Source organism: Trachypithecus francoisi, unplaced genomic scaffold (assembly GCF_009764315.1).
Source record: "Trachypithecus francoisi isolate TF-2019V2 unplaced genomic scaffold, Tfra_2.0 Lachesis_group11, whole genome shotgun sequence".
In the NCBI taxonomy this organism is placed as follows: Eukaryota; Metazoa; Chordata; class Mammalia; order Primates; family Cercopithecidae; genus Trachypithecus; species Trachypithecus francoisi.
Window position 1 is genome coordinate 120,412,649 of NW_022681456.1, and position 72,089 is coordinate 120,484,737.

At 35.8% G+C, this 72,089-nt stretch overlaps 4 protein-coding genes across 4 annotated transcripts; all 4 read left to right on the forward strand.

Annotated features, from left to right (window-relative positions):
- Positions 1-18,706: 18,706 nt before the first annotated feature.
- LOC117090514 (taste receptor type 2 member 46) lies at positions 18,707-21,909 on the forward strand. The gene has a single exon (XM_033222853.1). The coding sequence runs from the start codon at positions 19,919-19,921 to the stop codon at positions 20,843-20,845; it is 927 nt and encodes a 308-aa protein (XP_033078744.1). The 5' UTR covers positions 18,707-19,918; the 3' UTR covers positions 20,846-21,909.
- An 8,354-nt stretch (positions 21,910-30,263) lies between these two features.
- On the forward strand, positions 30,264-31,333 carry LOC117091110 (taste receptor type 2 member 31). The gene has a single exon (XM_033223566.1). It carries the CDS (start codon positions 30,404-30,406, stop codon positions 31,331-31,333), a length of 930 nt encoding a protein of 309 aa, XP_033079457.1. The 5' UTR covers positions 30,264-30,403.
- A 6,124-nt stretch (positions 31,334-37,457) lies between these two features.
- Positions 37,458-39,009, forward strand: LOC117091111 (taste receptor type 2 member 46-like). The gene has a single exon (XM_033223567.1). The coding sequence runs from the start codon at positions 37,911-37,913 to the stop codon at positions 38,838-38,840; it is 930 nt and encodes a 309-aa protein (XP_033079458.1). The 5' UTR covers positions 37,458-37,910; the 3' UTR covers positions 38,841-39,009.
- A 25,730-nt stretch (positions 39,010-64,739) lies between these two features.
- LOC117090515 (taste receptor type 2 member 43) lies at positions 64,740-67,651 on the forward strand. Its single transcript, XM_033222854.1, has one exon. The coding sequence runs from the start codon at positions 66,593-66,595 to the stop codon at positions 67,520-67,522; it is 930 nt and encodes a 309-aa protein (XP_033078745.1). The 5' UTR covers positions 64,740-66,592; the 3' UTR covers positions 67,523-67,651.
- Positions 67,652-72,089: the final 4,438 nt, after the last annotated feature.

Genomic DNA, 72,089 nt, shown 5'->3' on the forward strand with positions numbered 1-72,089 from the left:
CTCAATGATTCAAATCATCTCTCACCAGATCCCTCCCACAACACCTGGGAATTATGGGAGTAGAATTCAAGATGATATTTGGGTGGGGACACAGCCAAACCATACAATTTTGCCCCCGGCCCCTCCAAATCTTGTGTCCTCACATTTCAAAACCAATCATGCCTTCCCAGCAGTCCCCCAAAGTCTTAATTCATTTCAACATTAAGAGTCCAAAGTCCAAAGTCTCATCTGAGACAAGGCAAATCCCTTCTGCCTATGAACCTGTAAAATCAAAAGCAAGCTAGTTACTTCCTAGATGCAGCAAGTATTGGGTAAATATAGCCATTCCAAATGGGAGAAATTGACTAAAACAATGAGTTTCCAGGGTCCATGCAAGTCAAAATTCAGCAGGCATTCAAATTTTAAAGCTCCAAAATGATCTCCTTTGACGGCAGATCTCACATCCAGGTCACCCTGATGCAAGAAGTAGGTTCCCATGGTCTTTGGTAGCTTCACCCCTGTGTCTTTGCAGGGTACAGCCTCCCTCCCAGCGGCTTTCGCTGGCTGGCATTGAGCATCTGCGGCTTTTCCAGGTGAACGATGCAAGCTATTGGTAGATCTGCCATTCTGGGGTCTGGAGGATGGTGGCCTTCTTCGCACAGCTTCACTAGGTGGTGCCCCAGTAGAGACTGTGTGCGGGCTCTGAGCCCACATTTCCCTTCAACCTGTCCTAGCAGAGTTTCTCCATGAGTGTCCCCCCTTGTGGCAGCAAACTTCTGCGTGGCATCCAGGCATTTTGATACATCTTCTGAAATCTAGGTAGAGGTTCTCAAACCCCAATTCTTGACTTAAGTGAAGGCTCAACACCACATGGAAGCTGCCAAGACATGGGACTTGCACCCTCTGAAGCCATGACCTGAGCTCTATATTGGACCCTTTCAGCCATGGCTGGAGCAGCTGAGACACAGGGCACCAAGTCCCTAGGCTGCACACAGCACAGGGACCCTGGGCCCAGACTTTGAAACAATTTTGTCCTAGGCCTCTGGGCCTGTGATGGGAGGGGCTGCTGTGAAGACCTCTGACATACCCTGGAGACATTTTTCCCATTGTCTTGGGGATTAACATTCAGCTCCTAGTTAGTTATGCAAATTTCTGCAGCCTGCTTGAATTTTTCCTCAGGAAATGTTTTTTATTTTATTCTTTCTTTTTCTTTTATTTTTTTTGAGATGGAATCTTGCTCTGTCACCCAGGCTAGAGTGCCGTGGCGTGATCTCAGCTCACTGCAACCTCTGCCTCCCGGGTTCAAGTGATTCTCCTGCATTAGCCTCCCAAGTAGTTGGGATTACAGGTGCCTGCCACCACACCTGGCTAATTTTTGTATTTTTAGTAGAGATGGGGTTTCACTATGTTGGCCAGGCTGGTCTCAAATGCCTGACCTCGTGATCCATCTACCTTGGCCTCCCAAAGTGCTTAGGATTACAGGAGTGAACCACCACACCTGGCTGAATTTTTTTTTTTTTTTTTACTGTTACATTGTCTGGCTACACATTTTCCAAATTTTTATGCTCTGCTTCCTTTATAAAACTGAATGCTTGGCCGGGCATGGTGGCTCATGCCTGTAATCCCACCCCTTTGGGAGGCTGAGGCAGGTGGGTCTCCTGAGCTCGGGAGTTTGAGACCAGCCTGACCAACATGGAGAAACCCCATCTCTACTAAAAAAAAAAAAAAAAAAAAATTAGCTGAGTGTGGTGGTGCATGCCTGTAATCCCAGCTACTCAGGAGGCTGAGGCAGAATTGCTTGAACCTGGGAGGCAGAGGTCGCAGTGAGCCGAGATTGCGCCATTGCACTCCAGCCTGGACAACAAGAGTGAAACTCAGTCTCAAAAAAAAAAAAAGAAAAAGAAAACTGAATGCCTTCAACAGCACCCAAGTAACTTCTTGAATGCTTTGCTGCTTAGAAATTTCTTCTGTCAAATACCCTAAATCATCTCTCTCAAATTCAAACTTCCAAAAATCTCTGGGGCAGGGGCAAAATGCTGCCAGTCTCTTTGCTAAAACATACCAAGAGTCACCTTTGCTCCAGTTCCCAACAAGTTACTCATCTCCATCTGAGACCACTTCAGCCTGGACCTTACTATCCATGTCACGATCAGGCTTTTGGTCAAAGCCATTCAACAAGTCCCTAGAAAGTTCCACACTTTCCCACATTTTCCTTTCTTCTTCTGAGCCTCTCAGACTGTTCCAAACTCTGCCTGTTACCCAGTTCCAAAGTCGCTTCCACATTTTTGGGTATCTTTTCAGCAATGCCTCACTCTATTGCTACCAATTTATTGTATTAGTCTGTTTTCATGCTGCTGATAAAAACACATCTGAGACTGGGAAGAGAAAGAGGTATAATTGGACTTACAGTTCCACATGGCTGAGGAGGCCTCAGAATCACGGCAGGAGGCGAAAGGCATTTCTTACATGGTGGCAGAAAGAGAAAATGAGTAAGATGCAAAAGCAGAACCCCTTGATAATAAGATCTTGTGAAACTTATCACTACCAGGAAAACAGTATGGGGGAAACCGCCCCCATGATTCTAATTATCTCTCACCGGGCTCTTCTCTCAACATTTGGGAATTATGGGAGCACAATTCATTAGCAGACTGGAACCCCACAGGCATGAGCTAGAATGCCACAAAGATGAACTGAAACTGCGTCTGTTCTTGCTGCTGCTTACTTTCACAACAAAGGTGTCCTACAGAAACCAGGGCCATTTGTTGTGGAGCTGAACACACAGGAGATAAAGAAACTGAAAGAAGATCCAGAGGAATGGGAGAGCAATGGCAGGCACAGCTGCTGTTTCAGGTCAAGAGGTGAATCAGCAGATCAGCAACAATGAAGTGAGTGCTGGCATCCTAGAATACAGACATATATCCTAGAATACAGACATACTGTATTCTAGGATTCCCTTTCCATCTGTACCTCAACTGAAGTCAGTAAGTGGGGAAGGTGTGTGTGCTACAGAATGGCTGCTGATTCCCCTCTGTCTTTGAGCTCTCCTAAGAGGATCTCCCTTGCAGGACACCCTAACTGGAAACACACTATGGAGGCAATTTTAAGGAATGCATTTCATTATAGCCAAACTGACACATTAAAAAGCCATCTCAGAAGCTTTCATAATTTCAGTGGAGGCTGGGATCGTTCCAGGAATGAAATTTAGTTGGTGAATGACTAAAAGTAATGAAAATAAGTCAGTGTTTTTAGGTCCCCAACATTCACCCTGTATTCCATGTTTTTGTTTTTTTGTTTTTTGAGGTGCAGTCTTGCTCTGTCTCCCAGGCTGGAGTGCAGTGGCGTGATCTCGCCTCACTGCAAGCTCCCCCCACCAGGTTCACACCATTCTTCTACCTCAGCCTCCTGAGTAGCTGGGACTACAGGTGCCCACCACCACGCCTGGCTAATTTTTTGTATTTTTAGTAGAGACAGGGTTTCACCATGTTAGCCAGGATGGTCTCGATCTACTGACCTCGTGATTTGCCCGCCTCGGCCTCCCAAAGTGCTGGGATTGCAGGCATGAGCCACCGTGCCCACCCCCTGTATTCCATGTTTAAAATTAACAGGAACAACAAAAATCTGCTCCTATCTAACAGATGAAATTATCCCTCCCTACATTTAGTATTGTTTGCCTTAATAATCACCTCAAAATATAGCAGCTCAAAACAGGAATATACACTATTACCTACCAGGTCCCTGTGCATCAAGAATTCAGGGATGACTTGGCTGTGTTTTCTGGCTCTGGGTGTGTCACGTGGTTGTGGTCAAACAGTGGCTCGAGTCACCTTAAAGGCTTCTTCTAAGTGCCTACACCAGGAAGACTCCAAAAGCTGGGGGTAGGCAGTGAACTGAGGCTCCTCAGGCATCTCTTTCTATTTTTATTTTGTTTCTCTACAAAGTTTCTCCAGCGTTTGGCTCAAGGCTCCAAGGGCACATGTGACAAGAAGGCGCCAGCTTTTTAAACCTTGGAAGTTCTGTGTCAGTTCCGTGACATACAATTTACTAAAACACATCATGAAAGCCCGTTTTGAAGAGAGAGGGGAATAAGACTCCATCTGTTCTTATGAGGTGTGTCGAAGCACTTGGACATGTTTTCAAACCACCAATCTTGATGATTCAGAAATGTGCTCCACTTTCTAATTTCATCCTGATACAAATGCATTATCTTTGGACGATGCCAATTTTCCCTTCAGTTTCATCATGAGCCTTTCTCCATAATTCAGAATCTGTATACGATGCTGTAAAACTAATGACTGCCAAGCTATTCTACATGAAATAGTGGGCAAAAGAGGGAAGAAAACTTGATAAGTAGTAAAAATGTATACGCGACATTTTTCACTTACACTAAGGATGAAATAACACCCGTAGGACCAACCATCCTATAGATGCTTTCTATAAATTCTGGATAAAATATTAAAAAAAACAACCATCTGAAGGCAATGGAGAATGAACAAAATTGGCAGATATTGGAGAGCGATCGACACTTGGAAGAAGGGAATAGCAAGGAGTGAGTTTCCTGATTTTATTGCATGCTCCAGTGTACACCATGCAGAGGAATAAAACGTCAGTAGAAAAGCTGTAGCCTTACTGGGTTGAAGTAACAAAGGACTGAGTTTAGGGTAACAAGAGCCGCAGGAGGTCAGAGGAAAATCTGAGAAAGGAGGAGGTCTGAGAAGGGGAGCCCCAACTTTTGAAAATGAACCGTTCAAAGCTTTGGCTGGTACCTACACCACACTTGTATAGGGCAGACTTCACATAGTCCAGCTAAAATAATTAAATTGAGATTTCATTTATCATCAAGTACAGTGAAGACTGAGATACCAACAAAACACGTTACTTTAGGCAAAGATACTCCTAGCTTGAAAACTCAAACTGTATTCCATTACCTTACATAACAGTCATATTCCTTGTCCATTCTTGTTCCTACCATGGTTCTAACTCCTACTTGTATTCATTACATTAATCAAAGTAATTCTCTTTCATAGAGAAAACTGGAAGTTAGGTAATCGAGGAATGTTAAAAATAACTATTTTAGCAGATGTGCAAAATTCTCAAGCACATATAGTACAACTTTCTATAGTCATATACATCCTTTATACACTTGCTTGAATTGGCATAGAAAACCCTCAGTTTGTTAATGTAATTCAAAGAAATAGCCACTCCATAATATATAAAATAAGAATAAAAGTTACATATGTATTTATTATTTATATAAACTGTGATTGATGACCACATTCAGTATTCCATCCTACCTAGAACTTTTCTAAAGATTTTCATGAACTCACTGAATTTAATATTGCTTTGAAGCCCTTAATTGACTTAGGAATCTTGGAAATTAAATTTAAGCTGATAGGCTACAGAAAATAATTACTGTCAATATGTGGAAGTTTTCATAATTTGTATTCAGTTTATTTGAAAACATGATTTTACATTCTTTTGGTATTTTAACATTATATCGGCATATTAGTTTACCTTATCAGTAAACAGATATAGGAATTTAGGAATTCTTTTTTTTTAAAATTTATTTGTAAGTTTCATGGGGACAGAGTAGGTGCATATATTTATTGGGTACATGAGATGTGTTGATACAGGCATGCAATGTGTAATAATCACGTAATGAAGAATGAGGTAGCCATCCCCTCGAACATTTACCTTTTTTGTTACAAACAATCCAGTTATAGTCTTTTAGTTGTTTTAAAATGTACAATTAAATTATCATTGACTATCGAATGGTAGGTCTTATTCATTCTTTCTGTTTTGTTTGTTTGTTTGTTTTGTAACCATTAACCAGCCACACCTTCCCTTTAGCCCTGACTCCCTTTCCAAGCCTTGGTAACCATCCTCCCCTCTCTATGTCCATGAGTTCAATTGTTTTGATTTTAAGATCCCACGGAGAAGTGAGAAAGTGCAATATTTGCACAGAAAGAGAAAGAAGTGTTTGCCTTTCTGTGCAAACATTGCAGTTATTTCTGACTTATTTAACTTAACATAATAATCTCCAATTCTCATATTGCTGCAAATGACAGGATCTTATTTTTTAAATGGCTGAATAGTACTCCATTGTGTATATATACCACATTATCTTTATCTGTTCATCTGTTGCTGGACACTTAGGTTGCTTCCAAATCTTGGCTATTGTGAACAGTGCTACAACAAACATGGGAGTGTGGATACCTCTTTGATAAACTTATTTCCTTTCTTTTGGGTAGATATCCACTAGTGAGATTGCTGGATCATATGGTAGCTCTAATTTTAGTCTTTTGAGAAACCTTTCAGCTGTTTTCCATAGTGGTTCTAATTTACATTCCCACCTGCAGTCTACGATGGTTTCCATTTTTCCACATCCTCACCAGCATTTGTTACTGCCTGTCTTTTGGATATAAAGTATTTTAACTGGGATGACATGATATCTCATTTTAGTTTTGATTTGCATTTCTCTGTATGATCCATGATGTTGAGTATCTTTTCATATGTCTGTTTGACGTTTGCGTATTTTCTTTTGAGAAATGCCTATTCAAATCTTTCATCCATTTTTGATCAGATTGTTAGATTTTTTTTTTTTTCCTATACGGTTGTTTGAGGTCCTTTTATATATTCTGGTTATTAATCCCTTGTCAACTGAGTAGTTTGCAAATATTTTCTCCATTCTGTGGGTTGTCTCTTCACTTTGTTGATCATACCCTTTGCTGTGTAGAAGGTTTTTTTTAACTTGATGTGATCCCAATTGTGCATTTTTGACTTAGTTGCCTGTGCTTGTGGAGTGTTACTACTCAAGAAATTTTTGCCCAAACCCATGTCCTGGAGAGTTTCTCTGATGTTTTCTTATGGTATTTTCATAGTTTGAGGTCTTAGATAAATATTTTAATCCATTTTCGTATGATTTTTATATAGAAATATGAGTCTAGTTTCATTCTTCTACATATGGATATTCAGTTGTCCCAGCACCATTTATTGAAGAGACTGTCTTTTCCCCAGTTTATGTTCTTGGCAGCTTTGTCAAAAATGAATTCACTATAGGTGTGTGGATTTGTTTCTGAGTTGTCTATTCTGTTCCATTGGTCTATGTGTCTTTTTAAATGTCAGTACCATGCTGTTTTGGTTACTATAGCATCTGTAGTATAATTTGAAGTCAGGTAATATGATTCCTCCAGTTTTGTTCTTTTTGCTTAGGATGGTTTTGGCTATTTTGGGTCTGTTGTGGCTCCATATAAATTTTAGGATTGCTTTCTCTATTTCTGTGAAGAATGTTTTTGGTATTTTGATAGGAATTGCATTGAATCTGTAGATTCTTTGTGTGGTATAACCAGTTTAACAATGTTGATTCTTCTAATCCATGAACATGGACTATTTTCTCTTTTGTTGGGTGTCCTTTTCAATTTCCTTCATAAGTGTTTTATAGGTTTCATTATAGAGATCTTTCATTTCTTTGGTTAAGTTAAATCCCAGGTATTTAATTTAGTGTGTGGTTTTTGTAAGTGCGATTAGAAAAGTGAAAGTGAGCATTCTTGTCATGTTCCAGATCTTAGAGGAAAGCCTTTTAGTGAAAGTGAGCATTCTTGTCATGTTCCAGATCTTAGAGGAAAGCCTTTTAGTGAAAGTGAGCATTCTTGTCATGTTCCAGATCTTAGAGGAAAGCCTTTTAGTGTTTCCCCATTCAGTATGAAACTAGTTGTGGGTCTCTTTATATGGTTTTTATTATGTTGAGATGTTCCTTCTATATCCAGTTTTTTTGAGTGCTTTTATCATGAAGGAATGTTGAATTTTATCAAATGCTTTTTCAGCATTAATGTAAATGATCATATGGTTCTTGTCCTTCATTCTGTTGATACGATGTATCACATTGATTGATTTGTATATGTTGAACCATCCTTGCATCCGAGGGATAAATCCCACTTGGCCATAGGGAATTATCTTTTTAATGTATTATTAAATTTGGTTCGTTAGTATATTGTTGAGACTTTTTCATCAATACTCATCAGAGATATTTGCTTGTTGTTTTTCTTTTCAGATGTGTCTTAGTCTGGTTTTGGTATCAGGGTAATAAGAGTTTCAAGAATGAGCCTGGATGTATTCCCTCTTCCTGTATTTTTCAGAATAGTTTGAGTAGGATTGGTATCAGTTCTTCTTTAAATGTTTGGTAGAATTCAGCTCTAAAGCCATCTGCTGCCAGGCTTTTTTTTTTTTTTTTTTTTATAAACTGGGAGATTTAAATTGCAGATTCAATCTCATTACCTGTTTTTGGTCTTATCAAGTTTTAGATTTCTTTATGGTTCAATCTTGATAGGTTGTATGTGCCTAGGAATTTGTACATTTTTTTCTAGAGATTCCAGTTTATTGGCATATAGTTGCTCATAGTAGTCACTCATAGTTTTTTGAATTTCTGTGGTATCAGTTGTAGTATTTCCTTTTTCATCTCTGATTTTATTAATTTGTATCTTTTTTTCTTAGTCTGCCTAAGTGTTTGTCAATGTTGTCTAACTTTTCAAAAAAACAAGGTTTTGTTTCATTGATCTTTTGTATTGTTTTCTTCATTTCAATTCCATTTATTTCTGCTCTGATCTTTATTACTTTTGTAATAAAGATCAGTAATTTGTAATTACTTCTACTAATTTTGGGTTTGGGTTACTCTTGTTTTTCTAGTTCTTTAAGATACACATTTAGGTCGTTTATTTTAAGTTTTTCTTCTTTTCTGATGTAGGCCCTTATAGCTATAAACTTCCTTCTTAGTATTGCTTTTGCTGTATCCCATAGATTTTGGTATGTTGTGTTTCCACTATCACTTGTTTCTAGCATTTTTGCAATTTCCTTTTAAATTTCTTTGTTGACCTACTGGTCATTCAGGAGTATATTATTTCATTTCCATATTTGCGTAGTTTCCAAAATTCCTCTTGTTAATGATTTCTTGTTTTATTCCATTGTGGTTAGTGTAGATGCTTGGTATTATTTCAATTTGTTGGATTGTTTAAGACTTGTTTTGTTATCTACCATATGGTCTATCCTTGAGAATAATCTATGTGCTGAGGGAAAAAATGTTTATTCTGCAACTGTTGGATGAAATGTTAAGTAAATATATAAAAGTCAATTTGTTCTATAGTACAGATTAAGTCTGATGTTTCTTTGTTGATTTTCTGTCTGGAGGATCTGTCCAATGCTGAAAATGGAATGTTAATGTCTCCATCTATTACAGTATTTGCTCTAATCATATTTGATTTATATACCTGGGAGCTCCAGTGTTGAGTGCATATATCTTTACAATTGTTATATCCTTTTGATGAATTGACCCCTTTATCATTGTATGTTGACCTTCTTTGTCTCTTCATAGTTTTTTTCTTGAAATCTATTTTGTCTAATATTAGTACAGCTACTCCTCTTTCTTTGGTTTCCATTGCCATGGAATATCTTTTCCATCCCTTTATTTTCTATCTTTGCATGTCTGTATAGGTGAATTGTGTTTCTTATAGGTAACTGATTAGTGATTTTTTTTTTTCCAATTAGCTAGAGTATACCTTTTGCTTGGAGAGTTTAGTCCATTTACATTCAATGTTATTATTGGTAGTAAGGACTTACTTCTGCTATTCTGTTATTTGTTTTCTGGTTATGTTGTGGTCTGCTCTTCTTTCTTTCCTTCCTATCTTTCTTTAGTGAAGGTTATTTTCTCTGGTGATATGATATAGCTTCTTGCTTTTTATTTTTTTGTGTATCCATTGTATTATGTTTTTTGATTTGTGATTACCATGAGGCTTGCAAATACTATCTTGTAACCCATTATTTCAAGCTGATTACAGCTTAGCACTGTTTGCATAAGCAAACAAACAAACTAGCACAAAAACTAAACAAATGAAGACTCTACACCTTAACACCATCTTCTCAGTTTTTAACTTTTTGCTGTCACTATTTATATCTCATTGTGCTGTCTGTATCTTCAAAGGTTGTGGGAACTATTTTTTTTATCGATTCATGATTTAATTTTTGTACTTTAGTGAGGTTTATGCACCACATTTACAGGGTTATACTAGTCTGTGTTTTTCTGTCTCCTTACTATTACCAGTGAGTTTCATAGCTTCAGGTGATTCCATATTGCTCATTGCCCTTTTCTTTCGGATTGAAGTAATCCTTTTAACATTTCATATAGGACAGATCTGATGTTGATGAAATCCCTTAGCTTTTGTTGGTTTGGAAAAGTCTTTATTTCTCTTTCATGTTTGAAGAATATTTTCTCCAGTAACACTATTCTGGGCTAAAAGTTTTTTCATTCAGCACTTCTAATATGTCATACCACTGTCTTCTGGTGTTTTTGCACTGAAAAGTCGACTGCTAGATGTAGTGGAGCTCCATTGTACATTATTTGTTTCTTTTCTTTTGCTGCTTTAGAATCCTTTCTTTATCCTTGACCTTAGGGAAATTGATTATTAAATTCCTTAAGATAGTCTTCTTCAGTTTTCCCTGCACTGTTTGTTGAGAAAAATGATTAATTCCTTTCGAATTGCAGTAGTACCTTTTTTTGAAATCAATTGACCATGAATATTGGTGTTAGTTTCTGGACTCTCAGTTGTGTTTCATTGTTTTTTTCTCTCTACTGTAATGTGAGTACCATAAAATCCTGATTAGTGCAGCTTTGAAGTAAGCTTTGAAATCAGAAAGTGTAATCCTCCAAATTTCTTATTTTTTAACAATTTCTTTTTGTGATCTGTTCACTTGGCATTTACAGATATATTTTAGGAGTAGTTTTCCACTTTCTGTGGAAAAAAAAGTCTTCTGGGATTTAATAGGGATTGCACTGAATATATGTAAGTTGACTCTTCACCTATAAACACTCTCCTTGTGCTGGATTTCAGTTCAGCTGGTCATCCTTGCTTGTACAACTCTGTGATGAATTGAAAATATAATTTTGGCCTTTTATTTTTCTTATCCTAGTTGTTTCAGAAGGATATCATGCCTTTCTGAACCTTGTGTGTTCTGCTCAAAAATGGAAGTTCTCAGCCAGATGTGTTTGTTCATACCTGTATCCAAGCACTTTGGGAGGCCAAGATGAGGGGACCACTTGAGCACAGGAGTTGAAGACCTGACTGGGCAGCATAGGAAGACTCTGTCTCTACAAAAAAATTAAAAAAAAAAAAAATCTGGGTGTTTTCGTGCATGCCTGTAGTCCCAGCTATTCACAAGGTGAGGTGGGAGGACCACTTGAGCCCAAAAGTTTGAGGCTGCAGTGAGCTGTGATGTAGCCAATGCACTCCAGCCTGGGTAACAGAGGAAGAACCTGTCTCCCTCCCTCCACCCGAAACAAGGAGGTTCTCACTGGTATCTTTTATGTATCAAGTAACACATGATCATATGAAAAATTAATAATCCTTGATTCTTGCCTGTACCAGACAGGTAAAATTGAAAGCAGTTATACAAATAGTATATAACTCCTCTTAAAGACTTCCCAAAGAGAATATTATTATCATCTGTATTTTACAGATGATTATACCAAGGCAGAGAGTAGTTGTAAAATGAGGTCTCATACTACACCTATATGAAGCAGAAAATCTGGTTTCTTGTCTTGGCAGTCTGACTCCAAAATCCTCTCTTAGAAACAATTATACTATAAAAATGAAAAATAAATAAAATCCAAGATTGGAGACTGATTTTTAACATCTATTCATCTAAAACCATTAAGTAAACCATGAAACAATAAAAAATAAATTAAACAGAGAAAAATAAAACCAAATATTCATATACAAAGGAGTCTAGACTCTTCAATGAAAAACGTGTTTTTCAAGTGACCCACAATAGTTACATAATTACTGCATATTTTAATTAAACAATAAATTTGTAAGTATTAACTAGACTCAAGAGAATAACTTAGTGAAAGGACTAAGCATGAGCAGTAAGTTTTATAACTACTGAAAATGGGCCAAAAAGCCCAAATGGGAAAATAGGTCTATTTCCACCTGGATGATCTCCCTGAAATTAATTTTCCATTTTGGAAATTATAGGACAATAATTCCTCCTATTCATGAGGGGTGAATATGTGTGTATGTGTGTGTATGTATAATAGGTTGTACAAAAATATTACTTAGTAGCAACCAGGTTTTAAGGACTATTGGCCTTTTTGAGGTTCCTAAGAAAACCTTGAATGCTTTCAGTAGGAAAAGTTGGGCTTCACTCTATGTATTACTGGCGTTGAAAAAAAATAAATCTACTTTGGTGATGATCCTAGGTGTCCTCAAGCTCCGTTCACCAGGCTATACAACCAATGTGTCATATATGTATTGAGTCGTAAAATACCTCTAACAACTGAAGTTGCTGAGCACAAATTATGGAGACATTAAACAAGGAAAAATTGCAGAACAATTTAAAAAACTCTTCCTTGACATGCCGGTAGATGGGAATTCAGCTTTCACTTCAACATCAATATGGAAAATTTTATCTTACAGCAAGGACATTGTGTTTGAATAGGAATTAATTTGAACTGTTTTGGAAATTATCATGTTTTCCATAAAGACAGCATTGATTTCATCCACTGGCATATTGAGATGCTTTCCCATTTGACATCGGTCACAGAATTTAAAAGGAACAAGAACATTACTGCACATTCAGGTATCAGGTACACATAGAAGTTAAGGTCAGGACCTTAAAGGGAATCTTGTCCAGTGATATTAGGCCTACTTTTTAAAACATTCAGACATGATAAATTTACTACCAATCATTTTTTCAATAACAGCAAGGATATATTTATTTTTCCCATGGACACCTACATTAAGTTTGTAGACTATTTTTATATTTCAACATTTTTTTTCTTTGAGTCCTTTTAAAAGTTGTTAAACAATCCTGAAATTTCCTTTACAGTATGCTGTTAACTAATTATATTTTTCCAAAGTCCTTTGGCATAATGATTGATTAAAGGAAGTATCTCCAGTATAATTACACTTGCTTATAACAAAAGAGTATTCGAAACTTGAAGCAAAAAGGTTAGACAAATTTATAATGAAATATAAATATGTATACTATATAAGGCATTATTAATAAATATATATGAATAACCATCATAGAATGAAAAAATATTAATGTAATTTATTGAAGTAAAAATACATTCTAAATTAGAATAGAAAAGGGCTTAGAAAATGTTTTTAAATAATATGTTGCATAAATATAAAACTGTAAATATTACTCTGACGTTACTTATTTTGGAAAGGATATGACACAGTGGGAATTTTCATAATCTACTCCTAGGATCATAAATCTGTACAGTCATTTTGGCTGAGTATAGCATTATCTGATTAAGATGAAGAACAACATCCTAAGACCCAGTATTTACACTCTTATGTGAATACGTATACATACACATGCGTATCAGTGAGTTTCAATAGCTAAGTTGAGAAGTCCTTGGAATGTCTATCAGTTCTCCAAATGGATAAACAAATTTGGCATACTTATACAATGGAATACTATACAGTGATCAAAAGTAACAAACAAGACTGACATGTTTACAACAGGATAATACAACAAAGAAAATGAACAAATTTGAGCTACATAGATAATACTCACAGATGTGAAAGGAATTATTAAGATGGAAAAATACATTTAGAATAATCTCATTTACATAAAGTTTGAAAAAACATGTTTTTAATACATTGTAATTTGTTACATTGGTGATAAAACTCTACAGTGAAATATATGAGGGATCATCATAACAATTGGGATAGTCAGGAGGGAGGAGATAAAAGGGAAATATCAACAAGAAGACATATACTGGGAATATCTGGATTGCTGGCAAATTCTATTTTCTGACCAAGGTGTGGTAACATCGATGTTAATATTATCATTTTTTCTCTTACTGTTTATTAGGTTTTATTACTCTCTGTATGTTATACTCCCCAATAAAAAAACATTAAAAAAGCAGAAACATAAAGTACATTTCTATGTATAAAATTAGGGTGATACAGCATATTCTCATAGATACCATTGTAATTAGAGTTTTTGCTGAATCAAGGAGAATAGAGCATTATGGTACTAAGAAATCCAATGTAAAATTTAAAACGTTTCTTTTTTTTATTTTGAGACAAGGTCTCACTCTGTTGTCCAGGCTGGAGTGCATAAGCGCAATCTCGGCTTAGTGCAACCTCTGCCACATGGGCTGAAGTGATTCTCTCAACTCAGCCTTCAGAGTAGCTAGGACAACAGGTGTGCACAACCACTCCCTGCTGAATTTTTCTATTTTTGGTAGAGACGGGTTTTTTCCTTGTTGTCCAGGCTGGTCTTGAACTCCCGTGCTCAGGCAATCCACCTGCCTCAGCCTCCCAAAATGCTGGGAATACAGTTATGAGCCACCACACCTAGCCCAAATCTTTTCTTAAATTAATTTTTTAAAAAAAGATAAACAAGAACTGTAAATCCACCTACTTAATGCTAATATGAATTTGAAACATCAAAATTTGAATATTTATGATTGCTAGACACCTTTTTTCTTACTTCCAATTTAATTATTTATAATTCACATTTCAAAGTGTCAGAAAGTCATGAATTTCCAATAAATTATAGTAAGATAGATATTAAACATATAGACCTATTATCCCAAAATGTGTCTCTAAATGAAATATGTATATTCATATTGTTAGCATTCTAATTTCACAATACTATTCATGTGTACACCTGTGTGTTGGGTTAAATATTTTGTTACTATAATTTTTTTGGTTCTGCATTAGAGAAAAAAAATCATAGAAAGGCAAATTTGTTAAGGTATAAAACGTATTTAGCATGATCTTTGAGTATGTTTGTACATATATAATGCTACTTTGACTGCTATAGTAAAATAATACAGATTTAGTCACCATACTTAAGAATGTAAAAAAGCGTTTACAAGAACTCAGCTTGCTAATGATGCTTTTAAAAGATGAAATAAAGTTGATATGCTGTATATTACATACAGTGTCTATGTTCATATTGAAAACTGCACAAAAGAAAACCAAAATAGAATCCTAATTGTTGGATATCACTTTTGCTATGAATTTTTAAAGTGTAATAAAATAAAAAAGCACATAAATCATTGAAAATACATTGGTTTTACTTTATTCTTGATGAAATACCATGTGAGGGTATTTGCCCAGTCCTGATGCTGAGAATCATAGAAGAATCATGATGCCATGAGGAAGAATAATAATGTTCTCTCATCACCCTGAACTGCAGTACTTAAAAACAAGACTGAAATCACATTTATCAAAAAGCATTCTTCCTTTCACCTGCCATCATCATTATCATCATTATGTATATCCACATCTATCTCATTAAATGATTTATTTTTGAAATATTTAAGCACATAATTTGGAAAATAAGTAATTTTAAAAAGATCATAATTGTTGGAAAGTTACAGGAGTAAACAGCAAAGTTTAAGTCAAGCTCAATACATTTAGATTTAGAAATTAAATGTAGTTTATTTTACAATACATTGCTTAAGCAAATAATTATTTATGGATGAGCTTAAAGTAATCCTCTTTTCACTATGATCACGATAGAAATAATTTAGATTTTAGTGTAGCTAAAACTCCCTAATAAGAAAGACAAAGCAAATAACACATTTTATGAGCAAGCTTTTCTTTTCTAAAGAGCAAGTTTTAGGACCAAATTGTCAAACAGAGGTAAGACCTCAGATCTTCTGTCACGCTTGAGTGAGTGAGGATGGAGTTCGAAGATTATAGTTCTATAACCAAAACTATATTCAAGGATATGGATTAAATGGTGGAATTCCATAGAAGCGCCAGATTCAGTTTTGTTTCAATGGGACTAAAAGTCCTTTGATCTTTGATAAACTCGTAAGTACTGTTTTACGATTTGATCTTTTAAAGATGTTATAAACGAAGAAGACTTGATTCCTGCTAATAAAAACAGAGTAAAATTTAAATCATGGAATAGAGTGGTGGAGCTGAGGTTGAGATACTATATTTTACTAATTGTATGACATTTGAGATCCAGTGCTGCTCACTGAATTTCCCTGTGAGGAGAGTTTGTGGTGATGACCCAACAGTAGACAAGCTACTATCCAAAAAAAGCTACCACAGCAAATCAATTTCCAGTTTCTTCCAAGTTGCAGGAGAAGGCCTAGACCATGATTTTAATCTCTTCTGTGACCTAAGTATTACAAAAAGAAGAAAATCACTACCATTTTCATTTCAGGTATACTAAAAATTTATAACAACTCCTTTTTTAAGAACTTCGCGTTAGGAATACGTTGTTTAGTTTCTCCATTAAAAAATGATTTATAGAAGGAACACTAAAGTTCATTTCTACCCCTAAAACAATAAGATAAAAATGGGTAATCAACATTGAGAATCCAATAGACAGAGATAACAACCAGTTAAACATAAGAAGAAAGAATTAGGCCGGGCGCGGTGGCTCAAGCCTGTAATCCCAGCACTTTGGGAGGCCGAGACGGGCGGATCACGAGGTCAGGAGATCGAGACCATCCTGGCTAATATGGTGAAACCCCGTCTCTACTAAAAAAAGCCGGGCGAGGTGGCGGGCGCCTGTAGTCCCAGCTACTCCAGAGGCTGAGGCAGGAGAATGGCGTAAACCCGGGAGGCGGAGCTTGCAGTGAGCTGAGATCCGGCCACTGCACTCCAGCCTGGGCGGCAGAGCGAGACTCCGTCTCAAAAAAAAAAAAAAAAAGAAGAAAGAATTAGTGAATTGGAAGATAACTACCCAGAATGAAGCATAAAGAGACCAAGGGATACAAAATATAAGGCTAGAGGGTCAGAGACATTGAAGCTACAATCAGAACAACTAACATACTTCTGGAGTTCTGGAAGATTAGAAGAGAGAAAATGGGGCAGAAGAAATGTGGATGTTTTTACAAAAGTGATAAAATGTATCAGTTCATATATTTTTAGAAACCATCAAACTTAAGATAACTAGAATCAAATTAACATAAAATGATAGGACATCAAAGACCAATAGAAAACCTGAAAAGTAATTAGAGGAAAAGATAGATTACATTAAAGGGAATAGCAGTCTAAATGACAGCCTGATTTTCAACAGACAAAAATGAAGCTAGAGTTCAGTGGAATCATGTCTTCAGTGTATTTCAAAAGTAGTATACACCTTGATAAACAGAAACTTAAAATGATAAATTTTCAGATAAAAGAAAAATTATTATTATTTTTGTTGGTAGAGTAAGAGTCTCACTCTGTTGTCCAGGCTGGAGTTCAGTGGTAGGATCATGGCGTACTGCAGTCTGGAACTCCTGGGCTCAAACCATCCTCCCACTTCAGCCTTGTGATTAGCTTCACTATGCCTGGCTAAGATTTTCATTTGTTGTAGAGGGAGTTTTGCTGTGTTGCACGGGCTGGTATTGAAATCCTGGGTGCTCCTGCTCCAGCCTTAGAAAATGTTGAGATTATGGGTGTGAGCCACCCTGCCTGGCCAATAAAGGTACTTACTGAAAATATTCAGTTGAATATTCAAGAAGGAAAACAAATTAATGAAAGTGGTAAATACGTGCATAATTGTAAATGAATGTTTACTGTATAAAATAATAATGTCTTGTTTGGGTAATTATATAATTGATAAGACATATGCAAATGGCAAAAAATAGACTGGAGGTACAGGTGACAGGAGTAAATTTAGTTAAAGTAGTTTTTGAACTTTTCTATGTCTATGAGGAGACTTTGAACAATGACCCTGTAATTCTATCCAAAAGCATATATACAAAGAAATTGAATCAATGATATATGAAAGAATGCTGTAGTAGAATTATTAATAACTGTTCAAAAAAGAAACTGGCCAAATATATATTAAGGATGGATGAATCATTACAGTAAATCCATACAATGGAGCAATATAGAGAAGTGAAAAAAAATCACATGTACTTGCAGCTATGTGACTAAATTTCAGAAACATAATGTTGAGTCCAAGAAGCCACAAACAAGAAAAACATGTAGGATTTCACCTACACACAGTGCAAAGCAGGCCAGACCAAGCTATACAGTTTAGGGTTGCATACCTAGGTGGTAAAGTATGAAGAAAATTAAGGAAATAATGATTATAAATTATGGATATTGCTTATCTCAGGAGGTGTGAAGAAGGGTTTAGTTGCTTGGAAAGTGGCATGGAGGTGGACCTAGGCTGTTTTCAGTGTTCCTTGTCTTGCTCTGCATCATGGTTACTTGAGTGTTTATGATACACTGTGGTATTTCCCATTTTTGTTTTGGTTCATTTCTAAGTGTGCATTATAATTTTAATATAAAAATTTTTAATTAAGAGAAATGTCTTATAGAAATTATCATTACTCACCTCATTATATACTGAGGGGAAAATAAACTACTTGAATACATTCTTATACAACTCTAAGAGAGTTGAAGTGAGAACTTTCTTATTTAGTTGCAACGTGAGGAAATTTGAGACGGTGTTATCTGCCACCCCCAGATTTTTCCAAAGGATTTCTTCTAGCCGTAGTTTTCTACCTCACAGGAACAAATATTTGCCATTCCCCATCTATTTTTTTCTTTTGGCTCCTGAATTCCTGATACAACAAGGTTGTATGTATTTCCCACACTCTTATTTAGCAGAGTTCTTTTATCAGTTATGTTTCTCTGCAAGAGAAACCCTCCAAAACTACATTAGACGTTTATGTATCACATGTTTTGTATTTCATTTTTCTAAATGGGTTTGGTAGATGACTGTGGTGATTTGAGATGGGCCAGATTCTGCATCTTGGAGGTCCTTAGAGTTTGACCAATTTAGTCTGGATCAGGTGGGGACAATCTGCCTTCATTAGTTTCTGATTCTCCTCTGGGAACAGTGTACTAGCCAGGCGATATTCTCATTGTAAATGGAAAGAGGAAGAATCCCCAGTATAGAAGCCATCTCAAATCTCTATGCAAAGTGTAGTAATTTTCTGTTCATGAAAGTAAGTAAATGATTGAACTCCAAGTTCAGGAGAAAGGCAGTCAGTCTTTCTGTGATGGGAGGATGCTGCAAGATTATATATGAAAGGGTCTGGTAGTCAGGAATACTTATAAAATTGCTGAGTATTTTAATTAAATAATAAATATTTAAACATTAGGCTTCAGAGAAACTTTACCAAAGACCTAAGAATTAGAGATATGCTTGATAAATAAATATTATTCATGGGCTGAAAACCCTGAGTGGGAAAATAAGACTAATTTCAGCTGGATAACCTCTTGGAAACTCATTTTTTATTTTGGAAATTATGAGAAAATAATTCATTCCATTCATAGGTGGTGTGCACATGTGTTTGTTTGTGTGTGTATTTATGAGCTTGTGGATAATGAAGTCACACAAAAGTATTAGCAGCAACCAGATCTTATGGAGTACTGGCCTGCCTGTGGTTCTCAAGTAAATCTTAGAGGCTTTTGCTAAAAGCAGTTTGGATTCTGTGTATTTAAATCTGGCGTTTAGAAAAGACTGTATAGGTGATGATCTTAGTTATGATCAAGCTCCCTTTAAGAATTTAGACATTTACTATATGATCTCTGTATTGGGTTATAAAACTTCCCTAACAACCAAAGTCACTAAAGACAAATAATGGAGAGGTTACACAAGGAAAAACTGCAAACACTGAAAGTTAATATGTCCTTGTTTGCATACTAGCAAATGAGAATTCAGGTTTCATGTCAACTTCAGTATGAATAATTCCAGCCTATAACAAGAACAGTGAGTGAATGAGTTAATTTGAGTTGTTTTGAAAAGAAGAATGTTTTCCATAAAGAGAGCATTGAACTCATCCATTAGCATGCTATGGTGATTTCTGGCTTTATACTGGTCACGACAATTAAAAGTAAAAAGAATGTCACAGCAGATACACAAATCAGGTGCATATAGAATTTAAGGTCAGGATATTCAAGCAATCACAACCTGTGATGTTACCCCAGCATTTTAAAAATTTCTTTCTGTCTGTTCAGACATGATAACTTTTCTGTCTATCACTTTTTCCATTCTAATAATGGTTATATTTTTTATTGGAAATTTTGCTAATGGCTTCATAGCATTGGTAAATTCCATTGAGTGGGTCAAGAGACAAAAGATCTCCTTTGCTGACCAAATTCTCACTGCTCTGGCTGTCTCCAGAGTTGGTTTTCTCTGGGCATTATTACTACATTGGTGTGCAACTGAGTTTAATCTAGCTTTTTATAGTGAAGAAGTAAGAATCACTACTTATAATGTCTGGGCAGTAACCAACCATTTCAGCAACTGGCTTTCTACTAGCCTCAGCATGTTTTATTTGCTCAAGATTGCCAATTTCTCCAACCTGGTTTTTCTTCACCTAAAGAGGAAAGTTAAGAGTGTCATTCTGGTGACACTACCGGGGCCTTTGCTATTTTTGGTTTGTCATCTTTTTGTGATGAACATGAATCAGATTGTGTGGAGAAAAGAATATGAAGGAAACATGACATGGAAGATCAAATTGAGGAGTGCAATGTACCTTTCAAATGTGACTGTAACCATGCTAGCAAACCTTATACCCCTCACTCTGACCCTGATATCTTTTCTGCTGTTAATCTGTTCTCTGTGTAAACATCTCAAGAAGATGCAGCTCCATGGCAAAGGATCTCAAGATCCCAGCACCAAGGTCCACATAAAAGCTTTGCAAACTGTGACCTCCTTTCTCCTGTTATGTGCCATTTACTTTCTGTCCATGATCCTATCAGTTTGGAATTTTGAGCCGGAAAGGAAACCTGTCTTCATGTTCTACCAAGCTATCACATTCAGCTATCCTTCAACCCACCCATTCATCCTGATTTGGGGGAACAAGAAGCTAAAGCAGATTTTTCTTTCAGTTTTGTGGAATGTGAGGTACTGGGTGAAAGGACAGAAGCCTTCATCTCCATAGATTCATGAGAGGGGCATTGTGTGTCTTCTAGCAGAAAACAAACTGGTGGTGTATGAAACATTTTCTATTTCTTACTGGGTTTTCTGTAATGTATGTGTATGAATAATTTCCAAATGTATACCTAGAAAAGTCTTTTACCTAATGATAGTCTAGAAAAGTATATATGTGTGTGTGTGTGCGTATTTATGTGTGTATGAAAAACTGAAGAACATTGACAATAACACGCTTTTTATTGTTTTTTCAAAAGAACTGCCAAATTATAGAAAGTACGACAAAAAATTCCTCAGAATTATGAAGCCGTGTTTATTTTATGCATGTAGTTTTTATTTCATTTGAAGAATTTATGTCTATTTATAATTATTAAGAACTGACAGCTTATCTCCGGAAAAATATTGCTCTTTTTATTGTTATTTGAACCACACAAATATACCACAGTGTGCTTAGAATTCGTTGTTTGAACCTATAACTTTTTGGATAATAATGTCATTCAATTCTATCTCAATAATGAGGATGTATCTTCGGGGTTTTATTCCATTATGAATTCCTATTTTATGTTTAGTAAAAAGCAAACAGAATTGTTGTTAGAAAACAATGCACACAATAAAATGTGAGTGACAAGCATATGTAGAGTAAATTTCATCTATGTCTACCATAAACAGTACTGAGGAATATTAGATTTCATACAAGTATGTGAATAGCTTAGGAAAAAAGTCTTCTATAAGAGGGATGAAAAATCATGATCATGATCTTGATTGCTATTATCAGCTTTCATATGCAGTTAGAAAAGTCATTTCTTCCAGGTTTTGAATTAAAGAAAAGCTTTTTGTGAAATTGAGCTCTGATGTAAATTATTTTAGTATTTTTTCTAAGGCACTTCTAAGCCCCTGAATTGCTAATGATATCCTTATCTTCCATTTATCAAATTCCTTCTAAACTTCAGGTAAGAGAACTCCAACCTTCTCTTTTCTAAAAAAAAACTATCAATGTGAAAATAGTATAGAAATTACGGAAAACAATTCAGTGAAACTTTTTGTAAGTGTTAAAATAGCATCTATGAAATCTATGTATTAATTATAGGATATGCCGTAATGTTGTAAGCTTGTTATCAGTGATGAAATGGAAGTGTGTTGACATATATACATTCATAAAGCATTATTAATAAGTTTATATGAAATAACAGTCATAGAATGAAAAAAGATTAATGTAATTTATTGAAGTAAAAATACATTTTGAATAAGAATAGAAAAGGGCTTGGAAAATATTGTTTAATAACATTTTATGTAAATACAAAAATGTATATATTAGCCTGACATTACTTATTTTGGAAAGTATATGACACAACGGGAATTTTCATACACTACTCCTGGGAGTGCCATAAATATGTGCCATCATTTCAGCTGAATATGGTATTATCTGATTAAGATGAAGGATTACATCCTAAGATCCAGTATGGACACTCTTATCAGAATGCATATCACTGAGTTTCAGTAGCTAAAGTTGAGAAATCCTCCAAATGTCTACCAGTCCTCTCAAGGGATAAACACACTGTGGCATACTTATACAATGGAATACTATGCAGCAATCAAAATTAACAAACAAGACTGACATGTTTACAACAGAATAATACAACAAAGAAAATGAACAAATTTGAGCTACATAGATATTAATACTCTCAGATATGAGAGGAATTATCAAGATGGAAAATACATTTAGTATAATCTCATTTACATAATGCTGAAAAACATTGTTTTTAATACATTGTAATTTTTTACCTTGGTGATAAATCTCTACAGTGAAACATATGAGTGATCATTAAAACAATTGGGATAGTCAGGAGGGAGGAAAATATCAACAAGAAGACTTACATCGAGAGTATCTGGATTGCTGGAAATTCTTTTTTTTTTTTTTTTTTACCCTTTTATTTGGATTTTATCTGTGTGAAGTATCTATGACTGTGTTGGTCATCGTTGAATCAAATATCTAAATAAACTGAATCTGGAACATCCTAGTCCCCACATCAGAAGCACTGAATAAAGTTGGAATGGGGAGTGGTGGTAGTGGTGGTAGAGCAACAGGGTAGCCTAGTTAGGTTGCACAAGCCCATCAAAACACATGTGATTGTATGATTAGAACCAGGAAACTGGTTACTATAAAAAGTAATTTAGTGGACTGTAGAGAGAAAATATTACATATTCAAGCACCTCACAACAGCTTACCACCAATTTTGTTTGAGGAATTTCTTTAGGTGTTAAAATACAATAAACAACCACAGTTGTCCACTTTTTGATGTGGTTGTTGGATTTTTTCTTGCAAATTTGTTTAAGTTCTTTCTAGATTCTGGATATTAGCCCTTTGTCAGATGGGTAGATTGTAAAAATTTTCTCCCATTCTGTAGGTTGCCTGTTCACTCTGATAGTAGTTTCTTTTGCTGTGCAGAACCTCTTTAGTTTAATTAGATCCCATTTGTCAATTTTGGCTTTTCTTGCCATTGCTTTCGGTGTTTTAGTCATGAAGTCCTTGCACATGCCTATGTCCTGAATGGTATTTCCTAGGTTTATGTCTAGGGTTTCTATGGTTTTAGGTCTAACATTTAAGTCTTTAATCCATTTGAATTAATTTTTGTATAAGGTGTAAGCTTTCCACATATGGCTAGCCAGTTTTCCCAGCACCATTTATTAAATAGGGAATCCTTTCCCCATTTCTAGTTTTTGCCAGGTTTGTCAAAGATCAGATGGTTGTAGATGTGTGTTATTATTTTTGAGGGCTCTGTTCTGTTCCACCGGTCTATATCTCTGTTTTGGTACAAGTACCATGCTGTTTTGGTTACTATAGCCTTGTAGTATAGCTTGAAGTAAGGTAGCATGACAACTCCAGCTTTGTTCCTTTTGCTAAGGTTTGTCTTGGCAATGCGGGCTCTTTTTTGGTTCCATCTGAACTTGAAAGTAGTTTTTTCCAATTCTGTGAAGAAAGTCATTGGTAGCTTGATGGGGATGGCATTGAATCTATGAATTACCTTGGGCAGTATGGCCATTTTCACGATATTGATTCTTCCTAACCATGAGCATGGAATGCTCTTCCATTTGTGTCCTCTTTTATTTCATTGAACAGTGATTTGTGGTTCTCCTTGAAGAGGTCCTTCACATCCCTTGAAAGTTGGATTCCTAGATATTTCATTCTCTTTGAAGCAATTGTAAATGGGAGTGCACTCATGACTTGGCTCTGCGTTTGTCTGTTATTGGTGTATAGGAGTGCTTGTGATTTTTGCACATTGATTTTGTATGCTCAGACTTTACTGAAGTTGCTTACCAGCTTAAGGAGATTTTGGGCTGAGACAATGGGGTTTTCTAAATACACAATGGCAAATTCTATTTCCTTATCAAGGTGTGGTAACATCAATGTTAATCTTAAAATTTTTTCTTACTTTTTATTAGGTGTTATTACTCTGTATATATATGTTACACGCCACAATAAAAAAAAGTTAAAAATTTCATGTCTAAAACACCAAAAGCAATGGCAACAAAAGCCAAAATTGACAAATTGGATCTAATTAAACTAAAGAGCTTCTGCACAGCTAAAGAAACTACCATCAGAGTGAACAGGCAACCTACAGAATGGGAGAAAATTTTTGCAATCTACTCATCTGACAAAGGGCTAATATCCAGAACCTGCAAAGAACTCAAACAAATTTACAAGAAACAAACAAACAACCCCATCAAAAAAGTGGGCAAAGGATATGAACAGACACTTCTCAAAAGAAGACATTCATACAGCCAACAGACACATGAAAAAATGCTCATCATCACTTGCCATCAGAGAAATGCAAATCAAAACCACAATGAGATACCATCTCACTCCAGTTATAATGGCAATCATTAAAAAATCAGGAAATAAAAGGTGCTGAAGAGGATGTGGAGAAATAGGAACACTTTTACACAGTTGGTGGGACTGTAAACTAGTTCAACCATTGTGGAAGACAGTGTGGCGATTCCTCAAGGATCTAGAACTAGAAATACCATTTGACCCAGTCATCCCATTACTGGGTATATACCCAAAGGATTATAAATCATGCTGCTATAAAGACACATGCACACGTATGTTTATTGCAGCACTATACACAATAGCAAAGACTTGGAATCATCCCAAATGTCCATCAGTGACAGACTGGATTAAGAAAATGTGGCACATATACACCATGGAATACTACGCAGCCATACCAAAGGATGAGTTTGTGTCCTTTGTAGGGACATGGATGCAGCTTGAAGCCATCATTCTCAGCACACTATTGCAAGAACAGAAAACCAAATACCGCATGTTCTCACTCATAGGTGGGAATTGAACAATGAGACCACTTGGACACAGGAAGGGGGACATCACATACCGGGGCCTATTGTGGGGTGGGGGAGGGGGGAGGGGGGAGGGATAGCATTAGGAGATATCCCTAATGTAAATGATGAGTTAATGGATGCAGCACACCAACATAGCACATGTATACATATGTAACAAACCTACACGTTGTGGACATGTACCCTAGAACTTAAAGTGTGTATTAAAAAAAAGTTTAAAAAAGCAGAAACATAAAGTACATTTCTAAGTACAAAATTAGGGTGATACAGCAAATTCTCATAGATACCATTGTAATTAGAGTTTTGCTGAATAAAGGAGAATAGAGCATTATGGTACTAAGAAATCCAAGTTAAAATTTAAAACTTTTCTTTTTTAATTTTGAGACAAGATCTCGCCGTGTTGTCCAGGCTGGAGTACAGAAGCACAATCTCTGCTCAATGCAACCTCTGCTACCTTGGCTCAAGTGATTCTGCCATCTCAGCCTCCAGAGTAGCTAGGACAACAGGCATTCACCAGCACGCCTTGCTAATTTTTTCTAGTTTTTTTTTTTTGTAGAGACAGGATTTTGCCGTGTTGCCCAGGCAGATCTTGAACTCCTGTGCTCAGGCAATCCACCTGGCTCAGCCACCCAAAATGCTGGGATTACAGGTGTGAGCCACCACACCTGTACCAAAACATTACTTAAATTAATTAAAACAAAAGAAGAGATAAGAAAGAACTGTAAATCCACCATCTTAGTGTTAATATGAGTTTGAAACAACAAAATTTGAATATTTATGACTGATAGACACCTTTTCTCTTATTTCCAATTTAATTATTTGTGATACACATTTGAAAGTGTCAGAAATTCATGAATTTACCATAAATAATAGTATGATGATATTAAATATATTAAATATGTTCAAAAATGTGTCTCTAAATGAAATATTTATATTCATATTGTTAGCATTCTAATTTCACAATACTATTCCTGTGCTGGGTAAAATTTTTTGTTACTGTACATTTTTTGGCTCTGCATTAGATTAAAAAATATCATAGAAAGGCAAATTTCTTAAGGTATAAAAATATTTAGTGTGATCTTTGAGTATGTTTGTGCATATATAATGCTATATTGACTGCTATAGTAAAATAATCCAGATTTAGTCACCATAGCTAAGAATGTGAAAAAGCATTTGCAAGAATTTGACTTGCTAATGATGCCATTAAAAGATGAAATAAACTTGATATACTGTATTATTGCGTAGAGTATTCATCCATGTTCGTGTTGAAAAATGCTCCAAATCCCCAAAATAGAATCCTAATTGTTGGAGGTCACTTTTGTTATCAACTTTTAAAATGCAGTAAAAGAAAAAAAAAGGAAGCAAATAAATCATTGAAAATATGTTGGTTTTACATTATTCTTGATGAAATACCATGTGAGAGTATTTGTCTAGGCCTGATGCTGAGAATTACAGAAGTATCATGAGGCCATGAGGAGGAATAATAATGTTCTCTCATCACCCTGAACTCCAGTACTTAGAAACAAGACTGAAATCACATTTATCAAATAGCATTCTCCCTTTCACCTGCCATCATCATTGTCATCGTCATCATGTATATCTTCATCTATCTCATGGAATGATTTGTTTTTGAAATATTTAAATACATAATATGGAAAATAAGGAATTTTAAAAAGATCATCATTGTGGGAAAGTTACAATAGTAAACAGCAAAGTTCAAGTCAAGCTCAATACATTTAGGTTTAGAAATTAAGTGTAATTTATTTTAGAATACATTGCCTAAGCAAATAATTATTTATGGATGACCTTAAATGAATCCTCATTTCACTAAGATCACAATAGAAACAATTTAGATTTTAGTGTAAATAGAACTTCCTAATAAGAAAGATAAAGCAAATAACTCATTTTTATAAGCAAGCTTTTATTTCTAAAGAGCGAGTTTTTAGGACCAAATTGTCAAACAGAGGTAAGATCTCAGATCTTCTGTCACACTTGAGTGAGTGATGACAGATTTCAAAGGTTGTAGTTCTATGACCAAAACTATATTCATAGATAGGGATTAAATGGTGGAATTCCATAGAAGCACTAGATTCAGTTTTATTTCCGTGGGACTTCAAGTCTACTTGTATCACATGTCCTTCAGTTTTTGATAAACTTGTAATTACTGTTTCACTATTTGATCTTTTAAAGATTGTTGTAAACTAAGAAGGCTTGATTTCTGCCAATAAAAGCAGCGCAAAATTAAAATCATGGAATAGAATGGTGGAGCTGTTGTTGAGATACTTTGTCTTATTAACTGAAGTGACATTTTGAGATCCAGTACTTCTCACTGAATTTCTCTGTGAGGAGAGTTTGCGATGATGATCCAGAAACAGAAAAGCTACTATCCAAAAAATGCTATCACATCAAATCATTTTTTAATTTCTTCCAAGTTGCAGGAGGATGCCTAGACCTTGTTTTTATTCTCTTCTTTGACCAAAGTATTACAAAAAGAAGAAAATCATTACCATTTTTTATGTCAGAAAAATGGCATGGAGATGGACCTAGGCTGTTTTCGATGTTCCCTCTCTTGCCCTGTATAAGCGTTACTTGACCGTTTCTGATACATTCCGGTATTTCCAATTTTTGTTTTGGTTCATTTCTAAGTGTGCATTACAATTTTAACATATAATTTTTAGTCAGGAGAAATGTCTTATAGAAATTATTATTACTCATTATATACTGAAGGGAAAAATCAATTAGCTGTATATACATTCTTATACAACTCTAAGATAGCTGAAATAGGAACTTTCTTATTTAGTTGCATTATAAGGAAATTTGAGATGATGTTATCTGTCAAATGCAGATGTTTCCAAAGGATTTATTCTAGCCTTAATTGTCCACCTCACAGGACAAACCTTTGCCATTCCCCATCTATTTTTACTTTCTGCTCCTGATTCCTGACACAACAAAGATATACATACTTCTCACACTCTCGGTTTAGCAGGGTTCTTTCATCAGTTATGTTTTTCTGCAGGAGAAAACCCTCTAAAACTACATTAGACATATATATCTCACATGTCTTTGGATTTCATTTGTGTGTGTGTGTGTGTGTGTTCTGTTTTTTGAGATGGAGTCTCACTCTCTTGCCCAGGCTGGAGTGCAGTGGCACGATCTTGGCTCACTGCAACCTCTGCCTCCTGGGTTCAAGCAATTCTCCTACCTCAGCCTCCCAAGTAGCTGAGACTACAGGCACATGCCACCAAGCCCGCGCCTAATTTTTGTATTTTTAGTAGGGACAGGGTTTCACCATGTTGGCCAGGATGGTCTCAATCTCTTGACTTCGTGATCTGCCCTCCTTACCCTCCCCCGCGCCTGGCCTGGATTTCACTTTTCTAAGCTGGGTTTGATGGATAGCTCTGGTGATTTGAGATGGGCCAAATTCGGCATCTTGGAGATAGAGTCTGGCCAATTTAGTATGGATCAGCTGGGGGCAACCTGACTTCATTAGTTTCTCATTCTCCTTCTGGGAACAGTGTACTTTCTAGGTGATGTTCTCATGGTAAATGGAAAGAGGAAGAATCTCCAGTATGGAAGCCATCTCAAATCTCTATGCAAAGTGCAGTAATTTTCTGTTTATGAAAGTAAGTTAAATGATTGAACTCCAAGTTCAGACGCAAGGTAGTCAGTCTTCCTGCAATGGGAGTATGCTGCGAGATTATATATCAAAGAGCCTGGTACTCAGGAATTCTTATAAAATTGCTAAATATTTTATATAATAATAAATATTCAAACATTAGACTTCAGAGAAACTTTACCAAAGTCCTAAGAATTAGATATGTGTTTGATAAATAAATATCATTCATGGGCTGAAAACTCTGAGTGTGAGAATAGGACTAATTTCATCTGGATAACCTCTTGGAAACTCATTTTTTATTTTGGAAGTTACAAGAAAATAATTTGTTCCATTCGTAAGTGGTGTGCCCATGCGTGCATATGTGTGTGTATTTATGAGCTTGTGACTAATGAAGCTATACAAAAGTATTAGCAGCAACCAGATCTTATGGAGTACTGGCCTGCCTGTGGTTCTCAAGAAAATCTTAGATGCTTTTGCTAAAAGCAGTTTGGATTCTGCATATTTAAATCTGGCATTTAAAATGTCAATATAGGTGATTATTTTAGTTAAGAACAAGCTCCCTTTAAGAATCAAGACATTTACTATATGAACTATGTATTGGATTATAAAACTTCCCTAACAACTGAAGTCGTTAAAGACAGATGATGGATAGCTTACACAAGGAAAAATTGCAAACACTGAAAGAGAATATGCTCCTATTTGTGTACTAGCAAATAAGGATTCAGGTTTCCTGTCAATTTCAGTATGAATAATTCCAGCCTATAAAAGGAACAGACAATGAATGAATGAGTTAATTTCAGTTGTTTGAAAATAAGAATGTTTTCCATAAAGAGATCATTGAACTCATCAATTAACATGCCATGGTGATTTCTGGCTTGACAGTGGTCACAACATTTAAAAGTAAAAAGAATGACCAAGCACATTCACAAATTAGGTGCATATAGAATTTAAGGTCAGGATATTCAAGCAATCACAACCAGTGATATTTCATTGAGAGGTGAAGCCAGCTGGACTTCCTGGGTCCAGTGGGGATTTGGAGAACTATTCTGTAGCCAGCATGGGGATTGTAAAATGCACCAATCAGCGCTCTGTAGCTAGCTAGAAGATTGTAAAATGCACCAATCGATCCTCTGTAAAAGGCACCCATCAGCGCTCTGTAAAATGCTCCAATCAGTGCTCTGTAAAACGCACCAATCAACAGGATCCTGAAAGTAGCCAATCACAGGGACGACTGAAAAAAGGGCACTCTGATAGGACGAAAACTGAACATGGGAAGGGACAAATAAGGGAATAAAAGCTGGCCATTCCAGCCGGCAGCAACAACACACTCAGGTCCCCTTTAACGCTGTGGAAGTGTTGTCCTGTTGTTCTTCACAATAAACCTTGCTACCACTCAATCTTTGGGTCCATGCTATCTTTAAGAGCTGAAACCTGGCTACCGCTCAGTCTTTGGGTCCATGCCATCTTTAAGAACTATAACACTCACTGCAAAGATGCGTGACTCCATTCTGGAAGTCAGTGAGACCACAAACCCACCTGCAGGAACCGACTCCAGACACAACACCAGCATTTAAAAATTTTCTTTTTGTCTGTTCAGACATGATAACTTTTCTACCCATCATTTTTTCCGTTCTAGTAGTGGTTACATTTGTTATTGGAAATTTTGCTAATGGCTTCATAGCATTGGTAAATTGCACTGAGTGGGTCAAGAGACAAAAGATCTCCTTTGCTGACCAAATTCTCACTGCTCTGGCAGTCTCCAGAGTTGGTTTGCTCTGGGTATTATTATTAAATTGGTATGCAACTGTGTTGAATCCAGCTTTTTATAGTGTAGAAATAAGAACTACCACTTATAATGTCTGGGCAGTAACCAGCCATTTCAGCAACTGGCTTGCTACTAGTCTCAGCATATTTTATTTGCTCAAGATTGCCAATTTCTCCAACCTTATTTTTCTTCACTTAAAGAGGAGAGTTAAGAATGTCATTCTGGTGATGCTGTTGGGGCCTTTGCTAGTTTTGGCTTGTCATCTTTTTATGGTAAACATGAATGAGATTGTACGGACAAAAGAATATGAAGAACACATGACTTGGAAGATCATATTGAGGAATGCGATTTACCATCCAGATATGACTGTAACCACGCTAGAGAACTTAGTACCTTTCACTCTGACCCTGATATCTTTTCTGCTGTTAATCTGTTCTCTGTGTAAACATCTGAAGAAGATGCAGGTCCTTGGCAAAGGATCTCAAGATCCCAGCACCAAAGTCCACATAAAAGCTTTGCAAATTGTGATCTCCTTCCTCTTGTTATGTGTCGTTTACTTTGTGTCTGTAATTATATCAATTTGGAGTTTTGAGAGTCTGGGAAACAAACCTGTCTTCATGTTCTGCCAAGCTATTAGATTCAGCTATTCTTCAGCCCACCCATTCATCGAGATTTGGGGAAACAAGAAGCTAAAGCAGACCTTTCTTTCATTTTCGTGGAACATGAGGTACTGGGCGAAAGGACAGAAGCCTTCTTCTCCATAAATTCCCAAGAGGGGCATGGTGTGTCTTCTAGCAGAAAACAAACTGGTGGTGTATGAAACATTTTATATTTCTTACTGGTTTTTCTGTAAAGTATGTGTATGAATAATTTCCAAACATATACCTAGAAAAGTCTTTTACCTAAAATTAGTCAAAAGAAATATACGTGTGTGTGTGTGTGTGTGTAATGTATATGAAAAACTTAAGAACACTGACAATAACATATGCTTTTTTGTTTTTTCACACGAACTGCCAAATTATACAAAATATGACAAAAAATACTCAGAATTCTGAAGCCATGCTTTTCATTCATGTATTTTATATTTAATTTGTAGAATTTACAATGTCTATTTATAATTATTAAGAACTAACAGCTTATCTCAGGAAAAATATTGCTGTTTTCCATTGTTATTTGATCCACACAAATATACCACAGTGTGCTTAGAATTTGTTGTTAGAACATCTAACTTTTTGGATGGTAAAGTCATTCAATTCTAAATCAATAATGAGAATGCATCTTTGAGGTTGTATTCCATTATGAACTCCTGTTTTATGTTTAGTAAAAAGCAATCAGAATTATTGATAGAAAACAATGCCCACAAAAAACTTTGAGTGACAAGCATATGTAGAGTAAATTTCGTCTATGTCTACCATAAACAGTACTGAGGAATATTAGATTTAATACAAGTATGTGAATAGCTTAGAAAAAAATCTCTCTGGTAATAAAGGGATGAAAATTCATGATCATGATCTTGATTGCTATTATCATTTTCCATATGCAGTTAGAAACATCATTTCTTCCAGCTTTTGAATTAAAGAAAAACTGTTTTTGAATTGAGATCTGACGCAAATTGTTTTAGTATTTTTTCTAAAGCACTTATAAGCCCCTGATTTGCTAAATATATCCTTATCTTCCATTTATAAAATTCCTTCTAAACTTCAGATAGGAGAACTCAAATCTCTTCCTGAAAAAAAAAAAAATATCAATGTAAAAGTAGTATAGCAATGATGGAAAATAATTCAGTGAAACTTTTTGTAAATGTTAAAATAGTATCTATGAAATCTATGTATTAATTATGGAATGTGCCTTAACGTTATAATTTTGTTGTCAGTAATGAAAGTGTTCTGACATATTCACTAATAGAAAGTTCTATTATAAGAAAGAAATGTACAGTCTTGTTCACAGCTAAATTGTATGTGGAGGTATTAGTTCTTTGTGTTATGAAATTTTAACAATGTTATTTAAACCTCAAGATAAATCATCCCCACAGCTGATTTATGTATTTTTTTAATCATATATCTTCCTCAGTACAATGTAAGAACTGTAAAAAAGCAGATCATGTCTGTTTTGCTTTCTGTTGACTCACAGGTTCTAGAACCCAGTACCAAGTGTAGATGGTCAAAAATGATGTTTTAATGAACAAATAAATGAGTGGATAAAACAGATAAGTTGATGTGGTAAACCAATTAAAAAATGGAAAGTAAACTCATCACAAAATCTGCTTGGACCAGAGCCTATATCTTCTGTAGAGCCCTCTTTTATTCTGGGTTCCACTCGAGACCAGTAGCCTTTTGAAACTTCGTTAATGAGTCAGAGCAATATTTTCAAATGTGGACTATGTTGGCTCCAAAATCCCAGTAGGCCCTCAAAATATTGTGTCTCTTTTGTAGTGATAGGAAATATATAGAGCAAAATGTTGTTTACTGTAATAAAGATAGTTTTGATGTGTGGACTGGGGACACTGAACGCTTTAAAACATCACCTATGTTGTAGGTCCCTGAATCTCCTCAGGTGTATTTGTTTTGTTCTGGTATTTTCCTTTCCTTCCATTCAACATTAGGGTATTTTACTATATTTAAGAACTTGCCACTTCCTGATTATTGTACCAACAAATATATTATTATTATTAATTATTTATTATTATTATTTATTTATTTATTTATTTTTTATTTTTTTGAGACGGAGTCTCGCGCTGTCGCCCAGGCTGGAGTGCAGTGGCTGGATCTCGGCTCACTGCAAGCTCCGCCTCCCAGGTTCACGCCATTCTCCTGCCTCAGTCTCCCGAGTAGCTGGGACTACAGGCACCCGCCACCTCGCCCGGGTAGTTTTTTTGTATTTTTTAGTAGAGACGGGGTTTCACCGTGTTAGCCAGGATGGCCTCGATCTTCTGACCTTGTGATCCACCCGTCTCGGCCTCCCAAAGTGCTGGGATTACAGGCTTGAGCCACCGCGCCCGGCCTATTATTGCTATTATTTTGAACAGGTTCTCACTGTGTCCCTGAGACTGGAGTGCAGTGGCAGGATCACAGCTCATTACAGCCTCAACCTTCAGGGCTCAAGTGATTCTTCCACCTCCGCATTGCTAGCAGCTGGGACTGCAGGGGAACAACCCCACGCCTGGTTAATTTTTTATTTTCTGTTGGGGTAGGATTTTACCATGTTACCCAGGCTGATTTCAAACTCCTAGGTTGAAGTGATGTGTCTTTTTTGGCCTCCAAAAGTGCTGGGATTACAGTCACGTGCCACAGGGCCCGGTCTGTAATATTATTAATATATTAAATTAGCACGATGTTTTAAAAAATGTAAATTAAACTGAGAACAGAAGTGACATAGTCCTGATATAAAACAGTGAAGCAGTGCTATTATTCTTACAATACAAAGCAAATTGTTTTGATTTTCCCTCTCAATGGGTGTAGATTAAGAAATATTGACCAAATCACGAGCCACATTAAAAGTACCAGAAGCTCTGCTCTGCTCAGTGAAGACAGCAAATCCTGGAAAGAATTTGTGAGTGTTGATTTAAGTTTGTGGTAGTCTGCATTCATTCTATAATTCATCTGGTTTTGGTAGAGGCCAGATAGGTTAAGTGAATAGAGATATAAAGAGACTACTGTCCCCTGTAACTTGAAAGTGTTTTGTCATGGCAGTGACCAATTCCATTCCTTAGGGAATGCAGTTATTATATTTTATACATTGTGTTGCCAGTAGAGGAGAATTTGAGAGGCTTCCCCTTGGTCCTGCTATAATAATGACCTTTACAGCTTAGGAAGAATGTAACAGTTCTGCCAGCTGCCAGTCATGTCCGTTTCAATTACACATTCAGGAAGAAGTAATAACTGCAAACTGATTAGATCCACCTCCGGATGGACATGAGCCGAAGCTCTAAGTAGCATCTGACCTTCAAGCACTCCCACTGCAGGCTGGATGTGAGGGCTCATGCCTGTAGTCCTAGTACTTTGGGAGACCAAGTTGGGAGGATCCCTTGAGAGCAGTAGTTTCCTGTGCAGCATATGGAGACTCCATCCATACAAAAAATTAAAAAATTAGCTGGCATGGTTGTGCATGCCTATAGTTCCAAATACTTGGGAAGTTAAGGCAGGAGGATTGCTTGAGCCCAGGCATTCAAGGCTGTAGTGGGCTAGATCCTGCCACTGTACTCTAACTTGGGTAACAGAGGGAGACTCTGTCTCAGAAGAAGAAGGAAAAAAAGTGTAAGTTCTCACTGGTATCTTAAATATCAAGTAAAATGGGATCAAATCAATAATTAACAATCTTTGGTTCCTGCCTATAGCAAACAGGTAAAATTGAAAGTAGTTATATAAAGAAGATTAACTCCTAACAAAATTAACCAAAGACAATTTTATTTTCCTCTCCTTTCTTTGTTGTTTTTTTGAGACAGGCTATTACTCTGTCTCCCTGCTGGAGTGCAGTGGCACGATCTTGACCAATTACAACCTCCATCTCCTGGGTTCAAATGATTCTCCTGCCACAGTCAACTGAGTAGCTGGGATTATAGGTGTGCGCGATCACACTTGGCTAATTTTTGTATTTTTAGTGGGGACAGGGTTTCACCGTGTTGGCCATGCCGGTTTCAAACTCCTGACCTCAGGTGATCCACCTGCCTTGGCCTCCCAAAATGCTGGAATTACAGGCCTGGGCCACCATGCCCAATCTATTATCTGCTTTTTATAGGTAATTATACTGAGGCAGGCAGTAGTTGTAAAATGCAGTCTCACATCATAGCTATACGCTAACCAGCAGGGTATCTGGTTTCCTGTCTTCACAGTCTAACTAGAAGATCCCCTCTTAGAAACCATTATACTGTAAAAACTGAAAAGAAATAAAATCCAAGATTGGAGACTGATTTGGTAAATATGTGCACAATTGTAAACGAATGTTTACTGTAAAAAATAATGTCTTATTGCAGTAATTACATAATTGATAATATATATGCAAACGGCAAAAAAGTAGACTGGAGGCAGAGGTGACAGGAGTAAATTTACTTATTTTTTGAACTGTTCTATATCTATGAGGAGATTTTGAACAATGACCCTGTAGTTCTATCCAAAGGTATATATACAAAGGAATTGTATCAAATGATATATGAGAGAGTGCGCTAGTAGAATTATTCATAACTGTTCAAAAAAAAGCTGGCCAAATATATACTAAGGATAGATCAATCATTACAGTAAATCTGTACAACAGAACAACATAGAGAAGTGAAAAAAAAAATCATATGTACTTGCAACTCTGTGACTACATTTCAGAAACACAATGTTGAGACCAAGAAACCACAACCAAAAAGAACATGAGGGATTGTACCTACACACAGTTCAAAGCAGGCCAGACCAAGCTATGCAGTTTAGGGTTGCATACCTAATTGGTAAAGTATAAGGAAAATCAAGGAAATGATCATCATAAATTATGGATATTGATTATCTCCAGAGATGTGAACAAGGGGCTACGGGCTTGGAAAGTGGCATGGAGGTGGACGTAGGCTGTTTTCAGTGTTCCTTGTCTTGCCTGGCATCATGGTTACTTGAGTGCTTATGATACGTTGTGGTATTTCCCATTTTTGTTTTGGCTCATTTCTAAGTGTGCATTATAATTTTAACATAAAAATTTTAAATTAGGAGAAATATCTCATATATATTTATTATTACTCATTATATACTGCAGGAAAAATAAACTATTTGTATACATTCTTATACAACTCTATGAGAGTTGAAGTAAGAACTTTCTTATTTAGTTGCAACATGAGGAAATTTCAGATGATGTTATCTGTCACCTCCAGATTTTTCCAAAGGATTTCTTCTAGCCTTAATCATCCACCTCATAGGAATAAACCTTTGCCATTCCCCATCTATTTTTTTTCTTTTGGCTCCTGAATTCCTGACACAACAAGGTTGTACGTATTTTACACACTCTTGGTAGAGAAGAGTTCTCTTATCGGTTATGTTTTTCTGCAAGAGAAACCCTCCAAAACTACATCATATATTTATATATTATATCTTTAGATTTCATTTTTCTAAGCTGGGTTTGGTGGATGTCTCTGGGAATTTGTGGTGGGCCAAATTCTGCATCTTGGAGGTCGTTAGAGTTTGGCCAATTTAGTCTGGATCAGGTGGGGACAATCTGCCTTCATTAGTTTCTCCTTCTCCTTCTGGGAACAGTGTACTAGCCAGGAGATATTCTCATCCTAAATAGAAAGAGGAAGAATCCCCAGCATGGAAGCCATCTCAAATCTCTATGCAAGGTATATTAATTATCTGTTCATCAAAGCAAGCTAAATTATTGAACTACAAGTTCAGGGGAAAAGTAGTCAGTCGTCCTGTGATGGGAGGTGACTGCAAGATTATATATCAAAGGGCCTGGTACCCACGAATACTTATAAAATTGCTGAATATTTTAATTAAATCATAAATATTTAAACTTTAGACTTGAAATAAACTTTACCAAAGACCTAATAATTAGAGACGTGTTTGATAAATAAATATTGTTCATGGGCTGAAAACCCTGAGTGGGAAAATAAGACTAATTTCAGCTGGACCACCTCCTGGAAACTCATTTTATAGTTTGGAAATTACAAGAAAATAATTCATTCCATTCATAAGTGGTGTGCACATGTGTGTGTTTGTGCGTGTATTTATGAGCTTGTGGATAATGAAGTCACACAAAAGTATTAGCAGCAACCAGATCTTATGGAGTACTGGCCTGCCTGTGGTTCTCAAGTAAATCTTAGATGCTTTTGATAAAAGAAGGTTGGATTCTGTGTATTTAAATCTGGCGTTTAAAAAAGACTGTATAGGTGATCTTAGTTATGACCAAGCTCCCTTTAAGAATTTAGACATTTACTATATGATCTCTGTATTGTGTTATAAAACTTCCCTAACAACCAAAGTCACTAAAGACAAATAATGGAGAGGTTACACAAGGAAAAATTGCAAACACTGAAAGTTAATATGTCCTTGTTTGCATACTAGCAAATGAGAATTCAGGTTTCATGTCAACTTCAGTATGAATAATTCCAGCCTATAACAAGAACAGACAGTGAGTGAATGAGTAATTTGAGATGTTTTGAAAAGAAGAATGTTTTCCATAAAGAGAGCATTGAACTCATCCATTAGCATGCTGTGGTGATTTCTGGCTTTACACTGGTCACGACAATTAAAAGTAAAAAGAATGTCACAGCAGATACACAAATCAGGTGCATATAGAATTTAAGGTCAGGATATTCAAGCAATCACAACCTGTGATGTTACCCCAGCATTTTAAAAATTTCTTTCTGTCTGTTCAGACATGATAACTTTTCTGTCTATCACTTTTTCCATTCTAATAATGGTTATATTTTTTATTGGAAATTTTGCTAATGGCTTCATAGCATTGGTAAATTCCATTGAGTGGGTCAAGAGACAAAAGATCTCCTTTGCTGACCAAATTCTCACTGCTCTGGCTGTCTCCAGAGTTGTTTTTCTCTGGGTATCATTACTACATTGGTGTGCAACTGAGTTTAATCTAGATTTTTATAGTGTAGAAGTAAGAAATACTGCTTATAATGTCTGGGTAGTGACCAACCATTTCAGCAGCTGGCTTTCTACTAGCCTCAGCATGTTTTATTTGCTCAAGATTGCCAATTTCTCCAACCAGATTTTTCTTCACTTAAAGAGGAGAGTTAAGAATGTCATTCTGGTGATGCTGCTGGGGTCTTTGCTATTTTTGGCTTGTCATCTTTTTGTGATGAACATGAATCAGATTGTACAGACAAAAGAATATGAAGGAAACATGACATGGAAGATCAAATTGAGGAGTACAATGTACCTTTCAAATATGACTGTAACCATGCTAGCAAACTTTGTACCCGTCACTCTGACCCTGATATCTTTTCTGCTGTTAATCTGTTCTCTGTGTAAACATCTCAGGAAGATGCAGGTCCATGACAAAGGATCTCAAGATCCCAGCACCAAGGTCCACATAAAAGCTTTGCAAACTGTGACCTCCTTTCTCCTGTTATGTGCCATTTACTTTCTGGTCATAATGCTATCAGTTTGGAATTTTGAGAGGCTGGAAAACAAATCTGTCCTCATGTTCTGCCAAGCTACTGTATTCAGCTATCCTTCAACCCACCCATTCATCCTGATTTGGGGAAACAAGAAGTTAAAGCAGATTTTTCTTTCAGTTTTGTGGAATGTGAGGTACTGGGTGAAAGGACAGAAGCCTTCATCTCCATAGATTCACGAGAGGGGCATTGTGTGTCTTCTAGCAGAAAACAAACTGGTGGTGTATGAAACATTTTATATGCCTTACTGGGTTTTCTGTAATATATGTATATGAATAATTTCCAAATGTATACCTAGAAAAGTCTTTTACCTAATGATAGTCTAGAAAAGTATATATGTGTGTGTGTGTGCGTATTTATGTGTGTATGAAAAACTGAAGAACATTGACAATAACACGCTTTTTATTGTTTTTCAAAAGAACTGCCAAATTATAGAAAGTACGACAAAAAATTCCTCAGAATTATGAAGCCGTGTTTATTTTATGCATGTAGTTTTTATTTCATTTGAAGAATTTATGTCTATTTATAATTATTAAGAACTGACAGCTTATCTCCGGAAAAATATTGCTCTTTTTATTGTTATTTGAACCACACAAATATACCACAGTGTGCTTAGAATTCGTTGTTTGAACCTATAACTTTTTGGATAATAATGTCATTCAATTCTATCTCAATAATGAGGATGTATCTTCGGGGTTTTATTCCATTATGAATTCTATTTTATGTTTAGTAAAAAGCAAACAGAATTGTTGTTAGAAAACAATGCACACAATAAAATGTGAGTGACAAGCATATGTAGAGTAAATTTCATCTATGTCTACCATAAACAGTACTGAGGAATATTAGATTTCATACAAGTATGTGAATAGCTTAGGAAAAAAGTCTTCTATAAGAGGGATGAAAAATCATGATCATGATCTTGATTGCTATTATCAGCTTTCATATGCAGTTAGAAAAGTCATTTCTTCCAGGTTTTGAATTAAAGAAAAGCTTTTTGTGAAATTGAGCTCTGATGTAAATTATTTTAGTATTTTTTCTAAGGCACTTCTAAGCCCCTGAATTGCTAATGATATCCTCATCTTACATTTATCAAATTCCTTCTAAACTTCAGATAAGAGAACTGCAATCTTCTCTTTTCTAAAAAAAACTATCAATGTGAAAATAGTATAGAAATTATGGAAAATAATTCAGTGAAACTTTTTGTAAGTGTTAAAAGAGCATCTATGAAATCTATGTATTAATTATAGGATGTGCCTTAACATTGTAAGTTTCTTGTCAGTGATGAAATGGAAGTGTGTTGACATATTCGCTAACAGGAAGCTGTGTTATAAGAAGGAAATGTGCAGTCTTGTTCACAGCTAAATTCTATATGACTGTATTAATTCTTGGTATTATAATATTTTAACAATTTTTTTAAACCTTAAGATAAATCATCCCCACACCTGATTTATGTTTTTTTTAAAATCACGCGTCCTCCTCAGAACAATGTAAGAGCCAAAAAAGAAGAAATTGTTTCTGTCTTGCTTTCTGTTGACTCCCAGTACCTAAAACCCAGCACAAAGAATAGGTGGTCAAAAATGATATTTTAATGAGCAAATAAATGGGTGGATAAAGTGGATGAGTTGATATGGTAAACCAAAGAAAAGGAAACTCATCACAATATCAGCAGTTGCATGAATTCCCCTGTTCTCATCTCAGGTTGAGGTTGCATGCTTATTCAGCAAAATGATTCCTCAGAGGAAAAGTTTGGCTATTCCACAATTTTAGGAGAAATATCACAATAATACAGTCTTGATGCAGCTGTGTCAAGTGTCTGAATTGGAGACAAGGTAGAACATCAAAATTAGATGACACCTATTACAATATTTTTAAAAAGCATATAAATTACTTTGGTCTATTTGCATATGTATTTTTTCTATTGTGAATTGTATATTTGTATTATGATATTTTATAATTGATTATCATATAAAAATGGCATTTCCTTTCTAAAAATTGAGTTAGTAACCAGCTACTTTACTAAAATGTTTTTAATGTAATACCTGATATTAAAGTGATGACATTTATTTGGAAGGCAAGTTCAAGATAAAAATGGCAAGGACATGTGGAAATTGAGACAGGAACAAACGTGAAACAATATGTGGTGATGTCTGGTGTGACTCTGCTGGCAGCCACTTCACAGTGAGGTGAGAGAGACAGCATGGTGGTCATTAGATGCATGCACTTGGCTCCAAGCACTTTTCCAGAAGGGTTACAAGGGGAAACCACAGCCGGCATTAGTCCATGGAAGAGAAAGAGGAGGGAGAATGTATCTGTTCAGCTGTCAATAGTCTTGTATTTCCCATTGACCGTGGTATCCCTGAGGCAGAACCACCTTCTCTGTTGTTCTGTCTTATATCATCTAGTCCCTAGGTGGAGGTTATGAAAGTCAGACCTCATGCCCACAGTGTGGTGATTCATTCAAGTTCCAAATGGAACGATGATCTGGAGCAGGCAAGGTGCTGGTCTGGGGAATAGGAGATAGTGAAGGGAATCTAAGAAAGCACACGTCTGTGTCCAGTGCAGTCCGATCCTTTTGCCACTCAGATGTGCTCATGCCCTCCAGTCATGGCTGGCTTTAGGAGCACATGACTTGCAGAGTTGCACAGAGTTTTGTGCCTAGAGGGGCTTGTGCTTAGATAAACTCTATGCTTGGATTAATGTTCTGCATTTGCTGTTTTGTTTGTCAGACAGAGGATACTCCTCCGCTGAAGAGGAAATGGTTTTGCACTAATTCCACAGGGATTTGCTCTCCCCTCTCCTACAGGCTTATCAGAGACGTGCACAAAGTCCTATAATGTCCACTATGCATGCCTCTAGCAGCTTTGAATTCTGCTGGATCATCTGGCACAGTGGCCAGAGCAGCTTGGACCAGAGTCTGTATCTGCTGTAGAGCCCTCTTTTGTTCTGGCTTCCACCTGAGACCAGTAGCCTTTGGAAACTTTGTTAATGAGTCAGAGCAATATTCTCAAATGTGGAATATGCTGGCTCCAAAATTCCAATAGGCTCCCAAAACATTGTGCCCCTTTTGTAGGGATAGGAAATACATGGAGAGAGCAACATGCCTTTTTCTTTAAAAAAGATTGTTTCCCGAGTCCAGGTGATCTCATTGTTCAGTTCCCACCTATGAGTGAGAACATACGGTGTTTGGTTTTCTCTTCTTGTGATAGTTTGCTAAGAATGATGGTTTCCAGCTGCATCCATGTCCCTACAAAAGGACCAAACTCATCCTTTTTGATGGCTGCATAGTATTCCATGGTGTATATGTGCCACATTTTCTTAATCCAGTCTGTCACAGATGGACATTTGGATTGATTCCAAGTCTTTGCTATTGTGATAGTGCTGCAATAAACATACGTGTGCATGTGTCTTTGTAGTAGAGTAATTTATAATCCTTTGGGTATATACCCAGTAGTGGGATGGCTGGGTCATATGGTACATCTAGTTCTAGATCCTTGAGGAATCGCCATACTGTTTTCCATAATGGTTGAACTAGTTTACAATCCACCAACAGTGTAAAAGTGTTCCTATTTCTCCACATCCTCTCCAACACCTGTTGTTTCCTGACTTCTTAATGATTGCCATTCTAACTGGTGTGAGATGGTATCTCATTGTGGTTTTGATTTGCATTTCTCTGATGGCGAGTGATGATGAGCATTTTTTCATGTGTCTGTTGGCTGTATGGATGTCTTCTTTTGAGAAATGTCTGTTCATATCCTTTCCCCACTTTTTGATGGGGTTGTTTGTTTTTTTCTTGTATATTTGTTTGAGTTCTTTGTAGATTCTGGATATTAGCCCTTTGTCAGATGAGTAGGTTGCAAAAATTTTCTCCATGCTGTAGGTTGCCTGTTCACTCTGATGGTAGTTTCTTTAGCTGTGCAAAAGCTCTTTAGTTTAATTAGATCCCATGTGTCAATTTTTGCTTTTGCTTGGGAAGGGGAACATCACACACTGGGGCCTATCATGGGGAGGGGGGAGGAGGGAGGGATTGCATTGGGGAGTTATACATGATATAAACGTTATGCACATGTACCCTAGAACTTAAAGTATAATTTAAAAAAAAATTAAACTTTATCACAAGTATGTATGTATAAGAAAAATGGTATATACAGGGCTCAGTTGTATCTGAGGTTTCAGGCATTTCCTGAGGATAAACGGGGAATATTGTAGGAATAGCACTGGTATCTGTACCACTGGACTGGTTCATCAGAGTTCACACACAGTGAAATCAAGCGCATTGTAGACACCAAAGCCCCAGACAAACTGGAGACAGCCCACTAAACCGACTGCTGGAGTCAGGCGTCTGCTCCCTCCTGTGCTCTGCCCTGTGCCCACCCGGACTGGCATTGCTCTTGTCTCATTCCAGCTCATGAAGGCTCTGCTTTGTCTTCGCCATCACTTCCCCTTTTTCAACACAAGGCCATGTTTGCTAGTATCTTAGCAGGACTGTGAATAAACCACCCTTCTTTCTGTCAGGGCTCAAGCAACGGGCCACACATCGCCAACTTCCTACGACATAGAAGACTTGAGATTCATTTAAAAATTGACTACAGGGGGAGAGAGGGATGAATAGACGGAGCACAGAGGATTTTTAGGGAAGGGAAACTATTCTGTGTGATCCTGTAATGGGAGATACATGTAGTCATACATTTGTCTAAACCCACAGAATGACACCACTATGAACCCTAAACTATGAACTGTGGATAATGATGTGTGTCAATGCAGGTTTATTAAGTGTAACAAATGCACCACTCTGGTGGGAAATGTCGCTAATGTGGAGGGGAAGCTATGCCTGTCTGTGGCCAGGGTTCATAAGGGAAATCTCTGTACCTTCTGCTCAATTTTGCCGTGAACCTGAAAGTGCTCTAAAACATAAAATCTATTTAAAAAAATTGGTCACACACACGCATTTGCTACTAAGATGGGCTCCAACAAATGTGAAAATTTAAGAAATCTACCTCTTTATTTAACACCAAAGCTAACATCAAGTGTTTATTTAAAAAAATAATGGCACCTGCTTTGAATTCATTGATGATACCACAATGGGGTGAAAATCTACAGGGAATTCACAATTTTAGGCTGACATGAAACTAAGTAGTAACTCATCAAATGGAAATTCTGCAACAAGCCTCACAATAAACATTTCCAGTTTCTACTTTCAGAGTTGCTAACTACTGCCTAAACATATCTTAGAGTACGTTTTGTTGAAATATTTCTCTTAGGACAAACACAGCAGACATGCTTTAAATAAATTAAAATTGCAACACATAAATCACTCCTAAAACAATCAAGGTGCATTACTTTCTAGCTTCTTATAAATAGAATTGTACTGATTTCAGGAAACTATAGGTTAGTTCTGTTTCATATCTTTTTTTTAACATCTTATCTAGTTTTGATGTGAATAAGCCAATTTCATTCTTTGCAGTGATTTATCTTTTTAAACCAACTCATTCCTTTGTGCATATGCTAACTTTAAAACACCTCTTCACATAAGCCCTGAATTTTAAGTGATGCCATTTCTTCCCACCCCCAGCCCACTCCTCAGAATTACAGAAACATGTAAAATAGGTTGTTTAATCACACATGTTCACATGAATAAATATATTTAAATGTTTTTCCAAAAAAAAAAAAGATTGTTTCAACATGTGGACTAGGGACGCTGAAAACCTTAAAACATCTCCTATGTTTGTGTCTCTGAATCTTCTCGAATTTCTCTCTTTCCTTCTGGTATTTTACTTCTGCTCAATGTTATAGTATTTTACTATATTTAAGAAACTTGCCACTTCCTGATTATTGTATCAACTAATATATTATTATTATTGCTATTATTTTGAGACAGGGTCACATTCTGTCCCCAAGGCTGGAGTGCAGTGACAGGATCACAGCTCATTGCAGCCTCAATCTTCTGGGCTCAAGTGATTCTCCTGCTTTGGCATTCCTAGAGTTGGGACTGTAGGGGCACAACACCATGCCTGACTATTTCTTGTATTTTTTGTTGGGCTGGGATGTCACCATGTTACCCAGGCTGGTCTCAAACTCCTGAGCTCAGGTGATCTGCCTGTGTCAGCCTCCTAAATTGTTGAGATTACAGTTATGTGCCACAGGGCCTGGTCTGTTATATTATTCATATGTTAAATTAGCACCATGTTTTAAAGAAATGTAAATTAACCTGAGAACAGAAGTGACATAGCCCTGACATAAAATAGGGAAGCAGTGCTATTGTTCTTACAAGGCAAACTTTTTGGATTTTTCCCTCCTAATGGGTGTAGATGAAGAAACATTCACCAAATCACGAGTCCTATAAGAAGTGCCAGAAGCTCTGCTCTGCTCCGTGAGGACAGCACATCCTGGAAAGCATTTGTGAGTGTTGATTTGAGTTTATCGTAATCTGCATTCATTCTATAACCCATCTTGTTTGGTAGAGGCCAGATTACTTAACTGAATAGGAATTTAAAGAGACTACCATCCCCTGTAACTTTCAAGTGTTTTGTCATGGCAGTGACCAATTCCATTCCTTATCAAATGTGGGTATTATATTTTATGCATTGTGTTGACAGTAGAGAATTTCAGAGGCTTCCCCTTCATCCTGCTGTAATAATGTCCCTTACTCTATAGTTCAGGAAGTATGTGACAGTTCTGCCAGCTGCCATATATATCCATTTCAATTACACATTCAGGAAGAGTTATTATTACAAACTGATTAGATGCACCTTGGGATGGACATGAGCCGAACGAAGCTCTAGGTAGCATCTGACCTTCAAAACTCCCACTGCAGGCTGAATGTGATGGCTCATGCCTGTAGTCCTAGTACTTTAGGAGGCCAAGGTGGGAGGATCCCTTGAGAGCAGGAATTCCCTGTGCAGCATATGGAAACTCCATCACTATAAAAAACTTAAAAATTAGCAGGCATGGTGGTGCATGTCTATAGTTCCAAATACTTGAGAAGCTGAGGCAGGAGGATTGCTTGAGCCCAGGTGTTCAAGGCTGCAGTGGGCTATGATCCTGCCACTGTACTCCAGTTTGGGTAGCAAAGGGCAACTCTGTCTCAGAAGAAAAAAATAAATAAATAAATAAGTGTAAATTCTCACTGATATGTTAAATATCAAGAAAAATAGGATCAAATCAATAATTAACAATCTTGATTCCTGCCTATAGCAAACAGGTAAAATTGCAAGTAGTTACACAAATAGTATATTAACTCCAAGGAAAACTAACCAAAGAAAGTTTTATTATCATCTCCTTTTTGTTGTTGTTGTTTTGAGACGGAGTCTCACTCTTTCTCTCAGGCTACAGTGCAGTGGTGTGATCTTGACTAACTATACCCTCTGCCTTCTCGTTTCAAAGATTCTTTTGCTGCAGCCACCAAGTAGCTGGGATTATAGGCGGGTGCCACCACACCTGGCTGATACTTGTATTTTTAGTGGAGACAGGCAGGTTTCACCATGTTGGCCATGCTAGTCTCGAAATCCTGACCTCAGCTGATCCACCTGCCTCAGCGTCCCAAAGTGCTTGGATTACAGGCATGAGCCACCGTGCCTGCTTTTTATAAGTGATTATACTGACTCAAGGATTAGTAGGAAAATGGAGTCTCAGATCATAGCTATACCAAGGAGGGAATCTGGTTTCCTGTTCAGGCAGTCAGACTCCAAGATCCCCTCTTAGAAACCATTATACTATAAACACTGAAAAGAAATAAAATCCAGGATGGGACACTGATTTTAACATCTATTCATTGTAAACCATTAAGTAATCAAAAATAAATTAAATAGAGAAAAATAAAACTGAATATTTATATATAGGGAAGTGTAGACTCTTCTATGGAAAACATGTTTTTTTAAGTGCTCAAGGAATAGTTATAAAATTGTTGAATATTTTAATTAAATAATTAATATTTAAGTATTAGGCTCAAGAGAATAACGTAGAGGCCTAACTATGAGATGTTAAGTTTGATAAACATTGAAATTGGGCTGAAAAGCCCAAGTAAGAAAATGAATTTTTCATTTTACAAATTACAGGACAGTAATTTTTCCAAGCCATGAGAGGTATGTGTGTGTGTGTGTGTGAATGTGTTTGTGTTAATGAGCGTGTTAACAATAAGTTATCCAATTATTATTAGTTAGCAGCAACTAGATTTTAAGGAATATTGGCCTTCCTGGGTTTCCCAAAACACCTTGGATGCTTTTTGTAGGAAAAGTTGGGATTCACTCTCCATAAATCTGGCATTGAAAAAATGGATCAACAGTGGTCATGATTCTAGTTTTGACCAAGCTACATATAACAGTGTAGGAATCCAATGCATGATTTATGTATTAGTTTGGAAAATTTCCCCAACAATTGACATTACTGAATGCAAATTATGAAAAGATTAAACAAGGAAAAAATTGCAAAATGATGAGTAAGTGTATGACTTGATTTGCATGCTGGCAAATGAGAATTCAGCTTTCACATCAACATCAGTATGAAAAATTTTATCTTATAACAAGGACATAGTATTTGAGTAGGAGTTAATTTGAGCTGCTTTTGAAATTATCATGTTTTCCATTAAGGCAGCCTTGAACTCATTCAATAGCATGCCCTGGTGCTTTCCTGCTTGACATTAGTCAGAGAATTTAAAAGGAACAAGAACATTACTGCGCAATTAGAAATCAGGTGCACATAGAGTTTAAGGTCAGGACCTTAAAGGGAATCTTGTCCATTGATATTAGGCCTGCCTTAAAAAATCTGGACATGGTATGTTTACTACTACTCATTTTTTTTCCATAGCAGTAATGGTCGAATTCATATTTTCCCATGGGTACCTTCTTTAGGCTTATAGACTATTTTGATATTTCAACATACTATTTTCTTTGAATCCTTTTAAGGAGTTGTTAAGCAATGCTGAAATTTACCTTACAGTGTGCTGTTAACTAACCATATTTCTCAAAGTCATTTGACATAATGTTTAGTTAAAGGAAATATATCTAGTATAATTACACTTGTTCATTACAAAAGAATATTTAAACATTTAAGAAAAAATATTAGAAAAACTAATAAAGGAATATGAATGAATATGTAAAATATATAACTCATTATTAATAAATGTGCATGAAATCATGGTCATAAAAAGAGTAACAATTTTAAAATTAAGGATCCATTCTCAATTATAATAGAAAAAGGCTTATAAAATGTTAGGTTTAGTGATATTTTATACAACTATAAAAGTGTAAAATGTAGTCTGATGTTACTTATTTTGGAAACATATGTAGTAATGGGAATTTTCATACATTATAGTTCTAGTATTGTAATCCTAGAATTGTAAATCAGTGTAATTACTTTGAGTTTGGCATTATCTGATTAAGATGGTGGATCACATCTGAATATCCAGTATTGCACTCTTATCAGAATACATATACACACACACGCATATCACTGAGTTCTAATAGCTAAAGTTTAGAAGTCCATCGGTGACAAAATGGATAAATGAATTACAGCATACTTGTACAATAGAATACTATACAGCAATCAAAATGAATCAAGTAGAGAGACATTTGCAAAGAATATTAATAAAAAGGAAAATGAACAAACTTGAACTACATAGATATGAGATATTAAGATGGAAAAAAGATTCAGTATAATTCCATTTATATAAAGTTTACAAAGATATATTTTTAATGAATTGCAATTTATTTCATTGTTGTCAAAGTTCTAAAGTGAAGCATATGAGTGATTATCATAACAATTGGGACAATAGGGATGGAGGAAACAAGAGAGAAATGATATCAACAGGAAGCATATATGGGGAGTGTCTGGATTGCTGGAGAATTTTACTTCATGACCAAGATGTGGTAACATGATTCTTAATGCTATAATTTTTTTCTTTGCTGTACATCTAGGCTTTATTACTTTATATATATGTTATGTTTGACAGTAATGAAAATACTTAAAAAGCAGAAACATATAATAAGTGAATGAATATAAAATAGGCTGAAGAAACATATTCCTGTAGACACCATGATAATTAGAATTTTTGCTGAATAAAGAAGAATAGAGCATTACGACAGTAATAAATTCAAGGTAAAATTTTAAACTTTAAATTAATTTTAAAAAGGAAAAGATAAGAAGGAAGTCTACCTCCACATTCTTAATGTTATTCTTACTTTGAAACATTCGATTTTGCACATCTGTATTTTACTAGATACCTTTTTTTCTTATTTTCAGTTTAAATATTTATGATAACGTTTCAAAGTGGCAGAGATTAGTGAATTTCCAATGTATTTTATTAGTATAGATATTAAATATAAAGGACAATTTTCTAAATTTATCCCTAAATGAAGTAATTATACACATATTTTTACCATTCAAATATTATAATACCATGCATGTGTACACATGTATAAGGAAAAATATTTTGATGCTACAAATTTTTTGAATATTAGAAATAATTAGTAGAAAGATAATTTTGTTAAGGCATAAAACGTATGTAGTGTAACTACTCTGACTGCTATAATAAAATCACCCAGATTTTGTGACAGTAGCTGAGAATGTAAATAAGCAGTAGAGAGAATTTCACTTGTTAATGATGCTATTAAAAGATGAAATGAAGCTTATTCACTCTTTAATTGCACAGAGTATTTGTGTAAGTTCATATGAAAGTGGAACAAAGTTAAACAGCCAAAAAAAATAGTATTATTTGCTGGAGGTCACTTTTACTGTAATTTTTAGAATGTGGTAAAAGAAAAAATAATAGCAAGAACAACTTTGGAAATATGTTGGTTTTATGTTATTTCTGATGAAATACAATGTGAAGATATTTGTCTAGGCCTGATGCTGAGAATAATATAAGAATCGTGCAGGGCATGGTGGCTCATGCCTCCAATCCCAGCACTCTGGGAGGCCGAGGCTGGTGGATCACCTGACGTCAGGAGTTCCAGACCAGCCTGGCCAATATAGTGCAACCGCATCTCTACTAAAAATACAAAAATTAGCTGGGCGTGGTGGTGGGCAAGTGTAATCCCACCTATATGGGGGCTGAGGAAGGAAAATTGATTGTACCAGGGAGGCAGAGGTTGCAATGAGCCGAGATTGCGCCATTGCACTCCAGCCTGGGTGACATGAGTGAAACTCCATGTTAAAAATACAATAAAATAAGGCTTCAATATGAGAGATAAGTTTGATAAATACTGAAAATGGATTGAAAAGCCCAAATGGGAAAATAGGGCTATGTCTATCTGGATGATCTCCCTGAAATTAATTTTCCATTTTAGAAATTATAGGACAACAATTCCTTCTATCCATGAGGGGGTGTATATGTGTTTGTGTTAACGAGCTTGTTAACAATAAATTATACAAAAGTATTCATAGCAACCAGGCTTTAAGAATTATGGGCCTCTCAGAGGTTCCCAAGAAAATCTTGAATGCTTTTGGTAGGAAAAGTTGGGATTCACTCAACTTATTACTGGCATTGAAAAATTAAATCTATTTTGGTGATGATCCTAGTTATTCCCAAGCTCCCTTTACTGGGTTACACAACCAATGTGTCATCTACGTAATGGGCTGTGAAATTTCTCTAACAACTGAAGTTGCTGAACACAAATTATGGAGAAGTGAAACAAGGAAAAAATTGCAGAACAATTAAAAAACTCTTCCTTGGCATGCTAGTAGATGAGAATTCACCTTTCACTTCAACACCTGTATGGAAAATTTTATCTTACAGCAAGGACATTGTGTTTGAATAAGAGTTAATTTGAGCTATTTTGGAAATTATCATGTTTTCCATAAAGACAGCATTGATTTCATCCATTAGCATATTGAGATGCTTTCCTGTTTGACATTGGTCACAAAATTTAAAAGGAACGAGAATGTTACTGCATATTCAGGAATCAGGTACACACAGAAGTTAAGGTCAGGACCTTAAAGGGAATCTTGACCAGTGACATCAGGCCTGACTTTAAAAAAATTCAGATATGATAAATTTATTACCAATCTTTTTTTTACTAACAACAATAATATATTTGCATTTTCCCATGGACACCTACATTAAGCTTGTGCACTAGTTTTATATTTCAACATGTTTTTTTCTTTGAGTCATTTTAAAAGTTGTTAAACAATCCTGAAATTTCCCTTACAGTATGCTGTTAACTAATTATATTTTTTCAAAGTCATTTGACATAATGGTTGATTAACGGAAATATCTCCAGTGTAATTACACTTGCTTATTACAAGAGAGTATTTGAAACTTGAAGAAAAAAGGTTAGACAAATTTATAATGAAATATAAATAAATATGTATAATATATAAGACTATTAATAAGTGTATATGAAATAACAGTCATAGAATGAAAAAGATTAATGTAACTTTTTGAAGTAAAAATACATTCTGAATAAGAATAGAAAAGGACTTGGAAAATATTGTTTAATAATATTTTATACAAATACAAAAGTGTAAATATTAGCCTGACATTACTTATTTTGGAAAGGATATGAAAACATGGAAATTTTCATACACTATTCCCAGAATTATAAGTCTGTGCCTTCATTTCGGCTGAGTATGGCATATCTGATTAAGATAAAGAGTCACATCCTAAGACCCAGTATTTTCACTCTTATCAGAAAACATATACATACACATGCATGTCGCTGAGTTTTAATAGCTAAGGTTGAGAAGTCCTCCAAACGTCTATCAGTCCTACAAATGGATGAAGTAGTGGCATAGCTTATACAATTGAATACTATACAGTGAACAAAATTAACAAACAAAACTGACATGTTTACAACAGAATAATACAAGGAAAATGAACAAATCTGAGCTACATAGAAAATAATACAGATATGAGAGGAATTACCAAGATGGAAAAATGCATTTAGTATAATCTCATTTACATAAAGTTTGGAAAACATTATTTTTAATATATTGTAATTTATTACATTGTTGATAAAACTCTACAGTGAAATATGAGTGATCATCATAACAATTGGGATAGTCAGAAGGGCGGAAAATACCAACAAGAAGATATATATTGGGATTATCTGGATTGCTGGCAAATTCAATTTTCTGACAAAGGTGTGGTAACATCGTTGTTAACGTAATTTTTTCTTTTTCTGTTTATTAGGTGTTATTACTCTCTGTATGTATGTTATGCTCCACAATAAAAATCTTAAAAAAGCAGAAACATACAGTACATTTCAAAGTATAAAGTTAGGGTGATATAGTGTATTCTCATAGATAACATTGTAATTAGAGTTTATGCTGAATAAAGGAGAAGAGAGCATTATGGTACTAAGAAATACAAGTTAAAATTTAAAACTTTTCCTTTTTTATTTTGAGACGGGATCTCACTCTGTTGCCCAGGCTGGAGTGCACAAGCACAATCTCGGCTCAATGCAACCTCTGCCACCTTGGCTCAAGTGATTCTCCCATCTCAGACTCCTGAGTAGCTAGGACAACAGGCGTGAACCACCACAACTTGCTATTTTTTTCTATTATTTTTAGAGACAGTGTTTTGCCATGTTACCCAGGCTGGCTGATCTTGAACTCCTGTGCTCAGGGAATCCTCCTGCCTCAGCCTCCCAAAATGCTGGGATTACAGGTGTAAGCCACCACACCTGGCCCAAAACTTCTATTACATTAGTTAAAACAAAAGAAGAGATAAGCAAGAACTGTAAATCCACCTTCTTAAGGCTAATGTGAATTTGAAACATCGAAATTTGCATATTTATGATTGATAGACACCTTTTTCCTTATTTACAATTAAATAACTTATGATCCACATTTGAAAGGGTCAGAAATTCATGAATTTCCAATAAATTATCGTATGATGGATATTAAATATATTAAACTAAATATATTTTAAAATGTGTCTCTAAATGAAATGTTTATATTCATATTGTTAGCATTCTAATTTCACAATACCATTCCTGTGTACACTGATGTGTTGGGTAAAGTATTTTGTTACTATAAATTTTTTGGCTCTGCATTAGAAAAAAAAATCATAGAAAGGCAAATTTGTAAGGGTATAAAACATATTTAGCATGATCTTTGAGTATGTTTGTGCTTATATAATGCTACTTTGACTACTATAGTAAAATAATCCAGATTTAGTCACCAAAACTAAGAATGGGAAAAAGCATTTGCAAGAATTTGGCTTGCTAATGATGCTATTAAAAGATGAAATAAAGTTGATATACTGTATTATTGCATAGAGTATGTGTCCATGTTCATATTAAAAAATGTGCAAAGTCCCCAAAATAGAATCCTAATTGTTAAAGGTCACTTTTCTTATTAATTTGTAAAATGTAGTAAAAGAAAAAAAGCAAATAAATCATGAAAATATGTTGGTTTTACATTATTCTTGATGAAATGCCATGTGAGGGTATTCGTCTAGGCCTGATGCTGAGAGTAATAGAAAAATCATGAGGCCATGAGGAAGACTAATAGTGTTCTGTCATCACCCTGAACTTCAGTAAGTAGAAACAAGAGTGAAATCACATTTATCAAATAGTATTCTCCCTTTCACCTGCCGTCATCATTATCATCATCATCTATGTCTTCATCTAGCTCATGAAATGATTTGTTTTTGAAATATTTAATGACATAAATTGGAATATAAGTAATTTTAAAAAGATCATCATTGTGGGAAAGTTACAGTAGTCAACAGCAAAGTTCAAGTCAAGCTCAATACATCCCCAGTATCGAAGCCATCTCAAATCTCTATGGAAAGTCTTATAATTTTCTGTTTATCAAAGCAAGTTAAATGATTGAACTCAAAGTTCAGGGGCAAGGTAGTCAGTCTGCCTCTGATGGACGGATACTGGGACATTATATATCAAAGTGTCTGTAGTTTAATTTTACAATACATTGCTTAAGCAAGTAATTATTTATGGATGACTTTAAAGGAATCCTCCTTTCCCTATGATCAGTACAGAAACAGTGTAGATTTTAGTGTAAATAAAACTCCCTAATAAGAAAGATAAAGCAAATAACACATTTTATGAGCAAGCTTTTATTTCTAAAGAGCGGGCTTTAGCACCAAATTTTCAAACAGAGGTTAAGACCTCAGATCTTCTGTCACACTTGAGTGAGTGATGATGGAGTTCAAAGGTTATAGTTCTATAACCAAAACCATATTCACGAATAGGGAATAAATGTTGGAATTCCATAGATGCACCAAATTCGGTTTTGTTTCCGTGGGACTTTGAGTCTACTTATATCAGATGTCCTTCATTTTTTGATAAACGTGTAAGTACTCTTTTACTATTTGATCTTTTAAAGATTGTTATAAACTAAGAAGTCTTGATTTCTGCTAATAAAAACAGCATAAAATTAAAATTGTGGGATAGAATGGTGGAGCTGTGGTTGAGATACTTTATCTTATTAATTGAAATGACATTTTGAGATCCAGTACTGCTCATTGAATTTCCCTGTGAGGAGAGTTTGTGATGACCCAGAAAGAGACAAGCTATTGTCCAAAAAAAGCTATTCACATCAAATCAATTTCTAGTTTCTTCCAACTTGCAGGAAGATGCCTAGACCTTTATTTTATTCTCTTCTTTGACAAAAGTATTACAAAGAAAACAAAATCATTATCATTTTCATGTCAGGAAAGTGGCATGGAGACAGACCTAGGCTGTTTTCAGTGTTCCTTCTCTTGCCCTGCATCAGGGTTACTTGAGTGTTTTTGATACATTGTGATATTTCCCATTTTTGTATTGTTTCATTTCTAAGTGTACATTATAACTTTAATAATACAAATTTGTAATTAGGAGAAATATCTCCTAGAAATTATTATTACCAGTCTCATTACATACTGAGGGTAAATATCGACTATTTGTATACATTCTTATACAGCTCTAAGATAGTTGAAATAGGAACTTTCTTATTTAGTTGCAACATGAGGAAATTTGAGATGACGTTATCTGCCACCCCCAGATCTTTCCAAAAGATTTCTTCTAGCCTTAATTATCCACCTCACAGGACAAACTTTTGCCATTCCCCATCTATTTTTTCTTTTGGCTCCTGAATTCCTGACACAAGGTTGTGCATATTTCCCACACTCTTGGTTTAGCAGAGTTCTTTTATCAGTTGTTTTTCTGCAGTAGAAAACCCTACAAAACTACATTAGACATGTATGTCTCACATGTCTTTGGATTTTATTTTTTTGTTTGTTTGTCCATAAAGAGATGATTGAACTCATCAATTAACATGCTATGGTGATTTCTGGCTTGACAGTGGTCACAACATTTAAAAGTAAAAAGAATGACCCAGCACATTCACAAATTAGGTGTGTATAGAGTTTAAGGTCAGGATACTCAAACAATCACAACCAGTGATATTACATTGAGAGGTGAAGCCAGCTGGACTTTCTGGGTCCAGTGGGGAATTGGAGAACTATTCTATAGATAGCAAGAGTATTGTAAAATGCACCAATCAGCACTCTGTAAAAACGCACCAATCAGCACTCTGTGGCTGGCTAGAGGATTGTAATGCACCAGTCAGTGCTCTGTAAAACGCACCAATCATTGCTCTGTAAAATGCACCAATCAGCACTCTGTAAAATGTACCAATCAGTGGAATCCTAAAAGTAGCCAGTCGCAGGGAGGATTGACAAAAGGACACTCTGATATGACAAAAGTGGAACATGGGAGGGGACAAATAAGGGAATGCACCTGGCCATCCCAGCCTGCAGCAACAACCCACTCAGGTCCCCTCCCATGTTGGCTCCAAAATCTCAATAGGCCCCCAAAACGCTGTGTTTCTTTTGTAGTGATAGGACATATAGAGAGAGCGCAAAATGCTCTTCACTTTAAAAAAGATTGTTTGGACATGTGGACTGGGGACACTGAACGCTTTAAAACATCACCTATGTTGTAGGTCCCTGAATCTCCTCAGGTTTATTTCTTTTCTTTCGGTATTTTCCTTCCATTCAACATTAGGATATTTTACTGTATTTAAGAAACTTGTCATTTCCTGATTATTGTACCAACTAATACATTATTATTATTGTTATTATTTTGAACAGGTTCTCATGCTGTCCCTGAGGCTGGAGTGCAGTGGCAGGATCACAGCTCCTTACAGCCTCAACCTTCTGGGCTCACGTGATTCTCCCACCTCCCCATTGCTAGCAGCTGGGAAAGCAGGGGTGCACCACCATGCCTGGCTAATTTTTGTATTTTCTGGAGAGCTAGGATTTCACCATGTTTCCCAGGCTGGTCTCAAACTCCTGACCTCAAGTGATCTGCACATGTCAGCCTCCAAAAGTGCTGGCATTACAGTCATGTGCCTCAGGGCCTGGGCTGCAATATTATTAACATATTAAATTAGCACGATGTTTAAAAAATGTAAATTGAACTGAGAACAGAAGTGACATAGCTTGGACATAAAACAGTGAAGCAGTGCTATTATTCTTAATACAAGGCAAACTGTTTTGATTTTCCCTCTTAATGGGTGTAGATTAAGAAACATTCACCAAATCACGAGCCCCGTATAACGTACCAGAAGCTCTGCTCTGCTTCATGAAGATAGCACATCCTGAAAAGCATTTGTGAGTGCTGATTTAAGTTTATGGTAGTCTGCATTCATTCTATAATCCGTCTGGTTTTGATAGAGGTCAGATAGGTTAAATGCATTGGGTTATAGAAAGGACTACCATCCCCTGTAATTTTTCAAGTGTTTTGTCATGGCAGTGATCAATTCCCTTCCTTAGGGAATGCGATTATTATATTTTGTACATTGTGTTGCCAGTAATGGAGAATATCAGAGGCTTCCCCTTGGTCCCGCTATAATAATGTCCCTTACTTTACAGTTCAAGAAGAATGTGACAGTTCTGCTAGCTGCCATATATATCCATTTCAATTACACATTCAGGAAAAGGTAATAGCTACAAACTGATCAGATCACCTTGGGATGGGCATGAGCCGAAGCTCTAGGTAGCATCTGACCTTCAAGCACTTCCACTGCAGGCTGGATGTGATGGCTCGTGCCTGTCGTGCTAGTACTTTGAGAGGCCAAAGTGCGAGGATCCTTTGAGAGCAGGAGTTCCCTGTGCAGCATATGGAAACTCCGTCTTAGAAAAAATTAAAAAGTTTGCTGGAGTGGTTGTGCATGCCTATAGCTCCAAATACTTGGGAAACTGAGGCAGGAGGATTGTTTGAGCCCAGGCGTTCAAGGCTGCAGTGGGCTATGATCGTGCCACTGTACTCCAGCTTGGGTAACAGAGGGAGACTCTGTCTCGGGAGAAGAAAAAAAAACTAAGTGTGAGTTCTCACTGGCGTCTTAAATATCAAGATAAACAGGATCAAATCAATAATTAACAATCTTTGGTTCCTGCCTATAGCAAACAGGTAAAATGGAAAGTAGTTACACAAATAGTATATTGACTTCTAAGAAAACTAACCAAAGACAGTTTTATTATCATCTTTTTGTTGTTGTTTTTTGAGATGGAGTCTTGCTCTGTCTCCCAGGCTGAAGTGTAGTGGTGTGATCTCAACTAACTACAACCTCCACCTCCTGGGTTCAAATTATTCTCCCGGTGCAGCCACCTGAGTAGCTGGGATTATAGGCGTGCACCACCACACCTGGCTAATTTTTGCATTTCTAGTGGATACAGTGTTTCACCGTGTTGGCCATGCTGCTTTCGAACTCCTGACCTCGGGTGATCCACCTGCCTTGGCCTTCCAAAGTGCTGGGGTAACAAGTGTGAGCCACTGCAACTGGCCTATCATCTGCTTTTTATAGGTGATTATACTGAGGTAGGGAGTAGTTGTAAAATGGAGTCTTAGGTCACAGATGTAGCAAGCAGGGAATCTGGTTTCTTGTCTTGGCAGTGTAACTCCAAGATCCCCGCTTAGAAACCATTATACTATAAAAAATGAAAAGAAATAAAATCCAAGATTGGAGACTGATTTTAATAACTATTCTTCTTAAAACATTAGGTAATCAAAAATAAATTAAATATAGGAAAACAAAACTGAATATTTATACACAGAGAAGTGTGGACTCTTCAATGAGAAACATTTTTTTCAGTGCCCAAGGAACAGTTATAAAATTACTGAGTATTTTAATTAAATAACTAGTATTGAAGTTTAAGGCTCAAGAGAATAACTTAGTCAAAGGCCTAAACATGAGAGGTTAAGTTTGATAAATTTTGAAAATGCACTGAAAAGCCCAAGAAAATTAATTTTTCATTTTAGTAATTATAGGACAGTAATTTTTTCCAACCATGAGTGGTGTGTATGTGTGCGCACGTGTGTGTGTGTGTGAATGTGCTTGTGTTCATGAGCATGTTAACAATGAGTTATACAAAATTTTTAGTTAGCGGCAACCAGATTTTAAGGAACATTGGCCTTACTGGGCTTCTCAGGAAAATTTTGTATGCTTTTGGTAGGAAAAGCTGGGATTCACTAAATCTGGCATTGAAAAAGTGAAGATTCAACAGTGGTCATGATTCTAGTTTTGACCCAGCTGCATATAACAGTGTAGGCATCCGATGTATGATTTATGTATTAGGTTAGAAAATTTCCCTAACAACTGCCTTTGCTTAACACCAATTATGGAGAGGTTAAAGAAGGAATAAATTGCAAACTTATGAATAGGAATATGAACTGATTTACATGCTAGCAAATGAGAATTCATCTTTCAGTTCAACATCAGTATGAAACATTTTATCTTATAACAAGGGCATAGTATTTGAATAGGAGTTAATTAGAGCTGCTTTGGAAATTATCATGTTTTCCATTAAGACAACCTTGAACTCACTCAATAGCATGCCCCGATGCTTTCCATTTTGACATTAGAGATTTTTTTTTTTTTAGAGGGCCTCTGGCCTGGTGGCCCAGGTTAGAGTGCAGTAGCATAATCTCAGTTTACTAGAAGCTCCGCCTCCCAGGTTCAAGCCATTCTCCTGCCTCAGTCTCTCCAGTAGCTGGGACTAAGGAGTCCGCCGCCACGCCCGGCTAATTTCTTTTTGTATTTTTAGGAGAGAGGGGGTTTCACCGTGTTAACCAGGATGGTCTGGATCTCCCGACTTCCTGATCCGCCCGCCTCGGCTTCCCAAAGTGCTGGGATTACAGGCGTGAGCCACCGCGCCTGGCCAGTCAGAGAATTTAAAAGGAACAAAAACATTACTGCACAACCAGAAATCAGGTGCGCATAAAAATTAAGGTCAGAACCTTAAAGGGAATCTTGTCCATTGATATTAGGCCTGCCTTAAAAAATTCGGACATGGTATCATTTTTACTAATCATTTTTTTTCCATAACAGTAATGGTAGAATTCGTATTTTCCCATGGACAACTTCGTTACGCTTATAGACTATTTTTATATTTCAACATTTCTTTTTCTTTGAGTCCTTTTAATGAGTTGTTAAACAATGCTGAAATTTGCCTTTCAGTATGCTGTTAACTAATAATAGTTTCTCAAAGTAATTTGACATAATGTTTAATTAAAAGAAATATGTCTAGTATAATTACACTTGTTCATAACAAGAGTATTTAAAACTTTAAGAAAAAATATTAGAAAAACTAATAAGAAATATGAATAAATAAATATATAATTCATTAATAAATGTGCATGAAATCATAGTCATAGAATTTAAAAAGAATAACAATTTTTGAATAAATGATGCATTCTAAATTATAATAGAAAAAGGCTTATAAAATGTTAGGTTTAATGTTTTCTATATATATAAAGGTATAAAAACTAGTCTGATGTTACTTATTTTGGAAAGCATATGAAGTAATGGGAATTTTCATACACTGCTCCCAGAATTGTAAATCAGTGCAATTACATTGAGTATGGCATTATCTGATTAAGATGATGGATCACATTCGAAGACCCAGTATTTGCACTCTTATCAGAATACACACGCACACACATGCATATCACTGAGGTTTAATAGCTAAAGTTGAATAGTCCTTCAAATGTCTATCAGTGCTCCAAATGTATAAAGAAATTGTGGCATACTTATATCGTGGAATACTACACAGTGATCAAAATTAATAAACAAGACTCACAGTTTACAACAGAATAATACAACAAAGGAAATGAACAAATTTGAGCTACATAGATAATAATACAGATGTGAGAGGAATTGTCAAGATGGAAAATACATTTAGTATAATCTCATTTACATAAAGTTTCAAAAACATTTTTAATAATTGTAATTTGTTACATTGGTCATAAAACTCTACAGTGAAACATATGAGTGATCGTCATAACAATTGGAATAGCCAGAAGGGAGGAAAATGTCAACAGCGAGACATATACTGGGAGTATCTGGATTGCTGGCAAATTATATTTTCTTACCAAGGTATGGTAGCATCAGTGTTAACCTTATAATTTTTTCTCTTACTGTTTATGAGGTGTTATTACTCTATATGTATGCTATGCTCCACAATAAAAAAAAGTTAAAAAAGCAGAAACATAAAGTACATTTCTAAGTATAAAATTAAGATGATACAGCATATTCTCATAGATACCATTGAAATTAGAACTTTTGCTGAATAAAGGAGAATAGAGCATTATGGTCCTAATAAATCCAAATTAAACTTTAAAACTTTTCTTGTTTTATTTTGAGACAGGGTCTCGCTCTGTTGTCCAGGCTGGAGTGCAGAACCGCAATCTTGGCTCAGTGCAATCTCTGCTACCTGGGCTCAAGTGATTCTCCCATGTTAGCCTCCTGAGTAGCTAGGACCTTAGGCACGCACCTCCAAGCCCTGCTAATTTTTTCTATTTTTTGTAGAGACAGGGTTTTACCATGTTGCCCTGGATGGGCTTGAACACTTGTGCTTAGGCAATCCACCTGCCTCAACCTCACAAAATGCTGGCAGTACAGGTGTGAGCCACCAGACCTGGCCCAAAACTTTTCTTAAATTAATTTAAAAAAGGGAAATATAAGAAAGAACTGTAAATCCACATTCTTAATGCTAATAGGAATTTGAAACATCAAAATTTGAATATTCATTATTGATAGACACTTTTTATTTCCAATTTAATTATTTATGATACACATTTGAAAGCGTTAGAAATTCGTGAATTTCCAATAAATTATAGTACAATGGATATTAAATATATTAAATTAAATATATCCAAAAATGGGTCTCTAAAGGAAATATTTATGTTCATATTGTTAGCATTCTAATTTCACAATACTACTCCTGTGTACATGGGTGTGTTGGGTAAATATTTTGTTACTATAAATTTTTTGGCTCTACATTAGAGAAAGAAACATAGAAAGGCAAATTTGTTAAGGTATAAAACATATTTAGTGTGATCTTTGAGTATGTGTGTGCATATATAATGTTACTTTGACTGTTATAGTAAAATAATCCAGATTTAGTAACCATAACTAAGAATGTGAAAAAGCATTTGCAAGAATTTGGCTTGCTAATGATGCTATTAAAAGATGAAATGAGGTTGATATACTGTATTATTACATAGAATATTTGTCCATGTTTGTATTCAAAAATGCCAAAGAAAAACAAATCCCAAAATAGAATCCTAGTTGTTGGAGGTCACTTATGTTATCAACTTTCAAAATGTAGTCAATGAAAAAAAAAAAAACAAATAAATCATTGAAAATATGTTGGTTTTACATCATTCTTGATGAAATACCATGTGAGGGTATTTGTCTAGGCCTGATGTTGAGAATAAGAGAAGAATTATGAAGCCATGAGGAAGAATGATAGTGTTCTCTCATCAACCTGAACTTCAGCACTTAGAAACAAGACTGAAATCACTTTTATCAAATAGCATTCTCCCTTTCATCTGCCATCATCATTTCATCATCATCTATATCTTCAGCTATCTCATGAAATGATTTGTTTTTGAGATATTTAAATACATAATTTGGAAAATAAGGAATTTTAAAAACATCATTAATGTGGGAAAGTTACAATAGTAAACAGCAAATTTCAAGTCAAGCTCAATACATTTAGATTTAGAAATTAAGTGTAGTTCATTTTATAATACATTGCTTAAGCAAATAATTATTTATGGATGACCTTCAATGAATCCTCCTTTCACTGTGATGTTACAGAAACAATTAGATTTTCTTGTAAATAAAATTACCTTATAAGAAAGATAAAGCAAATAACACATTTTATGGCAAGCTTTTATTTCTAAAGAGGGAGTTTTAGGACCAAATTGTCAAACAGAGGTAAGACCTCAGATCTTCTGTCACACTTGAGTGAGTGATGATGGAGTTGGAAGGTTATAGTTCTATAACCAAAACTATATTCACAGATAGGGATTAAATGGTGGAATTCCATAGAAGCACCAGATTCAGTTTTGTTTCCATGGGACCTCAAGTCTACTTCTATCAGATGTCCTTCATTTTTGTATAAACTCACAAGTATTGTTTTACTGTTTGATCTTTTAGATTGTTATAAACTAAGAAGTCTTGATTCCTGCTAATAAAAATAGCAAAATTTAAATCATGGAATCGAATGGTGGAGCTGTGGTTGAGATAGTGTATTTTATTAATTTTAATGACATGTTGAGATCTACTACTGCTCATTGAATTTCCCTGTGGGGAGAGTTTGTGGTGATGACCCAGCAACAGATAAGCTACTATCCCAAAAAAGCTATTCACATCAAATCAATTTCCAGTTTCTTACAAGTTGCAGGAGGATGCCTAGACCTTGCTTTTATTCTACTTTGACCAAAGTATTACAAAAAGAAAAATCATTACCGTTTTCATGTCAGGTATACTAAAAGTTTAAAAAGCTCTTTTTTTAAGAATTTGGTTTTAGGAATACTTGGTTTAGTTTCTCCATTAGAAAAATGATTTATATAAGGAGAACAAAAGTTCATTTCTACTTCTAAAACAATCAGATAAAAAAAGAGTAATCAGTTTTGAGAATCCAATAGACAGAGTTAACAACCAGTTAAACACAAGAAAGAATTAGTGAATTGGAAGATAACTACCCATAATGAAGCATAAGGAGACCAAGAGATAGAAAATATAAGGCTAGAGGGTCAGAGATATTGAAGCTACAATCAGAACAACTAACATACTTCTGCAGTTACGGAATATTTGAAGAGAGAAAATGGGGCAGAAGCAACGTGGAGATTTTCCCAAAAGTGATAAAAAGTATCAGTTCATATATTTTTAGAAACCATCAGACTTCAGACAAGATAACTAAAACCAAGTTAACATAAAATGACAGGACATCAAAGACCAATAGAAAATTTGAAAAGTAACTTAAGGAAAAGATAGAGATTATGTTAAAGGGAATAACTGTCTAAATGATAACCTGAGTTTTAATGGGCAAAAATAAACCTAGAGTTCAATAGAATCATGTCTTCAGTGTATTTCAAAAGTAAAATAGATCTTGATAAACAGAAATTTAAAATATATCTTTTCAGGTAAAAGAAAAATTATTATTATTACTATTTTTATTTGTAGTGTTGGAGTCTCACTCTGTTGTTCAGGCTGGAGTTCAGTGGTAAGATCATGGCTTACTGCAGTTTGGAACTCCTGGGCTCAAACCATGCTCCCACCTCAGCCTTGTGAGTAGCTTCACTGTGCCTGGCTAACTTTTTCATTTATTGTAGAGGCCGTTTTGCTGTGTTGCACAGACTGATCTTGAACTCCTGGGTGCTCCTGACCTAACCTTACAAAATGTTGGGATTATGGGTGTGAACCACCCTGACTAGCCAGTAAAGGGTCTTATTGAAACTATTAAGTTGAATATGCAAGAAGGAATACAAGTTAATGAAACTGGTAAATAAGTGCATAATTCTAAATGAATGTTTACTTTAAAAATAATAATGTCTGATTGGGTGATTATATAATTGATTAGCTATATGCAAATGGCAAAATATAGACTGGAGGTAAAGGTGACAGGAGTAAGTTTAGTTAAATTACTTTTTGAAATCTTCTATGTCTATGAGGAGATTTTGAACAATGACAATGTAATTCTACTCAAAGGTATATATACAAAGGAATTGTATCAAATGATATAGGAAAGAATGTTCTAGTAGAATTACTCACAACTGTTCAAAAAAGAAGCTGGCCAAATATATATTAAGGTTGGATGAAACATTAATTCCATACAATGGAACAATATAGAGAAGTGAAAAAAAATCACATATACATGCAACTATGTGACTAAATTTCAGAAACACAATGTTGAGTCCAAGAAGCCACAAACAAGAAGAACATGTAGGATTTCACCTACACACAGTTCAAATCAAGCCAGACCAAGCTATGCAGTTTAGAGTTGCATACCTAGGTGGTAAAGTATAAAGAAATGTAAGGAAATATTCATCATAAATTACAGATATTGCTTACTCAGGAGATGCAAAGAAGGGTTGAGGGGCTTGGAAAGTGGCCTGGAGGTGGACCAGGGCTGTTTTCAATGTTCCTTGTATTGCCCTGCATCATGGTTACTTGAGTGTTTATGGTGAATTGCGGTATGTCCCATTTTTGTATTGGTTCATTTCTAAGTGCGCATTATAACTTCAATATACAAATTTGTAATTAGGAGCAATGCCTCATGGAAATTATTATTACTCGTCTCATTATATACTGAGGAGAAATATCAACTACTTGTATACCTCCTTATACAACTCTAAGATAGTTGAAATAGGAGCTTTCTTATTTAGTTGCAGCATGAGGAAATGTGAGATGATGTTATCTGCCACCCCCAGACCTTTCCAAAGGATTTCTTCCAGCCTTAATTATCGATCTCACAGGAACAAACCTTTGCCATTCCCCACATATTGTTTCTTTTGGCTCCTGAATTCCTCACACAACAAGGTTGTACGTATTTCCCACGCTCTTGGTTTAGCAGTTTTTTTATCAGTTATGTTTTTCTGCAGGAGAAAACCCTCCAAACTATCTCACATGTCGTTTGATGTCTTGTTTTTTTTCTTTTTCTTTTCTGAGACAGGGTCTCACTCTGTTGCTCAGGCTGCAGTGCAGTGGCACCATCTCGACTCACTGCAACCTCCGCCTCCAGGGTTCAGGCCATTATCCTGCCTCAGCCTCCTGAGTAGCTAGGACTTCAGGCACATGCCACCACTCTCGGCTAATTTTTGTATTTTTAGTGGAGACAGTGTTTCTCCATATTGGCCAGGATGGTCTCCATCTCTTGACCTCGTGATCCACCCACCTCGGCCTTGCCTGTGCTCTGCCCGGATTTCATTTTTCTAAGCTGGGTTTGGTGGATGGTTGTGGGGATTTGAGATGGGCCAATTTCTGCATCTTGGAGGACGTTAGAGTTTTGTCAATTTAGTCTGAAGCAGGTGGGGGCAATCTGACGTCATTAGTTTCTCATTCTCCTTCTGGGAACAGTGTACTAGCCAGGCGATGTTCGCATAGGAAATGGAAAGAGGAAGAATCCCCAGCATGGAAGCCATCTCAAATCTCTATGCAAAGTGTAGTAATTTTCTGTTTATCAAAGTAAGCTAAATGATTGAACGCCAAATTCAGGGGCAAGGTAGTCAGTCTTCCAGTAATAGGAGGATACTGCAAGATTATATATCAAAAGGTCTGCTTCTCAGGCATTCTTATAAAATTTCTAAATATTTGATATAATAATAAATATTTAAGCATTAGACTTGAAAGAAACCTTAGCAAAGTCCTAAGAATTAGAGATATGTTTGGTAAATATCATTCATGGGCTGAAAGCCCTGAGTGGTAAAATAGAACTAATTTCATCTGGACAACAACTTGGAAACTCATTTTTTATTTTGGAAATTACAAGAAAGTTATTTGCTCCATTCATAAGTGGTATGCACATGTGTGTATTTTTGTGCACATTTATGAGCTTGTGAATAATGAAGTTATAAAAAAGTATTAGCAGCAACCAGATCTTATGGAACATTAGTCTGCCTGTGGTTCTCAAGAAAATCTTAGATGCTTTTGATAAAAGAAGTTTGGATTCTGTGTATTTAAATCTGGCATTTAAAAAAGGCCATATTGGTGATGATCTTAGTTATGACAAAGCTTCCTTTGAGAATTCAGAAATTTACTATATGATCTTTGTATTGGGTTATAAAACTTCCCTAACAACTGAAATTGCTCAAGATAAATGATGGAGAGGTTACACAAGGAAAAATTGCAAACACTGAAAGTGAATATGTCCTTATTTGCACACTAGCAAATGAGGATTCAGGTTTCATGTCAATTTCAGTGTGAATAACTCCAGCCTAGAACAAGAGCAGACAGTGAATGAATGAGTTAATTTTAGTTGTTTGAAAATAAGAATATTTTCCATAAGAGATCATTGAACTCATCCATTAGCATGCTATGGTGATTTCCGGCTTGACCCTGGTCACAACAATTAAAAGTAAAAAGAATGTCACAACACATACACAAATCAGGTGCATATGGAATTTAAGGTCAGGATATTCAGGCAATCACAACCGGTGATATTACACTGAGAAGTAAAGCCAGCTATATTTCCTCAATCCAGTGCAGAGTTGGAGAAAGTTTCTGTAGCTAGCAAGGGGATTGTAAAATGCACCAATTAGCACTGTGTAAAACCACACCAATCAGCGCTCAGTAGCTAGCCAGAGGATTGTAAAATGCACCAATCAGCGCTCTGTAAAATGCACCAATCAGCATTCTAAAATGCACCAATCAGCGGGATCCTAAAAGTAGTCAATCACAGGGAAGACTGAAAAAAGTTCACTCTGATAGGACAGAAAAGGAAAATGGGAGGGGACAAATAAGGGAATAAAAGCTCGCCACTTCAGCCACCAGCAGCAACCTGCCTGAGTGTGGAAGCTTGTCAGTAAACCTTGCTACCACTCACTCTTTGGGTCTGTGCCATCTTTAAGAGAAGTAACACTCACTGTGAAGGTCTACAGCTCCATTCTTGAAGTCAGCGAGACCACGAACCCACCTGCAGGAACCAACTCCAGATACAACACCAGCATTTAAAAATTTTCTTTTTGTCTGTTCAGACATGATAACTTTTCTACCCATCATTTTTTCCATTCTAGTAGTGGTTACATTTGTTATTGGAAATTTTGCTAATGGCTTCATAGCATTGGTAAAATCCGTTGAGCTGGTCAAGAGACAAAAGATCTCCTTTGCTGACCAAATTCTCACTGCTCTGGCGGTCTCCAGAGTTGGTTTGCTCTGGGTATTATTATTAAATTGGTATGCAACTGTGTTGAATCCAGCCTTTTATAGTGTAGATGTAAGAACTACTACTTATAACCTCTGGGCAGTAACCAGCCATTTGAGCAACTGGCTTGCTACTAGCCTCAGCATATTTTATTTGCTCAAGATTGCCAATTTCTCCAACCTTATGTTTCTTCACTTAAAGAGGAGAGTTAAGAGTGTCATTCTGGTTATACTGTTGGGGCCTTTGCTATTTTTGGCTTGTCATCTTTTTGTCATAAACATGAATGAGATTGTACGAACAAAAGACTATGAAGGAAACATGACTTGGAAGATCAAATTGATGAGTGCAATGTACCTTTCAAATACGACTGTAACCATGCTAGCAAACTTAGTACCCTTCACTTTGACCCTACTATCTTTTGTGCTGTTAATCTGTTCTTTGTGTAAACATCTCAAGAAGATGCAGCTTCATGGTAAAGGGTCTCAAGATCCCAGCACCAAGGTCCACATAAAAGCTTTGCAAACTGTGATCTCCTTCCTCTTGTTATGTGCTATTTACTTTCTGTCCGTAATGATATCAGTTTGGAGTTTAGAGAGGCTGGAAAATAAACCTTTCTTCCTGTTCTGCAAAGCTATTAGAATCATGTATCCTTCAGCCCACGCATTCTTCCTGATTTGGGGAAACAAGAAGCTAAAGCAGACTTTTCTTTCAGTTTTGTGGCAAGTGAGGTACTGGGTGAAAGGACAGAAGCCTTCATCTCCATAGATTCACGAGAGGAGCATTGTATGTCTTCCAGCAGAAAACAAACTGGTGGTGTATGAAACATTTTCTATTTCTTACTGGTTTTTCTGTAAAGTATGTGTATGAATAATTTCCAAACATATACCTAGAAAAGTCTTTGACCTAAAATTATCTTATATATATATGTGTGTGTGTGTGTGTGTGTTTATGAGTGTATGAAAACTTAGGAACAAGGACACTAACATGTTCTTTTTTTCATACAAACTGCCAAATTATACAAAATATGACAAAAATTCCTCAGAATTATGAAGCTATGTGTATTTCATTCATGTATTTTATATTTCATTTGTAGAATTTATGATGTCTATTTATAATTATTAAGAACTAGCAGCTTATTCCATGAAAAATATTCTTCTTTTCTATTGTTATTTGAACCACACAAATATATCACAGTGAGCTTAGAATTCATTGTTTGAACCTGTAACTTATTGGATGGTAAGGTCATTCAATTCGATATCAATAATGAGGATGTATCTTTGGGGTTTTAATCCATTATGAATTTCTATTTTCTGTTTAGTAAAAGGCAATCAGAATTATTGTTAGAAAACAATGCACACAATGGAATTCGAGTGACAAGCATATGCACAGTAAATTTCGTGTATGTCTGCCATAAGCAGTACTGAGGAATATTAGATTTCATACAAGTATGTGAATAGCTAAAAATAATCTCTTTGGTAATAAAGGGTTGAAAAATCATGGTGATGATCTCTATTGCTATTATCCATCTCCACATGCAGTTAGAAACATCATTTCTTCCAGCTTTTGAATTAAAGAAAAGCTGTTTTAGAAGTTGAGATGTTATGTAAATTATTTTAGTATTTTTTCTAAAGCAGTCTTAAGCCCCTGAATTGCTAATTATATCCTTATCTTCCATTTAGAATATTCCTTGTAAACTTCAGATAAGAGAACTCGAATCTTCTCTTTTCCAAAAAAACTATCAATATTAAAATAGAAATTATGAAAAATAATTCAGTGAAACATTTTGTAAATGTTAAAATAGTATGTATGAAATCTATGTATTAATTATGAGATGTGCCTTAACGTTGTAATTTTGTTGTCAATGATGAAATGAAAATGTGTTGACATATTCATTCATATAATGTTCTATTATAAGAAAGAAACGTACACTCTTGTTCACAGCTAAATTCTACCTGACTGTTTTAAGTCTTGGTGTTATGAAATTTTAACAATGTCATTTAAACCTTAAGATAAATCATCCCCACACCTGATTTATGTATTTTTTAAAATTATGTATCTTCCTCAGTACAATATAAGAACTGTAAAAAAGAGATTGTGTCTGTCCAGCTTTCTGTTGACCCCAGGAACTAGAACGCAGCACCAAGAATAGAAGATCAAAAATGATCATTTAAATGAACAAATAAATGGGTGGATAAAATGGGCAAGTTGATGTGGTAAACCAATGAAAAGGAAACAAATCACAAAATCTGCAGTTGCGTGAATTCCCCCGTTCTGGTTTCAGGTTAAGGTTACAGGCTTATCCAAGGAGAATCTTTCATCAAAGGAAAAGTTTGGCTCTTCCACAGTTTTAGGGGAAATATCACAATAATATAGTCTTGATGCAGCTGTATCAGGTGTCTGAATTGGAAACAAAGTAGAACATCAAAATCATATGGCACCTATTACAATATTTTAAAGAACATGTAAACAACTTTGGTCTATTTGAATATGTGTTTTTTTCTATTGTGAATTACATATGTATATTATGATATTTTCTAGTTGATTATTATTTAAACACAAATGGCATGTTATTTCAAAAAATGGAGTTAGTAACCAGCTACTTTACTAAAATGTTTTCAATTTAATACCTGTTATTAAAGTGATGACATTTATTTAGAAGTCAAGTTCAAGACAAAAGTGGTAAGGACATGCGGAAATTGAGACAGAAACAAACGTGAAACAATGTGTGGTGATGTCTGGTGTGACTCTGCTGGCAGCCACTTCACAGTGAGGTGAGAGACAGCATGGTGGTCATTAGATACATGCACTTGGCTCCCAGCATTTTTCCAGAAGGGCTACAAGGGGAAACCACAGCCAACATTAGTCCATGGAAGAGAGAGAGGAGGGAGAATGTTTCTGCTCAGCTGTCGTTGGACTTCCATATCCTATTGGCCAGGGTTTACCTGAGGCGGAACTACCATCTCTGTTGTTCTGTCTTACATCATCTAGCCCCTTGGTGAAGGTTTTGAAAGTCAGACTTCATGCCCACAGTGTGGTGATGCATTCAAGTTCCAAACGGAAGGCTGATCTGGTTCAGGCAAGGTGCTGATGAGGGGAATGGTAGATAGTGAAGGGAATCTAAGAAAGCACATGTCTGTGTCCAGTGCAGTCCAATCCTTTTGCCACTCAGATGTGCTCATGCTCTCCAGTCATGGCTGGCTTTAGGAGCATATGACTTGCAGAGCTGCACAGGGTTTTGTGCCTAGAGGGGCTTGCGCTTAGATGAACTCTATGCTTGGATTAATGTTCTACACTTGCTGCTTTTTTTTTTTTTTTTTTGTCAGGCAGAGGATACTCCTCCACTGAAGAGGGAATGGTCTGGCACTAATTCCACAGGGATTTGCTCTCCCTTCGCCTACAGGCTTGTCAGAGACGTGCACAGAGTCCTATAATGCCCTCTATGCATGCCGCTGGATCATCTGGCACAGTGGCCAGAGCAGCTTGGACCAGAGTCTATATCTGCTCTGGTCCCTATACCATGCGTGTATAGGGCAGACTTCATGTAGCCCAGCTAAAATAATTAAATTGAGATTTCAGTTATCATGAAGCACAGTGAAGACAGAGATAGCAACCAAAAACGTTAGGCAAAGATACTCTTTTCTTGAAAACCCAAACCACATTCCATTGCCTTACATAACAGTCCTATTCCTTATCCATTCTTGTTTCTAGCATGGTTCTAACTCCTACTTTTACTAATTACATTAATCAAAGTAATTCTCTTTCATAAAGAAAACTGGAAGTTACGTGATTGAGGACTCTTAAAAATAACTATTTTGGCAGATGTGCAAAATTCTCAAGCACATATATTACAAATTTCTAAGGTCATATACATCCTTTTTACACTTGCTTGAATTAGCCTACAAAACTCCCATGTTTGTTAACATAATCCAAACAAATAGCCACTCCATAAACATAAAATAAGAATAAAAGTTACATTTATTTATTTATTTATTTATATAACCTGTGATTGGTGACCACATTTCAATATTCCATCTTACCTAGAAATTATGGAAAGATTTTCATGAAGCCACTGAATTTAATATTTGTCTAAGGTCTTAAATTGAACTAGGAATCTTGGAAATTAAATTTAAGTTGATAGACTACAAAAAATAATTACTGTTAATATGTGGAATTTTTCATAATTTGTATTCAGTTTATTTGAAAACATTATTTTATATTTTTTGATATTTTCACATTATGTGGGCATATTAGCTTACCTTATCAGTAAACAGATATAGGAAATTTAGGTATTTCTTTTATTAAAATGTATTTTTAAGTTTTGTGGATACATCATAGGTGTGTATATTTATTGGGTACATGGGATGTTTTGATACAGGCATGCGAAGTGTAATAATCACATAATGAAGAATGGGGTAGCCTCAAACATTTATCATCTTTTGTTACAAACAACCTAGTTATACTCCTTTAGTTATTTAAAAATGTACAACTAAATTATCATTCACTATAGTTACCCTGCCGTGCTATCAAATAGTAGGTCTTATTCATTCTTTCTATTTTTTTTTTTGATAACCATTAACCAGCCACACCTTCCCTTTAGCCCCCACTGCCTTTGCAATTCTGTGCAAACCTTTCAGTTATTTCTGACTTATTCAACTTAACATAATAATCTCCAATTCCATCCATATTGTTGCAAATGACAGGATCTCATTTCTTAAATGGCTGAATAGTGCTTTATTGTGTATATGTACCACATTCTCTTTATCTGTTCATCTGTTGCTGGACACTGAGGTTGCTTCCAAATCTTGGCTATTGTGAACAGTGCTACAGTAAACATGGGAGTGTAGATACCTGTTTGATACACTTATTTCCTTTCTTTTGGGTATATACCCACCAGTGAGATTGCTGGATCATACGGTAGCTCTAATGTTGGTCTTTTGAGAAACCTTTCACTGTTTTCCATAGTGGTTGTACTCATTTATATTCCCACCTGCAATGTACAATGGTTCCCATTTCTCCACATCCTCACCAGCGTTTGTTACTTCCTGTCTTTGGATATAAGCTGTTTTCACTGGGATGAGATGATATCTCATTTTAGTTTTGATTTGCATTTCTCTGATGATCAATGATGTTGAGCACCTTTTCATATGTCTGTTTAGCATTTGTATATCTTCCTTTGAGAAACGCCTATTCAAATCTTTCACTCATTTTTTTGATCAGATTATTAGATTTTTTTCCTATAGAGTTGTTAAAGCTCCTTTTATATTCTGATTATTAATCCCTTGTCAGATGAGTAGTTTGCAAATATTTTCCCCCATTCTGTGGGTTGTCTCTT

Coding starts and splice junctions, on each gene's coding strand:
- LOC117090515 (XM_033222854.1), top strand. CDS start 66,593: ATGATAACTTTTCTACCCATCATTTTTTCCATTCTAGTAGTGGTTACA.
- LOC117090514 (XM_033222853.1), top strand. CDS start 19,919: ATGATAACTTTTCTGTCTATCACTTTTTCCATTCTAATAATGGTTATA.
- LOC117091111 (XM_033223567.1), top strand. CDS start 37,911: ATGATAACTTTTCTGTCTATCACTTTTTCCATTCTAATAATGGTTATA.
- LOC117091110 (XM_033223566.1), top strand. CDS start 30,404: ATGATAACTTTTCTACCCATCATTTTTTCCGTTCTAGTAGTGGTTACA.